This window comes from Microcebus murinus, chromosome 5, assembly GCF_040939455.1.
Source record: "Microcebus murinus isolate Inina chromosome 5, M.murinus_Inina_mat1.0, whole genome shotgun sequence".
Taxonomy (NCBI): Eukaryota; Metazoa; Chordata; class Mammalia; order Primates; family Cheirogaleidae; genus Microcebus; species Microcebus murinus.
Window position 1 is genome coordinate 72,469,760 of NC_134108.1, and position 72,089 is coordinate 72,541,848.

General features: G+C 35.1%; 1 pseudogene; it reads left to right on the forward strand.

Annotated features, from left to right (window-relative positions):
* The first annotated feature begins 23,240 nt into the window (after nt 1–23,240).
* Nucleotides 23,241–56,147, forward strand: LOC105873860 (protein phosphatase 1 regulatory subunit 3C-like; annotated as a pseudogene).
* The last annotated feature ends 15,942 nt before the right edge of the window (nt 56,148–72,089 follow it).

Below are 72,089 nucleotides of genomic sequence, written 5' to 3' on the forward strand. Positions count from 1 at the left end.
TCCCAATCTCTTTGTCTTGGATTTTCAGTATCAAGTGAGGTAGAACATTGGGCTCATCACAGATAAATTCTGAATACGTAAAACACAATCCCAGAAGCATATTCATCCATCCTATCAGCTTGATCTGAATGCTTTCATCTGCTCTCTCACTTCTGGCTCTTTTGGCAACATTTGAAATCAATATGATTCATCAACGCAATAAGTAAGGCATTATCCTTGTGTTCACCAGTTCCACTTTTAACTGGTGCAAAGCAAAGCAAGTATTAAGAAAAGCAGAGTCAAGGCAAATATGAACACTTTAGACTTTAAACTCATTCCAGGAAGATAGCCCAATTAGGGAATTTGGCTACTTCTATAAACAAATACAGACATAAACAAAAGAAACCTTTACTATAGTTTGAGACATTTTTGACGTAGTAGTAGAAGTTGCTCTTTGATCATTGACAAATGCATTTTTTAAATTTGTTACCAGGGCTTCTGGTTTAACAGCTACTTGTAGCTTGTGCTTTTTCCCTATGCTAAGGTGATCCTTTGCTTTAGGTATAGAAATCTCTCATGGCAGTAAAAATATAGGCCAGGACACAGACACCAGGGAATAGTGGGGATGGCATTTCATAATTTCAGAAAATAAGAATCCTAGGACTTATTTTCTTAAAGAGATTAGTAATGGAAGCACTGTTTACCATTAGCAACATTTGAACCAGTCAATAATGTCTATGACATTTTGTACTTTTAAGAAGCAAATAGAAGCCTTCAGTGAAATTCTCTTTAGCATAAACATTTTCTGTAGCTACTGTTGCCTGTGTGGTACATGTGTGTGTTCATGCTAAATCTAGCATGTCTAATCTGTACGACTAGAAAAAGGGGCCAAATGGGTTTGCTTACTGTAATGAATATAGGTAAGTCCAAGTCCTCTGTTTGTCACATGCATAAAATGTTTTTCTAAATTAATAAAGATAAAGGAAAAATAAATAAACACCAAGTGTGAGTATTCTCAACAGTTTTGCTGAATAGTATGCTACATTCCATTACATCTTTTCTTAGACATGAGCTACTTCCAGAAAGTCTTTCTTTCTTCTCGTTTGTAGTAGGCATCAGCTTCTTCAACTTTAGGTGAAAAAGTGCTATACAATGATGGTAATGATTTGGGGACATTTTACTGATTATAATCAAGGAAGTGTCAAAGGAGACTCCATATTAATATGAGATAGAGGAAAGCAAACACTAGGATGTCTAGCCTCATTCTGTTTTGATTTGGATGTCATCTTTTTGCTGGTGGAGAGTCTTACCCCCATGTTGAGGAATGCTGACTAGTCAGGGTGGTAGTTGCTGAAGGATGAGATGGCTGTGGCAACTTTTAAAAATAAGACAGCAATGAAGTTTCTCCATCAATTGATTCTTCCACAAATGATTTCTCTGTGGCATGTGATGCACTTTGACAGCATTTTACCCACAGCAGAACTTCTTTCAAAATTAGAGTCAGTCTTCTTAAATCCTGTCACTGCTTTATCAACTAAGTTTATGGAATATTCTAAATCTATTGTTATCATTTCAACAAGGTTCGTAGCATTTCAAGCTTTACCTGGAGTAGATTTCATCTCAAGAAACAACTTTCCTTGCTCATACATAAGAAGCAACTCCGTATCCATTAATGTTTTATCATGAGATTGCAGCAATTCTTTCACATCTTCAGGCTTTACTTTTGATTCTCATTCTCTTGCTGTTTCTATCACATCTGCAGTTACTCCCTCCACTGGAGTCCTGAGACCCTCAAAGTTATGCATGAGAGTTGAAATCAACTTCTTCCAAACTCCTGTTAATGTTGCTATTTTGATCCCTTCCCATGAACCAGGGAATAGCAAGACCCAAGGATAGGAAGAGAGACAGGGGAAAGATCAATTGGTGTAACAGTCAGAACACACTGTTATTGATTAAGTTCACTGTCTTTTATGGGCACAGTTTGTTGCACTCCAAAACAATTACAATAGTAACATCAAAGGTCACTGATCACAGATCACCATGACAGATATGATAATAATGAAATATGGGAATATTGGAAAAATTACCAAAATGTGCCACAGAGACATGAAGTAAGAGCACAGGCTGTTGGAAAAATGGGGCCGATAGATTTGAGACATGAGATTTCCATAATCTTTTAATCTGTAAAAAAAATGCAATATCTGCAAATTGCAGTAAAGTGATGTGTAATAAAACAAGGTATGCTTGTACGATAAATGTCAGTAATTTGAACTGATTTGAATAGTCTGCATTAAGGATAAGTTTTGATTATAGACTTCTTTAAAAACAGCCTGACTTATTGCTCTCAAGTAACTTTACAGATAGAAAGCAAACATACTCACCTTTCTGTGCAGGGAGATCTTGATAAAACTATTATAAAGAAGATATGTGGGATTTGTAGTTAGACTGTCTATTGTTGACAAAGATGAATGATTGAGAATGTTCACAAATTGTTATTTTTTGGATTTTCCCCAATTTCTCACTTATACTTTTCATTTACTCAGAAAACAATTTCCTGTGATATGATATACAAGTAATTCTAAGGGCCTGACCAAAAACAATATATCAAAATTGGCGCTGAAGCTCAAGATTCTGTCCAATAAAGGGCCACTTAGGAAAGCTGATTTCCAGAAATATCCCTGTTAGGTTCAGATGGAGAATTCAAGAGATGAAACATACATCCTCTAGCAGCAGTACTTAGAGCATCTGCATCGTGGTATAAAATGACTACTGACTGAGTCAAAGTTATCATTTCATTGCAAGGTAATATGTAAAAAGGATGCTGACTCCAAAAGTGTCTAAACACTATTACCTGTAGTATCAATAAATATCAATTAATTATAAAGCAATATTATGTTTTATAATATAAAATAATATATATGTTTCTTTCATTGGATCTTTTAGCAAGTAATCATTATATATAGTGTTTACAAGTTATAAGCAATGCCATATTCTTTACTGTAACATTATATTTTTAAATATCTTTATTTACTCATTTAACCAATATTTGTTATGCTCTAACCATGTGTTCAGGCATTGAACCTAAAACAAATGAGCAAACAAATCTTTTCAAAGCACATTCTTGATCTCAATTATGTTAAAGAAAATAAGCAAATAATTATAATAAAATGTGATATAGCTATAGCAGATGTTCATTTATTTATTCATAAAACAGATATTTACTGAGCTTCTACAATGTGGCAGGAACTGGTCTAGATACCGGGGGTGCAGTGCCCACCAGGACTCCTGATTTCATGGACATTTCATGAAATTACAAAAAAAAAAAAAAATTGACCTTTAAGACTTGAAGCATTAGGATGTGTTTGAATAGAATACTATAATAACATTCTAGACATAAAGAAAATCATGTGCAAAGAACAGTGGTTATGACATAAATAAGAGAATGTGAATGAGATGTTCTGGGCATCTAGGCTGTAGGTTCATGGCAGAAGGGTGGTAGGGATTGAGGCTGGAGCTATGCAATGTATCCTGATAAATGTGAGCTATGCAGTTAATAGGGAATCACTGATGGTTGGAAGCAATGTGATATTTATTTTTGTGCAGATGACTTTCTCAGCTACGTGGACAATGTACTGAAGGAACTGAAGAGACGAGTTAGATAACTGCTTTAGCAGTCAGGTGAGAGATGACAGATGCCTGAAGTCTGGCAGCAGCAAACACAGCCCTGACCCATCCCTGCAGGGGTCCTCAAACTTTTTAAACAGGGGGCCAGTTCACTGTCCCTCTGTCCCATTGGAGGGCCAGACTATAGTTTAAAAAAAAAAAAACTATAAACAAATTCCTATGCACACTGCACATATCTTATTTTGAAGTAAGCAAACAAATGGGCAAAAAAACTCGCATGTGGCCCACGGGCTATAGTTTGAGGACGCCTGCACAGTATTCTCAAGTGCCATATATTTATAATTTGTGTGAGTCAATAATGCCTGAAATTCTCATTTTTTAGTGTTGTTTCTTTGATCACTTTATTTTAACATATATAAGTAACTAAATCAACCATTCATAGATAATATGATTTTATTAAAAAACAAAATTATAGAATATATAAATTATTACTAAATATCAAAAGTAGAGCAGCCATAAAAGGTAATATGGATTTCTAGTATCTTTTAATATCTACAGGCAAGTTCCCCCTAGTTACTCATCTTTTATAAATATTTTAGAATATCTTGTCCGTTATTGTGGCCTGTGAACTTTAGAAAAATTCTAGCAAGTTCCAAAAACAATCCCACTGGAATTTTTATTGAACTCTTATTAAATCTAAAATTAACTTGGTAAAATTATATTTTCAAAATATTTAAACTTACTCTCTAGGAACTTGGTATATTCCTCCAATTATTAAAGTGTCCTATCTCTTACAATAAAATTTGTAGTTTTCTCCCTACCATTCTTTAAGGAAAGCTAATTTTAGATGTTATGATTATGGTTGCCAATGTCAAATGGGTCTTATTGATTGTTGCTGATATAGAAGATAGCTATTGATATTTGTATTTTCTATAACCAGCTAACTTACTAAATTATTTTATTAATTCTAAAATATTTTACTTAATTTAGGGAGTGATGGTAGGGTTCTTGTACATTTATGTCTATAGTTTTTAAGAGTCATATGACTAGTTTCTGTTTCATATCAAGATATGGGCAGTTTGGGGTTTTAGTTCTTGATTTTAATATTTATATAATCTCAAGTGTTTCATCACATTTTTAGCATTTTCATTGTTAGGAAAGATGCTGATTATTGGTCTTAAATATAGATCCTTAACATGTTAAAATGTATTTCCATTCCTAATTTTTAAACATTTGTGTTTGTAGTCACGAATATCAGATCTTATTAAGTAACTTGTGATATTTATTATGACTGCCAATAAGGTTTTTTTTTTAAATACTTTGATATACTCTACCTTGGTAAAATATTTCTGAATTTTAATTCAGACTTTTTTTTTTTAACTGAGATAAATACTACTTATCATTTTTCTCTTTAAGTGTTTTACTCCTTTTATTCAGTTAAACCTTGAATCGAATCATATATCTATCCTGTTTTTACTTACTGAATTTCTCTCAGTTTTTAGTTTAGTTGAATATATTAATTCTTAAAGAATAACAACATTCTATAGTATTTTTTGAATAAGAGAGAAGGAATCTCTAATTATTCTTTTCATGAGCATTCTGTTTTTAATCTTAAGATCTTGCAAAAAAGTACAGTAATGATCCTTAACCATGTCCTTTCTTATGTTGGCAAACATAATTATATAGGTCATGTTCTCTTGCAAGTCTATAAATGCAATCCACTTTATAAATAAAAGCAAGAACAAAGACCATATGATTCTGTCAATAGATGCAGAAAAAGCATTTGACAAAGTCCAACATACTTTTATGATAAAAACTCTTAAAAAATAGGCATAGATGGCCCTTACCTTAAACTTATCAAATCCATTTATGACAAACCAACTGCTAATATCATCCTAAATGGGGAAAAATTGAAATCATTCCCTCTTCAAACCGGAACTAGACAAGGATGCCCACTCTCTCCCCTCCTATTCAACACAGTGCTCGAAGTCCTAGCTATAGCAATCAGGCAAGAGAGGGGTATTAAGGGCATCCAAGTTAGAGCAAATGAGATCAAACTCTCACTCTTCGCCGATGATATGATATCTTGAAAACCCCATGGATTCTTCCAGGAGACTCCTAGATTTGATTAATGAATTCAGTAAAGTTTCAGGGTATAAAATCAATACACACAAATCAGAAGCATTCATATATGCCAACAACCATCAAGCAGAAACTCAAATAAAAAATGTAATACCCTTTACTATAGCCCCAAAGAAAACTAAATACCTAGGAGTATACTTAACGAGAGATACGAAAGATTTATATAAGGAGAACTATGAAACACTAAAAAAATAAATTGCAGATGATTTAAACAGATGGAAAAAATCTACCATGTTCATTGATTGGTAGAGTCAATATTGTTAAAATGTCAATATTACCTAAGGTGATCTACAGAATCAATGCAATCCCCATCAAAATACCACCAGCATTCTTAACAGATCTAGAAAAAATAATTCTTTGCTTTGTATGGAGCAAGCATATTTTAAATATAAATGATTTCTTTTCCATTGGGTAGATACCCAGTAGTGGGATTCCTGGATTGAATGGTAGGTCTACTTTTAGTCCTTTAAGGCCGTGGTCCCCAACCCCTGTGTTGGGACCCATACAGGTCCATGACCTCTTAGGAGGAGAGTGGCAGGTGAGTAAGGGAAGTTTCATCTGCATTTACAGCTGCTCAATATGGCTTGCATCACAGCCTGAACTCCGCCTCCTATCAGATCAACCAGGGCATTAGAGTCTGCATTATGGTGAATTGTACAGTTATTTCATTATATGTTACAATGTGATAATAACAGAAATAAAGTGCACAATAAATGTAATGTACTCAACTCATCCTGAAATCACCCCCTACCTAAGTCTATGGAAAAATTGTCTTCCATGAAACTGGTCCCTCGTGCCAAAAAGGTTGGGACCACTGCTTTAAGGAGTCTACATGTTGTTTTCCATAGAGGTTGTACTAATTTATATTCCCACCAACAGTGTATAAGCATTCCCTTTCACTGCATCTGCACCAACATCTATTGTTTTTTAACTTTTTATTAATGGCCATTTTGACAGGGGTAAGGTGGTATCTCATTGTGGTTTTAATTTGCATTTTCCTGACAGTGATGTTGAACATTTTTTCACATGTTTGTTAGCCATCTGTGTATCTACTTTTGAAAAATGTCTGTTCATGTCTTACCTGTTTTTTAAATGGGTTATTTTTTTTTTCTTGCAGATATGTTTGAGTTCCTTGTAGAAGCCAGAGAGTAGTTCTGTGTCAGATATATAGTTTGCAAACATTTTCTCCCATTGTATATGTTGTTTATTTACTCTGTTGATTATTTCTTTTGCTGTGAAGAAGCTTTTTAATTTAAACAAGTTCTATTTATTTATTGTTGGTTTTGTGGTATTTGCTTTTAAGGTCTTAATCATAAATCCTTTGGCTAGGCCAAGGTCCAGAAGAGTTTTTCCTAGGTTTTCTTATAGAATGTTTATGGTTTCAGGTCTTATATTTAAGTCTTTAATCTATCTTGAGTTAATTTTTGTATGTGGGAAGAGATACGGATCCAATTTCATTCTTCCACATGTGCCTATCCAATTTTCTCAGTACGATTTATTGAATACAGCGTCCTTTCCCCAGTGAATATATTTGTATATTTTGTTGATGATCAGTTGTTTGTAGGTATATGGTTTTATTTCTAGGTTCTCTAGTCTCTCATGTTCCATTGATCTATGTTATCTACTTTTATACCCATACCATGCTGTATGTATACTACTATAGCCTTGCAGTATAATTTGAAGTCAGGTAATGTGATACCTCCAGATTTATTCTTTTTGCTTAGTATCACTTTGGTTATTTGAGCTTTTTTTTTTAATTTATTACATATGAAATTTAGGATTACTTTTTCTAATTTTGTGAAAAATGACATTGTACTTAATAAGGAAAAGTTGAAAGCATTATCCTAATAACTGGAACAAGACAAGAATATCAACTTTTATCACTTCTATTCAACATATTACTCAAAGTCCTAGCCAGAGCAATCAGGCACCAGAAAGAAATAAAGGGCATCCAAAATGGAAAAGGGGAATCAAACTATTTCTGTTTGGCAATGATATGATCTTATATCTAGAAAATCCTAAAGACTCCTTCAAAAGACTCCTAGAATTGATAAATGAATTCAGTAAAGTCCTAGGTTACAAAATTAATGTATATAAATCAGTAGTGTTTCTATACAGTAATAATGGCCAACCTGTGAATTAAATCATCAAGAATACAGTACCATTTACAATAGGTGCAAAAATAGAATAAAATATCTAGGAATATACTTAACAAAGGAGGTGAAAGATATCTCAAAGGTGAACTACAAAGTATTGATGAAAGAAATCATAGATGACACAAATTGGGGAACATCCCATGCTCATGAATTGGGATAATCAAAATTGTCAAAATGACCGTACTGCCCAAAGTGATCTACAGATTCATTTATTTTTTCAAATAATAAGGGGTAGAGTTTAAGGTCTTGAGCTCATTGGATTACCTGGTTTTCAATTTCTGGCTCTGTGTCTTCCTAGCTGTGTGACTTTAGAAAATTTATTTAACTGCCTGAGCTCAACTTCCTCATTTGTAATGGGATTAAACTACTATGTGTAGGGCTATCATAAGAATGAAATAAATTAATCTACATGAAGCTGGGCAAATAGTACCCTTGACATTGTAAGTGACAGCAAGTGTGGCTAACTTTATAACTTACCTTGCAAATCCTAGACATATAAAATCCTATAAAACATTTGAATTAAGTAGCTAGCTATCCTTAAACAACTATAAGTATAGTATCATTTTTTGTTCCCCTTTTCTCACTTAGAATTATTTATTAACTCTGTTATTTTCTAAAAGCACCTAGAATTGAAACCCATTTTTTTCTTTCATTTGTTCATCCAGCATATTTATTTTACTTCTTCATTCTTTTTACTATACTTGAAATACTCTTAGTTTCAAACTAAAGGTCAAGAAATAAGGTCAAATACAAAGTTTGACAATGTACATAAGCTTGGAAATAATATAATCTAAGAGGCTCTATTTGTCTCTCCTCTAGGGTTGTTTAAATGGGACAAATTAAGGGTCAGAACCACTAAGGGAGCACACTAACAGGAATATAAGTACAAAAGCAAAGCAAAACAAAATATTAATTTCTGTTTCCCAATTTCTTCTGACTCCCCATTTCATAATTTTTGGTCGGAGATAAGAGCGAGTAAGACATTTACTTTGCATTCCTATTTTCTGAGGAACCAGGAAATAGGGTCAACTTATACTTCCAGTTAATTTCCAGTGCATGCTACAGCACCCAGTCTTCCACAGTCACTTAAGGTTGCATCAAGGTTGCTGTGATCCAGAGAGTTATATGAAGATGTTTCCTGTCTACAAAGTATTGGCCTAACAATATAGAAAGGCTGTGTCAATATTCTAGAGTCCAAGGCCTTTGCCAAATCCTTTTTACAAAATGGTGTTTAAATTTTTCTAATTAAATCAGTTGGGAAAGGTTATTGTGGTTATCTTGCTCTTTAATAAACTGCTTTGGGAAAAACTTTTCTATTTGCTTTATTTTAAAAATTAATGGCTATTGAAAACTTTGGTGGTGACCTTAGAATACAAATAAGGACAACTAACACTTCTAAAATGCTTACTGTGCCAGGCACTGTTCAATGTATATTACATATAGCTACTCATTCAGTCTATGCAACAACCCAATAGAGTAGGTGCTATTATCTTTATGGTTATTTCATATACTAATAAAGTGTGGCACCAACAGATTAAATAACTTTTAATCTGTTTAAAAGTTAAACAGATTTTCCAGGGGAAAAAAGCTAGTAAACTACAGCACTATGTTCAAACTCAAGCTTGATGCCATTGGTAGCCATGATTAGAGAAAGAGAGAGATAGAGACATACAGAAAGGGACAGAGATTCTGAGGACCAGTCAGATATTTTCCTTTGATCATGTTAGACACTCAAATATTATTATGGTATATTTCATCTCCACACTTTTTAAAACCTGGGCCTAAATGTAAGAAGTCTGACATATGTTTTTGTTGCTGAAAATTGAGTCCAACCTAATACACAATTCATAGAACAAAAAAAAAGATAAAATGCTTTTATGGTGTAATGTTTTTGTTCTATAAATTCTAGAATAAACTTTTTGGTATTTATTATAAAGTACCACATGTAAACACAGTATAATTATCATTTAGTTTGTTATAACAAAATATAGTAATTTAATCTTGGTCTTTAAGAAGCGGAGGTTGTGAAATTTTAGTTGGCCCTGTTTTTGCTGATTTTATCACAGAAAATTGTGAAGGGCACATGCAATGGTATTAACATAAATGATAGCATGACAGCACAATCTAAACCCTTGAGAATTAAGCTAATTATACATGTTTAATAATTAATGAAATTCTTTCCTTAGAAAAAATTATTTAATTGAAATGAATAATTTGTTCAGTACATATGATCCTCTCAATAGACACAGAAAAAGCATTTGACAAAATTCGACAACTTTTTATGATAAGAACACTCAACAAAATAGGCATAGACAGGGCTTACCTAAAAATGATACAAGCCATATATGACAAATCTACAGCCAATATCATACTGAATGGGGAAAAATTGAAAGCATTCCCACTTAGAACTGGAACAAGACAAGGTTGCCCACTATCTCCACTTCTATTCAACATAGTGCTAGAAGTCCTTACTACAGCAATTGGACAAGAGAGAGGAATTAAGGGCATCCAAAAGGGAGCAGAAGAGATCAAACTCTCACTCTTTGCTGATGACATGATATTATACCTAGAAAACACCAAGGATTCAATCAAGAGACCTCCTTGAATTGATAAATGAATTTGGTAAAGTCTTAGGATATCAGAGGCATTCATATATGCCAACAACAGTAAAAGTGAGAACAAAATCAAAGACTCAATTCCCTCAAAATAGCAACAAAGAAAATAAAGTACCTAGGAATATATTTAACTAAGGAAGTAAAAGACCTTTACAGGGAGAAATATGAAACACTGAAGAAGGAAATAGCAGAGGATATAAATAGGTGGAAGAATATACCATGCTCATGGGGCGGCAGAATCAACATTGTTAAAATGTCTATACTACCCAAAGTGACCTACAGAATCAATGCAATCCCTATCAAAATAGCATCATCATTTTTCACAGATATATAGAAAAAATAATTTTACACTTCGTATGGAACTAGAGAAGATCCTGTATAGCAAAATCAATCCTAGGCAATAAAAACAAAATAGGAGATATCAATTTACCAGACTTCAACCTATACTACAAGGCTATAGTAATTAAAATATCTTGGGAATGGCACAAGAACAGGGACATTGACCAGTGGAACAGAACAGAGAACCCAGATATAAAACCATCCTCATATAGCCAACTAATCTTCGACAAAGCAGACAAAAACATACACTGGGGAAAAGAATCCTTATTCAATAAATGGTGCTGGGAAAACTGGACAGCCACATGTAGAAGACTGAAACAGGACCCACACCTTTCACCTCTCACAAAAAATCAACTCACACTGGGTAACAGACTTGAACCTTAGGTGTGAAACTATTAGAATTCTGGAGGAAAACATTGGAAATACTCTTCTAGACATTGGCCTTGGCAAAAAATTTATGAAGAAGACCCCAAAGGCAATCACAGCATTAACAAAAATAAGTAAGTGGGACCTGATCAAATTAAAAAGGTTTTGCACAGCCAAAGAAACTCTCAAGAGAGCAAACAGACAACCCACGGAGTGGGAGAAAGTTTTTGCAAGCTACACATCCGATAAAGGGCTGAAAACTAGAATTTATTTAGAACTCAGGAAAATCAGCAAAGAGAAATCAAACAACCCTATCAAAAAGTGGGCAAAGGATATGAACAGAAATTTTTCAAAAGAAGACAGAATAATGGCCAACAAACATATGAAAAAATGCTCAACATCTCTAATCATCAGGGAAGTGCAAATCAAAACTGCAATGAGATATCACCTATCTCCAGTGAGAATGGCCTTTATCAAAAAGTCCCCAAACAATAAATGTTTGCATGGATGCAGAGAGATAGGAATACTCCTACACTGCTGGTGGGACTGCAAACTAGTGCAACTTCCGTGGAAAGCAATATGGAGATACCTTAAAGTGATACAAGTAGATCCACCATTTGATTCAGCAATTCCATTACTGGGCATCTACCCAAAAGATCAAAAGTCACTTTATGAAAAAGACACCTTCACTCAAATGTTTATAGCAGCACCATTCACAACTGCAAAGTTGTGGAAACAACCCAAGTGCCCATCATTTCAGGAGTGGATTAATAAAATGTGGTATATGTATACCATGGAGTACTATTCAGCTTTAAGAAACAATGATGATATAGCATGTCTTGTATTTTCCTGGATAGAGCTGGAACCCATTCTACTAAGTGAAGTATCTCAAGAATGGAAAAACAAGCACCACACATACCCACCAGCAAATTGGTATTAACAGATCAACATCTAAGTGGACATATAGGAATAACATTTATCTGGTGTTGGGCAGCTGGGAGGGGTGAGGAGAGGATGGGTATATACAAACACAATGACTGAGATGTGCAATGTTTGGGGGATGGTCATGCTTGAAGCTCTGACTTGAAGGGGGAGAGGAGGCATGGGCAGTATATGTAACCTTAACATTTGTACACCCATAATATGCTGAAATAAAAAAAAGAAAGAAGAAAGAAAGAAAAAAAATACTATGCTTGGTATCAAACCTTCTTCTTACTGATCTTTCTCTTTGAAAGTTAAAGTTTACTTTTGACATTGAATGTTTTTCTACAATCTCATTCACTTGGTTCCTTATACTTTCTGAAGCAGCAGCAGCAATAGTCTTTCTAGTGAAATAAGCTGGATAAGCCTGAATAAATACTCTATCTGCAATGTTTTGGGAAAGGGAATGAAGAAAAGATAGACTCTAGCCCTATAGGTAGGCTTAATGAAAAAGCAGTCCCTGGTTTGAAAATACAGTACAGGGACAACCTTGAATCTAATTTATTAAATAATGTTCAAGTTTTAGTACTTTTACTATTAGTAGTAGCAAATTACTTGTGACATGTCTAACAACTGAGGGTATTTGTGACATCTCAGGTGAGTAACGCTAAATTTAACTAAATGCAGATGTAATGTGGCAATGAATGTCCCTGCCCTCAAATGTTTCTTAATTATTTCCTTAAGAAAACTGGCTAAAAGAAAAGCTACTGAATTGAAGGATATTGATTTTTGATATAGGTTGCCTAACTTGATTTCTAGAAAATTGTTCCAATTTTTACATTCAATAGTACTGGGCCTGGTATTAAATTTTGTTAATTTGGTAAGTGACAAATCTTATCTTTAAAACAAAAGTATTTGAAATTGAGTAATTTAATTTTTCCCCTCATGTTTAGTTTTTCTTTTTTTTTCTCATCTTTTCCTTCTTCCTCTCTCTCTTCCTCCTTCCTTCCTCTCCATCCTTCCTTTCCTTTCTCTTCTATGAAATACCTGTTCACAGAAAAAATTATATTTATTTTTTCCTGTTAAAGGCCTTCATTTGTATTAACTTAGATTAAGTTTGCATATGTTCAAATCCATAGACAAAGAAACTGATCCAAAATGTCTGAAAAACTTCAACAGATTAAGAACACCACCACCACAACCAATAATTTATGATCCCTGTAATTAAAATAATCCCTTGAATCTTTTGGAAAGATACAATGGAATGGTATGTACTTGGATTTAGAGTTCTAGCAGTGAGCAGAGGCAGGGGCTAGCCAGGATGTGTTCATTAGAATTATATTTTTCTGGTTAAGGTCACCAAATGTGTCCAATATATCAAGTCTTATTGTAATATCAACTGACAACTTTAATGCCATAGAAAATTTTGTATTTGTGAAGATGGGGATAGGGGAAAAGTGCTGATATCAACTTGCTAACCTTCTCACTCTATTAAAACATGCAATTAGTTGCACAAAGAATTTGGCTAATTGAGGTATACATGACTGTCATATTATTGAAACAAATGTAATAACTTTTCTAGATTCTGTGAAGATATGAGTGAGTCAGTCCTTATTTTCCCGACAAGGTTTTAATTTAGGCACAGGTAAGGAGGGAAATGGAAAGGAAAGGGAAGGAAATTGTCTAGTGTCTACCATATGCCAAGTAGTAGGCTATATCCTTTATACATTATTAATCCAATAACTTCCCCCCCCACACAAAAAAACACTGCAATGTAGATATTGTGATACCCACCTAAGATGAGAAAACAGACTAGTTGAATATGGAAATATACAATCCTTAAGTGCTGGAATTGGTGCCCTGATAGAGGATCAGTCTGTCTCCAAAGACTTGGCTCTCTATATACGGAGCTGTTGGGGAAATATTTGTTTTTGGTATTAACTCAATAAAATATACATGAGAAGGAAATCTGCCACCAAAATATATCAAATAATTTATGTTAAAGTCAAAGAGGAACAATCTTTTCTATTACTCTCCAGTTTGTAGTCTACTAGTAAGTATCATAGTAACCTCTGACTCATGATTTTTATAACAAATGACATAATTAAATTCTTTCTCCATGGAAAATCTATGTGTAAATCAACTTATCCAATTCTTCATTGAGTTTATCACATAGATTAGCATACTTTAAATCCTGAAAAATAGTCAGCAAATTGGCTTGACATTTATTACATAAAACTAAACTAATTTGATAAGGTTATGTCCACCAATGACACACCTGACTGAAAATTAAAGGAAAAAAAGGAACAAGATCACATCATATAAGTATACTGACTTTATTTATAACAATGGGTAAAATAAAATTCATTTATTCAATACATATATATTGAGTGGCTTCTATTGCATTATTTCATACACTGGAAACGAAATAAATGTCTTGATCTTATCGAAATTTTATCCTATTTTAGGGGATGCATCAGATAAAGAAATACATATAGTATCATGTCAGGTTACAGAGTGGTTGTGCTTTGAAAGAAACAGAGCAAAGTAAAAAAATAGAATAGAGTGACCAGAGAGTGTATTTTTAAGGCCATTGTTCAGAGTCTTCTTTTCTGAGCAAGCGATTTTGGACAAAGACCCAAATCAAGTGAAGGGGTGAGCACGACCATATCTGAGGGAAGAGAATTCCAGGCAGAGGGAACAGCAAGTACAAATGCCCCGAGCGTAGAGTGTGCTTGACGTGTTAAAGGTACAGCAAAGAGACAATGTGGCTGGAACAGAGTGAGCAAGAGAACACAGCAGAATTGTCAAGGGGACTAATGTAGAAGAACCATTTTAAGTGTGATGGAATGAGAAACCATGAGGTTGTTTCAAGTAAGGTAGTAACTCAATCTGACTTGTATTTTAAACACATCACACTCTGGCTACCAAGTTGAAAGCAGCCGGGGGCAGGGCAAGTGTGGAAGCACAGAAAACAGCAAGGAGGTTGTTGGAATAGTCAAGACAGTATAAGAACTTCCACCTGCTCCCAGTAAAAAAAAAACGTATCCTGAGGAAACAGTGTTTTAAATCATCCAAAGCCTTTCTTAATAAGTACTTAAAATTTTGAAATACTTTGCTTTTTTAAAAACCTCCATAGATTTTGCTGAGAATAGAGAATTTATCAAGGATCAGCTGACAGTGAAGTTTCAGAACAATTTGTCAAAGCGCTTGCTAAACAAGGGCTATAAAGATTATGGCATTTTTTATATGCATGTTAAAAATCCTTGTCATGAGATGATATGACAAAGAGAGGATGTGACATTTTTTAGCCCCTGGGAGCATGGCATTTGTCTAAGGGAAGTTGTAGGATCCCGCATTCTTTCTTAGGAGCCTTCAGTTTGTACTTCCCTGTTGGGGCCATCCCTGGCAAGCAGTTCTCAGCTGAGTTACCAATATCCAGATGGAGCATGATGTGACTGCTTGTATCCCAGGGGCCTTCACTGAGTCATCAGGTTTATGAACTATAGTCACTTCTATATGCCCAAATGAATTTGAGGGACTAATGACTCTGAATGCCAAAATTTCTTGTTGTGCCTGTCACTGATTAATGATCTCCAGGGCACATGAGAGCTTGCCTGTTTTAGAAAGAACAGAGGCCGCCATGCTCAGAAAGAATTGTCCTTAAATGCTTAAGTCAGCAGAGAGTCATCCAGGAGGGCTTGGATTGAATTCTCTTCCTTTTTCAGTATTGTCATCAAAATGAAAGATAGGCAGCTGTTTCCTAAACTGGTAAGAAGAGATGGGAAAAAAAGACATTGTTAAACTGCTATCAAGCCAAGATTTGCCTGTTATGGTAGAAATTCCATGACAATTATGCAAAATGTGGGCATTCAACTAGCATGCCAGTAAAATCGAATATACGGATGAAAGATAAGTAACAAATAAATACAAAATACAACTTGTGGGCGCTGTGCATCTATGTAGAAAACAGAAAGAGAGAGTTTAGTGTCTCATACATGCCACATTGGATTGACACGAGAGGCTGGAAAGTAAATTCAGACCCTACAACTTCCTAACAAACTCTGTCTCTGAGTTTCCTGTAATATCCCTCCTCCTGCCTGGCCATAAATGGGTGCAGAGGCAGCCCATGAGGCCATACCACCCCACTGTTCCACATTTACAGCAGGCCTCAACTCCCTCTCCCTGCCAACTGCTCCCACCCTTGCCCTGTTTCACCTGACATAGCTAATAATCCTAACCTGTTCTGATCTAAGTCTCAGGGGCAAGTAAATAATATAATAAGTAATGTTTCATTCCTGACTCTCCTTTTTTTTTTTTTTTTTTCATTTTTAGCTTTTACTCTCCTAACCACCCCCAAGTCAGAGGAATGGAATTGTCTTTTACTTTTCTTGCCATCTCTGTTATACTTTCTCACCTCTTGACTAAAGCACCATTGTTAAGACTTTCTGGCAGTAAAGAGAAACAGATACTGGCTTACCAATAAGCAGACCTATTACACCTAGAGATAGATAGGATTTTCCAGCATTTTCCATAGGTTTGGGTCTAAACAGCCCATAATAGAAGCAATGATGATTCTGGGCTCTATTCCTCAATTATGGTTGTGGTCTATTTGTTTTAATACCTGTGTTGATAGAATCTGGGTACTATCTCTGGAACAGGGCATATTTGAATGGAATAAGAAAAATAAATATCATAAAAAGAATAAATATTAAGTTGTCTGCAATTTTTTCTAATGGGCTTGCTATTTCAGTATCAAACTATAGCAAGTAGAACCATAGAGCTCAGAAGGTCACCTAGATATATGCAGACTGAGTCAATTCTGCAAAATAAATGTTTATTGAGCACTTCAGTCAATAATAATCTTTAGAACCCCATTTTTCTCTCATGAGATGCCATGACTGACTAGGATTCCACTGATTTTATAACTAAGAGAGAGCAATTGGGATATTTATGAGGTTTTGGGGTTGTGGTGAGTGGGAACTTGGTACTGATATGTAACATAAAATCACATTAAAGAATTGAAACTGTAATTGGGTATTCCCAAAATATAAATGGAGATTATTTCTGAAAGCTTACTTCTAAACTCTTGCATGTGGGTGGGGGCAGAGTGAAGTTGAAGATCAAAGAGAAACATATTGCTTGAGGAGGCTCAAAATATTCCTCTCTTTTTATCGACTCAAGTTCTCTGCCAATTGATAAATGAGGCAAAATGTTAGCTTTATACTGATAAAAGTAATATTGGAGAATATTACTTAGCACATAGTAGCATTCGATTCTTAACATCAAAGCTCACCGTAACAGTTTGTTCGCTGAGTCAGGCTATGCTGGTCAATGTAGGCTTCCACATGAGTACAGCTTTGAGGCCATACAACTCAGAAGAACAGAGCTCTCTCTTGGCAGCTTGGCCTCCAGGAAAAAATGCATAACATTACACATGCTCAGTTTCTCCTTCTAAAGGTACAGCTTCAGGTTAAGTTCCATCTTCTTGTCTATTAGAATTCTCTTCATATGAAAGGAAATAATATCAGAAACCTGGAAAAATTGTTACCCATCCACTTTGTTGTGATTCTACCCTTTTTGTTGAAACCTCTGCCTTATCACCCAAGCTCAGCTCAAGTCTGAACCTTACCTGTGAATTTCACATAATACCAGGAGTCTAAAGAAAAGGTCAGCTGGTAGTCAGTAAAAAGATGATGAAAAGGAGGTAGTAGGTGAAAGACAAGAAAAACTGTAGATAAGATAAAGATGAATAAATTATTACATTTGGATTCTAATATATCTGTTTTCCTTTTCTATTTCTAATGATTAGAATGACATATAGCCATTATGAAATCATGATTCTAAAGAAGAAAACGAATTTTGAGAAGAAAAATGAAGAAGAAAATAACACATGCACCCCATAAATATGTACAACTATTACAATATCAATAAGAAATCATGAACACTATTCTGGTGACAGACACATCAAAAGCCCTGACTTCCACATAACAAAAACATTTGTACTCCCTTAATATTTTGATACTAAGAAAACAAGAGCGGGTCTCAAAAACAAATGAACTTCAAAAATTATAAAATAAAAGGAAACAACTTTTTACAACATCTTGATTATATTTCTCGAGATTTATTTCACTAGAAAAGCCAGGACAATATTCTGGCATTGTTCTCTTTTTCTGGGGGCATTGCATGAATAAATCCTATGAAATGTAATCAAAATGTGAGGATATTTCTTCATGCTGAGAATGCCTGAGGTGTGACGTGTCCTGATAACCAGCTGTTGGGAATAGATTCAGTTTTCTTAAAGGGTGGTCCATAAGCACGAGAAATTCTATTTTGTATTCTTTAAGCACTTAAAGACTACAAATATACGCGTTTCAATATTTTATGTAGAAAATGGATTGATTTAAATGTCACATAAAGTTATATGAAGCTCTTACGCTAGCAGCCTGATTTTTATTCAACTAAATGGAAGCAAGCTAAAGAATTCTTGGTTGTTCTTGTTTTTTAATAAAAGGGAAGTTAATAAAAAAAAAAAGAGAAATGAAGTTATGTCATTATCTTAAACACATTTTAGAAAGTCTGGAGAACATAAGATTGAAACCATATAAAGAATCAATGGAGCATATGCTTCACAATTGCCTAATTAGAGATGGATTAATTTTCAAGCAGTTGTGGTACATTTACCACTTAATATAACATGCCTAATTTTAGTTGTTTTGTGTAGAATTAGATTTATATAAAATATGTTATTATGTATTATATAATTATATATAAATTATGAATAATAAGAATTATAGCAATATATTGAAAATTGATAACAGATTTCATTAGAAATTAAACTAATAATTTCTATAGGAAGAATAACAAATTAAAACCAGAGTCTGACTTGGGGAGAATATGTTGAAGAGTAATAAAATAGTGTTGAAATAAAAATAAAAACAATATAGTATAACAATTATTTAATAGCATTTACACTGTACGAGGTATTATAAGTAATGTAGAGATGATTTAAAGTATGTGGGAGCATGTGCATAGGTTATATGCAAATACTATACCATTTTGTATAAGAAACTTGAGCATTCATGGATTTTGGTATTTATGAGAAGGGAGTGGTGGGCCTGGAACCAATCCCCCACTAATACCATGAGATGATTATATTTATTTTTCTCCAAAATTGAATTTACTCTGGTAAATATCATTATCTCACTTAACTTCTGAAAAAATAAACAAAATCTATTTCAAAAAGTGAGATAACGAGACTAGATTATAAAGTAGTATCTTTTGTTTACCAAGCATCTTTGTGTGTTTTTAAAATCTTTTTAATAGAATGAAAACTAATGTCATTGGAAGAGGGGGAGGGAACTGGTATAATTTATTGTTTTCTATTCTTTGGATAAAAGTAATTGACTTGCTCTTTTACTTTCCAATCAGTTGCTTTGTTCCATCATTGTGGAAACACACCTCACACTGAACAATTCTCCTAAGCCAAAGTAATAAGGATTTAAATATGGAATGTATAAAATATGCCAATTTATGAAGTTGCTTTGTATCCAGAAGAATCTATATACACGAAGATTTCTATATTTTTCACTTGGTTGTGTGCACGTGGATGTGAAGAATTTGTGGAAAAGCCATGATTTTGTTATCCTAAGCTTGTTTTTACATCATTTGTTGAGTGTGATCCACCTGCAATTTCTGCCCTTTCGTGAGCATTTCCACTGATCCAGCTGATCTTGCTGCTGCTGCTCATTCCTCTCTCACCTCCCTGTCCCTACCTCAGTAGAAAAGGACATCTCCAAGACTCGAACATGCTTCCTCAGCCCAAGGTATGGGGGTAACTGTGCTTCCTTGCCGTAATCTTTGTGATTTGTTGAACAGCTTAGTTCCATTGAGATGAAATTTAAAGTCTGTGCTTCACCTGTGCTTTGGAGATGCCGCTGCCACCAAGTTAACAAGTTGCACATGCCCAGTGCACTAGGAGACTCTGGTAAATGATGCAGTTGTTAGTTCTACATAGATGTCAAGTTCCTGAGTCTCCAATCACATCACACCTCGTGGCTTATGCTGTCAGCCTTTGTTGCCAGCCAGTCTGTGTCCGAGGGTACCATTAGGTAAAGGAGCTATTTGGGCTACTTTTCCCTCCCCATCAGACAGTGATAAGGCCATAGGTCAGTAGATCAAAAGCCCTCCCTCAACCCCCAGCACCAGTGCCTAAGTAGAGGTGTACACTTCCTGCTATAACTCCAGAGACTCTCTAAGCCATTAGTTCTTGATTGTCCTCAACTCCACCTCAGAAGGCTTTTGCATTTAGTTTTGTCTGTACTAAGCCCTAGTTGCTACAATATTTCCAATTGGAGCAGTCAATTTTGAATACTTCTATGGATGCCTAGGCTACTGGACCCCAACTGAATATAACCATAAGCTTCCTCCTCCAGCTTTAACCAGTGGTCTGATGCAGTCAGCAGACTCAGTTACAACCCATAATTCCTTCTAGAGTTTAATCCCCAGGACCTGGGGGCTAATTGACCCTGATATTTCTGTTTTCTGCCTGGAAAGAAGTCCTGGGGAGAGGGAGCTTGGAACTTAGTCTTTAATCCATTCCTTACCCCCTTCTGGAATGTTCTACGTTTTCACCAGGCCCGATTAGATTTCCCTACCACCCTGGCCCCTACCTCACTGTCCCTCTTCCCTCCATTTACCCCCAAATTTAGTTCCTGGAATGATTCTGCTATATCTTTGTTCAAACTTGGTCAGATTTTTGTTCCTTCTCTTGAGCTTTAGTGTTTAACATATTTCCTTAAAACCCAGAATTCTCCTGGGTGTCTCCGCCATGAGTACAACTTTCCCATGGGCCCAACATGTTTTGCAGCGGGGTAGTCTGGTCTATACTGATACTTTTACTAGAAACTTAAATAGAGTAAGAGCTACATACTGCCACCTTGCTCTGCCAGGTAAAAGGTAAAGGAGTTTACCTGGCTAATTTCTGCCGCTTGTGTCTTTTCCTTACAGAAAGTTTCTCAGCCTATTCCAAGAAGGAGCAGGGAGACCAATCGTAAATTTAACCCACTACCTTGGGATCTATTTTATTGCCAAGCCCATTTTCTATGAGTTCAGCCTTATTTACTTCTCAAAATCTCTGTTTTTGATGGTCTTTTGAAATGGCTTAGAATTAACTTGCCTTATATCTGACAACTTCCCTATCTCTGTATTCACTTCTAAAATCTTACCTCCATTTGTTATTCCTGGAATTAGAGAAATTCCTCATTGTGCTTCTAGTCTGAATTGTCTATGCTCTGACATGGTATCATTGTTTGAATTCTGAGAATTCGCTATTTGCCTACTTCACTGGATTCTGATTAGCTTCTTCCTTACCAGGTCACCAGTCCCTGTGTTGAATCTAACTTTTGGCTTTTCCCAAACTTGGATATTGATCAGGTGAAATTAAAGTCAGAGTAAGCACTTGCTCCACAGTAGCAAACAGAACAGGTATGTCTATCTTCATTAATCAAAATAGATGAAGTTACCTAATACTATTTCTTTCACCTTATTTTATTGAGAACAGGCTCTGAATTACAGAGCCAAATGATGGTTATAAAAAATTCTAGCCAAAACAAAAAAAAAAATAAAAAAAACAAGAAAGAAAGAAAGAGAGAGAAATAAAGAAAGAAAATAAATTACAGCAAACTGGTACTGCAGTTCACAGCCTGGAAATACCTAGTAAAATATATATCAAGGGACGTAACTACAAACATGTAATTACACAGACCTCTTTTCAAGAACTTGTAATGTTATTCCTAAATTGATATCATTTGGCAACAGATATACACTTATGACAAACTAAATAGGGTTACAATTATGAATTATGGATTTTCTCTTAAGGATTCCACAGAAAAACTGAAAATTTAGAACCCTATGTAAGGTAGTATAATAATTTTAGCCATCATTTTTCCATATTTCAGAAAAAATGCATTATCTCAAAACTCTATAAGAATGATGTTTTAAGGCTTATTTAAAGAGCCTCAAAAATCTTTGAACAAATGCATAGTTCCAAAGAGCCATTATAAACTATTTCAGTGATTTCTCTTATAATGAATATTTTGTATTGGGTGGATTTAACAATGTTGTATAGACCACCCTACCTACCCAGGTTATCCGTCCTGTTTTTCTCTACCTGTTCCTTTCCACTATCACATTTGTCCCACATTTTAATTATATATGTGCTTTTTTTCATATATACTGATTTTCTGTCTTCGCCATGATAATGTAACTTATGTGCTCCATGAGACCAGACATTATAACTATTTTATGCTATTTTATCATGACTAGTATATGTTCAGCATCTATGTCTATAATTATTTTAAATACTGAATAAATATTTTTAAAATATATTAATTTCAAGCCCTCAATAAATGTCTAATTGTGATGGATTTGAATGAGATTAAATAAGCTTGCTCTTTAGGTATAATCTAAAGTAGAGATAACTATTAATAAATTTAAATAGATTAATGTATGATATATGTCTCATATATATGTATTTTAAAACAAGGAGAAATGATTTGGTAAATAATTCTTGGTCTATTAATTTTTTATCACAAATAGATTTTGAAAATGGTTTTAATGTCTGAAAATTTAGCAATAATGTTTACTTCATACAATATTTCCACCAAAAATGACAGATCCATTAAATTTAAGGATGACATGGTGCTGAGAGGGAAAGTTTACATATTAGATAAAAGAATCAACGTCTATTCTGTGAACTAAGTTATTTAAAACCAACAAGATAAAATTATATTAGTAAATCCATTTAGTTTTACATTTATATTTTTTTAAAAACATAAAAAGAACCAGTATAGAATATGGGTGGTTTGGCTAAATATCAGCACAGGGTGGTGTGTGGTGAGGGAGAGACTTAAAAGTTTTAGCTGACTCCACATTCTGTGTGAATATTACTGTAATGAGTGAAATAAAACTAATGGAATCTTAGGTTGTATTATAAAAACAGTGTCCAGATCATATTAAATGATAAACTAGCTGTCTTGCCAAGCCTAAGATTCTCTGTTCAGTTCAGAGTCCCAATTTTAAGAGATACCTAGGTAACATGTACTTCTCTAGAGGTAAACACAGTGAGGACACAGGGAACTTGAGAATGTCACAGGGGCGAGGAATGTGTGCTGTATCTTAGGGTGTGTGCATAAACATTGTCTTTAGTTATAGGGTGGGTTTATCTGGCAGGTCTGAGACTGGCATTGATAATAGGGCACCAGAGAGCTGATCCAGAACCAGCTGTGGAACTTAGAAAGTGGAAAAATTTGACCCAACCTAAGGAAGAATTTTGTAGTGAAATAATCAGAGTGTTGGAATGGAATGCTTTTTAATATTATGAATTTCATGAATCCCAAGATCGTCAAAGAGAGGGTAGAAGTCAGAGGAGAAATTTACTTAATAACCTAGGAAACTCTCTCAACTATAGTGTTCTGAAATTGAATAAATAGCTAACATAATGAATCCTTTAATCCATAAATGGTTCCTATTAAAAAATCATAGGCTTCTTCCATTAACTCTTGCTCAGATCATCTTATCATTTTAGTAATTTTCTCCCAACCATGAGAGCGTGTGAGTTTATCTTTCCTTTTACAGGGTTTACTAAAAGTCTAAGCAATTATGTTAATGGCCTGTAATTTAAACAAGAAGAGAATTATGACTTTTAATGAAAACGGTAACATGTTGACCTGAAGGATGCTGTTGACACCCTCCCTCATTTACCAGAACTTTCCAACTTCTAACCCTCTGCCTCATTTTACAGGGACTTGTGCAAGCTACAATATTATCACCCGAATTGAGCTGATAGAATTAATACCTGGTGAGCAAGCTGCTGTTGAGTCACCTATGATCTCTCCTTCCAGTGATGGGGGTCAGTGGGGCTCTCTTCTTCTTACCTCACAACTTAAAGGTTTCCACTCTCAGTGGCCCCTGGCAGCAGAGTCAGATAAAAACACACCTTCAACAGCTAGCAGCAGACAGGATGGTGGTGGCCATGTGAGGTAGTGAGTGCTGGTGGGGACACCTGTTGACTGGACATCAGCAATCAGAAGAGTGTAAGATTTGATACTGCTTGTGTGACCTTGGTTAGTTTCATAAATAGGCATGAAAGGATACTTAGGGCTAAGACTTTATGTTTTGTATCATTCAGTGCCTCTCAAAATATAGTTTATGTAAGAATCACCTAAAGAAATTGATTTATTAGAGACTGCAGATTTCTCAGAACCAGTACAGCAATTTTGATTCGATAAATTGAGGGTTGGGTTTGGGAAATTCACCTTTTTAAGAAGCCCAAGTGAAGTCCAGGCACATAGTTCACAGACCTCATATTTAAAATAACTACTGTGCTGCTTTAGGCAAAAATGACAGATATTTGTATTTTCCAAGTGTCTCTCTTGGGACTGAGAAACAGTTGCTAGGGCAAAGGGCTATGGCAAGTCTCAAACACGTAGTATGTGTGGTGGGGTGGGGGTGGTTAGCATTAAGTGTTTGAAATATGCTTTGTGATTACTATAGATAAGAGAAATTGTTAGATGTTCAGAAATACGGAGAGTAGAATAATATTGAATTCCAACCTTAAAAAAATAACTCAACAATAGGATAGAGTTACAGAGTTTGCTTAGGGGTTAAGTGTCACACTTCCATGTAATAACTCACAGCAAGATGGACTATACAATTTGCTTAGGAGTTAAAAACATCTATAAGCTGGAATGACAGACTATTATCCTTGCTATTGCATTTCCAGTCTTACCAGCACACGGGGGTATGTTGCTATTGCAGCCAGTTACTGCTCTAATGCTAACCAGTAAGCTTGGGAAGCAGAAAATATTAAAAGAAAACATCTCATAATGTTTGATGCAGTTTTTCTGCACTGATTACCTCTAAATATTTTGGTGAAGGGTTGACTCACCTCCTCTTAACGTTTACTGGAATAGCTCTATTTAATAATACAGATCACAAAGGAAACAGGACTCTTTTTTTTCATTTAAATGTAAACAAACAGGCTACTGTCAGAATCCCCATCAATAAATTTTCTTCATGTTGCTACATTATTGCTTTAAGTCCTAGAAGAAACTCATATGAGAACTTCAGCCTGAATCATGTCACTCAAAGATAGTCTGGATACCAAGAACCAAGCAAAACAGACTGAGTCAAAGCAGCCTGAAGTTCATCAGGTTTACTTTGTGTCCATCTGTCTCAGAAAGATACAGGTTTGCAATGCTTGACTGCTGCTCCATATTTACAGGAATGGATTGAGGGCAGAAATCATTCTCTGGCTTTAATTCCACAGAAACCGGAAAACTTATTATAAAGCTACTAACAGGATAGCAGATGTGAAGGGACGCTCTGGATCGGACATCACTTAACAAATAACTTGTACAAACAAAGTATTTCATTACTCAGAATGAGTATTTGAAACTTTATGAACTCTTTGTAAAGTAAAATACTAAGAATAATGAGCACTTTTGGCATTACTTTATTCACTCATTTCCTTTTCCTTTATTGTGTAGGATTCCTATGGTATGAATTGCCCTGGTTGGAAGAGCTCTCAGTCTACTTAGAGGAGAGATGTGCACAGTGCCACGGAGCAGGCATGCTGAGGGCTATAGCCACAGGGAGGCTCTTTGCTAGCCGCAGTCACCACTCTTCCACAAGACACACAATTCCTTGATCCTTGCTGGATGCCCAAAATAGTCCTAACGATGTACTCTTTAGAAAATGATGGTTACTTTACACATTTTTGAATCCTAAATGTTTTTTTTTTAATTTCAGTATATTATAGGGGTGCAAATGTTTAGGTTACGTGTGTTGCCTTTTCCCCCCTCCTTACCCCCACCAGAGTCAGAGCTTCAAGCACTTCCATCCCTCACATCGCACTCATTATGTATGTATATACCCATCCTGTCCTCCCCCTTCCCATCTGCCTGATGCCTGATAAATGTTATTCCTATATGTGGACTTAGGTGTTGATCAGTTAATACCAGTTTGCTGGTGAGTACATGTGGTGCTTATTTTTCCATTCTTGGGATACTTTACTTAGTAGAATGGGTTCCAGCTCTTTCCAGGAAAATACAAGAGGTGCTATATCATCATTGTTTCTTAAAGCTGAATAATACTCCATGGTATACATATACCACTTTTTATTAATCCACTCATGTATTGATGAACATTTGGGTTGTTTCTATATCTTTGCAATTGTGAATTGTGCTGCTATAAACATTTGAATGCAGATGTCTTTTTTATAGAGTGTCTTTTGTTCTTTTGGGTAGATGCCCAGTAATGGGATTGCTGGATCAAATGGTAGATCTACTTGTATCACTTTAAGGTATCTCCACATTGCTTTCCACAGAGGTTGCACTAGTTTTCAGTCCCACCAGCAGTTTAGGAGTGTTCCTATCTCTCTGCATCCATGCCAACATTTATTGTTTTGAGACATTTATTGTTTTGAGATAAAGGCCATTCTCACTGGAGATAAGTGATAATCTCATTGTGGTTTTGATTTGCATTTCCCTGATGATTAGAATCCTAAGTTTTTTATTTTGCTACTCAGATTAATTTGTAGCTTCATACGTTCTCTTTCTATCTTTATCAGTCCTTCCTTTGAATATATAAATGCATTTTTAGTTCTTCTGTTTTCACTACCTATGCTATAGTTGCTCATTTTTATGAGAACATAAATTATTCATTTTTAAATAAAAAGTCCCTGCATTTAGCCCTAAAATAATAATATGAAACAGAATTAAAAGCATATTAATCTCACTGCTATAGCTGTGATTGGTGTTTAAAAGAGGCAAAATTAGAATACCAGGAGAATCAAAAGAACTTTAGTAGGTAAGGTGGCACTTGAATTGAGCTTTGAAAACAAGGTTACATTCCAAAAGTCATGGATGGGTAGACCCAGAATGGCTTAGCAAGAGAAACTCTTAGAAGTGATGAAATTCATAAGAAGAATATTAATTGTTTCAGAAAGTTATGGCAAATAAGTGTCCTTCACGAATTGCTAGGATTGAACAAATCTAAAAAGGAATTAACCTGATAACTTGTCATTTATACTTCTCTTGCTCAATTCCCCAATTTCTTTAGAAAGGAGAGAAAAATAATTCCATTATCCAGCCTCTCACTTCCATTTCCATTCTACCTTAAAACTTGTGTCCCATTTCATGAGAATTTGACTACTAAATAGACAAGGTAGTCCAAAATCATTAATATAATGTGACAAAGTAAAATGTACACAAAACTTTACACAAATGACACATGATAATTTTCATTAAATTAAAACAGACTAAGGTCGTGCCATTTTCCCCCAGTAAAACAATAGCCAGAAAAGCATTTGCTACCTTTTGCTACTGTAGAGAAGTTGTTTCTACTATTTCACGATGGGCATATTCCTTTCCCAGGAAAGTGTCCTCCAGTCAGTTATTTTCTGTTTCCACTAGAAGAAACTAGCTTGGTGTGGAATTTCTTATGGATTAAAAAGTATTCTTTTACCAACAAAGACTTTGGATTCCTGTCAGGATTTTCCAGTGATTAGAATGGCATTTCTCTACATTCAAAGCTTCCACAGAAGAAACTCATCAGCTAGCCACCCTTGATAAAGAATATAAAATTGCTTTCTCCACATATATTTTAAGGTAACTTTTAGATCTCTTCTCTGGCCCATTGTTTAAAGTTATTCAAAGTTGGAGGTAAAAGAGAATTTATAGAACAGTTTATTCAAGATTTTCAAGCTAAAAAAATATGACTCTTTTAGTCACATTAAAATTTTCCATGAAATCTCAGTATATAAAACAAAAAAAGGCAATGCTACTAGCACCAGTTTTGTTTGATTCTATAATTTATTTATTGTAAAGTCATTCAGTAAAAACAAATAGATTGATAAAACAAATATTGGAAATCATGCAATTCCTTTCCTTATGGTTCATTATATAAGTGTTTGTAGGAAGATATATTTAAAGCCAAATGCCTGAAAAATCTCAAGATATTCTTCAATGAAATAGAAATGTCAGGCCATGTTTCCTTTGGTGGTCAACACAAAACAAGATATTTGATTTTCAAGACTATTCAATACATTAATGGGCTCCAGGATATTATATTTGGAAAAATACATATTTAAGTAGGCATGTTGCTTCATTTTGCTTTTCAACTATTGTATATCTAGGTATGGGTGTGTGGGCCTGCACATAAGTGAATATTTTCAGCTTTGCCTCTTAGAGTTAAGTAGAATTTGATTATAAAAGCATTGTTCTTGTCACCCATACTATAAATAAAGAAATAATAGAAAAAAATAAAGGAAAAAAAGAAAAAGAAAAAAATTCAACTAAGACCTAGAGAAGTAACTCATGCTTGATCATTCCACAATGTCCTATTAGAGAAATAATTAGAACATAAATTGCCTGACTTCCATTGTTGTGTTGTTCTAACTTATTATTGTTATTATTGATATTATTACTATTATGGTAAAGATGAAGCATTCAAGAAATAATAGAGTCATAAAACATATGACTTAGAGATAAACACTAACACCACCTTTCCTGAACTTGTGAGGTAAAGTGAGTGACCTGCCCTAAACTACATAAATTGTTAGTAGCAGGACTTTGAGATTTCTGACTCTCTGCCCAGCACTTTTCCCTCTTTGTCTCGTTGCTTCTAAGTTCAACAGGAGTCTTATTGAGAAATAGGTTTAAAAGAGCTTGTACCACTTGAAGAAATTGCACTCAGGTTTTGATAGTCAGTATTTAGTTCATTCCATTTAGAAACAATATCAGCTGTGGATCTGGTTAAGCTTTAGATTCTGCAGTGAGAAAGTCTCATTTAGAGCCTTTTCCAAAAATTCTTATTGCTTTATTCTTCTGTAAATTAGAAAGAAACACAAGCATTACAAAACATGTGTTTTCCAAATTAGATCTATGTCCTTATCATAACCTTTTAGCTCAATTAACTATGTACCTGTTGCTTAGAGCATAGGACATTTTAAATGCAGGATGAATGAATTATTGCTCTATGATCACAGATGAAGCAGTATTATATCCAGTTATTTTCTATATTACTGAACTTTAGGATGTCTATCATCTTAATGGGAAAAATGCTCACCATATGTAACCCATTTTCCATTGTACTTAAAGATGTTGTCTTTGTGACTCATCCAAGATTCTACATTCTGTGAATTTACCCTGAAACCACCACAAGCACCTATTAAGTATCCCTCAGCACTACCGAATTTGCAGTCAAAGTGGAAATACGATGCTTTCTGTGGGTTTCAATACCACAAGGAAAATTCATAAAGTAAAAATAACATTGCAATTTGACTTCTTTAATAAATGTAAGTGATACAAACTGAGTCTGAAATTAAAATGCTTTCTGTCATTTTTGGGATTTTTACTTGTTGGATGATGTTTGTGCTATATGTATGTTTACTTTTCTCCCATTAATAATAAAGCATTTCCAACTGGGGATGCATGTGGACACAACTTTTGCTTGGTGTCATTTGGAATTCCGGCATCTAAGGCTTTTCCCTATGGCTTCCTATGTGTCTTCTATTGCAATGTCATTACTGCTCTATCTACTTTGGAAAAAATATTTTATCTATAGTTTTAATATAATTATATTAAGTATTTAAATTTTTAGAGAAAAGATGTTAAGCAGAATAGAAGTATATCAAACACATAAATTGTAATATTCTGGAGGCTTTTACAACTTTTAAAGAAAACTTTTTTTAAGAATACATGTGACAAAAAGAACAAAAAGACATGAAACCTACTTAATTATGCTCTGCTGCCACATTGATTTGTAGCTTTCAAACTAAGTTCATTTAGCCCCAGGATTTCCTAAAACTCTAGTAGACTTTTTAAAGACATAACCAACAGAATCGTTTCTACTCTTTCACCTGGAGGTGTGTCTGTTATCTCTACAGGTTGGTATTCAAATGCATGAAAATTAATCACCAAAGTTTCCATGACTTTATAGTATTGAGCTTTCTGTACAAATAAAACATGAACCTGACTGAACACAATGTCCTGAGGAAGGTCTCAGAGGAAGTAAAATAGCTTCCTTTTTCCTAATGTCTTTTCCTGTATGTAAAGTATGAGACTACATATCCCATGGAAAAATAATGAAAACTTAAAATTGTATTCAGGAAAAGACATACCTATGTATATATGTTCATAGGACATATATGTGTGTATATATACATATGTACACACTTATGTGTGTCTATGTGTATAAGAGAGAGAGAAAGAGTGAGAAAAATTAGAATATTCCCTTCTTTTTTTACTCTTACTGGTGGATTATTTCTTAAAATTGGTATATCTGTTATGATAAATTTCAGCTTTGCTATGAAAGTTTGCCCAATAGAATGTATTGTGTTTCTTTATTAGACAAACATTTTAGCTATGTTCATCTGGATCTTTATTTATTTATATAAAATCAAATTTTTTCCTCTATTGGGATTAAAAAATAAAAAAAATATTTAAAATATCTTTTATTGTATTTTTATAGTAGAAAATAATAAATAAATTGGTATCTGCCATCATCTGATGGATTTAGTGATCACTCCGTATTTAAATTGCTTATTTTTGGAGTCTTTACATCCAGTGTTATAAGAATCATCATCAGGTGAAGGGTGGTACCTTGATTATAAATGTTTTGAAAAGAATATGGGTGGATAGAAAGCTTTATTTTTCTCCAAATGTGGTTAATAGAAATTAGAGAAGAAGTCTTTCTTTTAGCCACACATTTTTTTTTTCTACAAAATATATAACCCTTTATCTAAAGAATATTGTCAATTAATTAACTGCGTTTCAACCTGACTTGTCTCAGTATAGGTAGAGCATAGATGAGGAGAGAAAGAATCAAGATTTAATTTAAGTCCAATGACCCTTACTTTCAATTTAAACTTCATATTATAGCAATCTTTGTTAATTAGCCTTTAACTGTCACCTGTGGTATTTCTAGGAGCTGCTGTAGCTCACTTGCTCGTTGGGAACCTGGAAGGGTCTGCTACCATCCACAGCTAAGCTTCTTAGGCATGGCCAAGTCACCATTTCAGAGGACAAATAAAATAAAATAAAAGTTTCCATCCCTCTTATAGCTTCACTGGGTGTATCGACTATAGTTCCTTGGTGACATGCTTTTATAACTTCCTAATTTTGTTTGAGGCAGTTTCAGTGATGAAACATATAATCACAATTTTCTACCTCTTCATAACACCAAGGGCAAGTCTTTCTCTATTTCCTAAAACAGGGAATAAAAATGCTAAAGAAAATTATTTTCAAACAAAGAAGGAATTCAGAAATTTTGTATACATTGCATGATTCCACCTTTGTTGTAATCTGTATGATTTTATTTTCTCTGAAGGCATATGCATTGCTTAAGAATAACAATAATAGATTATTAATCCATTTGTTTCCTATGAGAAGGTAGAAATGTCTCGGGTCAAGGTTCAATAGTCCTTGGCCCAATGAGAGCCCTCTGAAAATTACACATAACAGCAGTATTTTCCTTGGCTTGGGGACCCAATGCTCACTAATTTTGATGTTCCTGAATGAAACCTTGTCAAAGGCAGCGCTGATACTTCATTATGTTGCCCAGCAGTTTCCAAAGAGTTTATCTTGCATTCCTCTGCCATACGGTTCTACATCACCTTATGGCACTTATTAGTCCTTCTCCTGTTGAGAAAAGTTAGTGATTTTGTTCAGTTGAGCACAAAACGTAGAACTTGAAAGTCAACTGGTTTTACATCCCGGCTCTTCCACTTACTAGACACATGTCTGGGCCAATCATTAACCCCTTTAAGTTTTTGTTTCCTGGTCTTTAAAATGGGAAAAGTACCTGCTTATGGTACAATAAGGGTGAATTATGGCCCAATATTTCTCAAACTTTAATGTGCATAAGAATCACCTGGTAGATTCTGATATAATGATCTGGAGAGGAACTTGATATTCCACATTTTTAACAAGCTCACAGTTGACCACTGGTTTACATATCACTTTTTTGAGCAGCAAAATTATAAGTGAGAAACTCAATATGCAAACAATGGCAGACCACATATAAAAAGAGAACTTTGATCCACAACCTGTAGCAATCTGCCCAGGAAGCCAGCCTTTATTGATCATATAATAACTAGCCCAGGAACCCAACCTACATCATCAGACCTATAGGAAATCATACTGATATCTCTAACAATAATCCAGGAAACCAAACAATAACCTGTAGCAATCAACCACAAATGACCAAGACTTGATTAATAAGGACAGCTTCTCCATTTTTTGTCCCCACTTCCAACTCTGGACCTACCAGAGAAAGCCAACATATATTCCTACCCAATCACATAAGATGCCTTATTTCTATTTAGCCCACCTACATCTTCCGTATGCTAAGAGCCTTCAATCAGGGCATACTTGAACACTTTTTCAATATAAAACTGATCCACTGCTCACCCTGCCTTTTAGTCTGCTGAATGCAAGAGATAGAGGCTGACTCCCTTGCTATAGAAAGCTCTGAATAGATAGCCTTTGCTTACTCTTATTTGGTTGGTCTTTGTTTATTTCCATGCAAGTGGCTAATGAAAAATGCCTCCCATTTAGCAAGGTCCCAGTGACTTGTAGCCTTAGGCCTCTAGAGGAGAGTGGAGCTAGCTACTTTTCTCTTTATACCAGATAGGGGCTTCATCCTTCAGCCCTCCACCTGTCACTCCTCCAGGACGGCTGGTTCACTGGTCTTACTGAAGTTCACCCGCCCTGCCTCCTTCTCCTTTCCATGGTAACATCTTCTCTTGAACTAGAAGGAGCTTGACTTTTTGCTTTTCTTTGGCTTTATCCTCTCCTTTCATTTAGCTACAAAGAAGCCCAGAGAGTTACCAGTTAACTTCTGACCCCCTTCCCTCTCACACTGTGGTAATAGGCTGGGAATATCTCCCACCCAGGCGACGGCCAGGCCATCTGTCATTAGTGAGCTCCTCAGTCTCATACCTTCATTACCCAGTCCCATATGTCCTGGTCCAAACGTGTTAAAATGGTCGGATTTAGGTTTCCAGTTTTAGGAAACGAGGGAAAGAAGCCTCCTTAAGCCTAAATCATGCAGTTTTTAATGATAGCTATATTTGAATTTGGGTCACTTCTCAACAAAATGCAAGTGGAATTTTGCTTTACCATTTTCCCTATATTTATATTTTCCTTGGGGACCTCACTTGGAGGAAAAGGGACTAAGACAAGGGAGGATTTGGACATCTAAGATTTACTAGCCTAGTATCACAGCTTTCCAATCGCACATCCTTTTTCCTACAGATGATTTAAAACATAACTGAACATAAACATGTTACCTCAGAGGTATCTCACTAGAGGAATATACATATCTTCCAAAGAGGAAGAGAAGGAAAGGGTGACTCAGATTTCTAATAGTCCAAGCCCAAATGCAAATACCATGACCCATATTGGCATTTAAAATTCTACTTGGCACGTTAAAAAGAACAACATATAAGGACTACATCAAACATAAATATAACTGGAAAAGCTTGCTGAGCACCTTTGTTAGAAATGTGTTTACTTTTAAACACTTTTGTAAAAAAGGAGGGACATATATTTTAGAATTTTTCTCTCTACCAAACATTTTCCCTATATAGTTGAATAATTTAAGCTGCTATGTCCCTAACAGCTTTTTAGTATACGTTATTGTTTGACGTGGTCAAAATTATGAGATAGCTCAATGCATTTGTATTGTGATGCTTTTCAAGTCACAATAGGGCAGCAGTCCCCAACCTTTTTGGCACCAGGGACTGATTTCATGGAAGACAGTTTTTCCACAGACCAGAAGCAGGCATGGTTTTGGGATGATTCAAGCGCATTACATTTATTGTGTACTTTATTTCTATTTATAAAATTGTAATATATAATAAACAATTATACAAAACTCTCTGCTAATGATAATCTGTATTTGAAGCTGCTCCCCAGCATTGGCATCATTGCTTCGACTCCACCTTAGATCAATCAGGCGTTAAATTCTCAGAAAGAGCACGCAACCTAGATCCCTCACATGTGCAATTTACAGTAGGCTTCATGCTCCTATGAGAATCTAATGCCACCGCTGATCTGACAGGAGGTGGGGCTCAGGGGCTCCTGCTTACTAGCCTCCTGCTGTGCGACCCCTTTCCTAACAGGCCATCGACCAATACAGGGTTTAGGGACTGCGGCTATAGGATATCCCATAAAATAGAAAAGGACCTGAAATTTTCATAAGGAGTATCTTCCTATTTTCTTACCAGCACAAGATCACTAAAAATATTTTATTTAAAGCCATGGTTTAGGAAAGAATTGACATCACTGTAGAATTTTGCCAAAATACCATTTCTTAGGCTTCCCCGGAGAGGCAGATTCTGATTCAGTAGTCCTGGAGTAAGGCCCTTGAACCTGTATTTTCAAAAGCTCCTTGTGTGATTTCTGGTGCCCTCAGATTTGGTTAAGTTGATGTCAATTATCATGATTAAATGCTGCTGGGTTGTAAAAACTTGTAGTCCTTTGTAAAGCAGAACAATTTAATTAAACAACATTTCCTGAATGTTGAAAGTATCTACTCTGTGCCAGGTACTTTCATATATGCTGCAGACAAAAAAGTGAATACCATAGAGTGAGTCAATTGGCTCAGAGACCAGAGGCAGAAGGATAGGGACAGAGAAAGAGAGATGCTTAGAGAGAAAGGGGGAAAGAGAGAGAGAGAGAGAAGAATGAGAAAAAGAAGGAACAAAGAGAGAAGGAATATAAAAAGAGAAGAAATGAATCAACCTACTTTCATAATGTGGCAAGAAAGATGGCAGCGAATTCCACTGCAATATATAGAGGAATGAGGAGGGAAGAGAAAGCTACAGAAGAGAAGATAGCTTTAGCTCTGCCTTGGGAGGTTACAAGAGAGATGTTAGAATGGTTCCCAACCACCGTGTGGAGCAATGGGTGGAGGTGATTGTAGTTGTGGTTGTGGGGCTGTACTAGTATTTAGAAATCATGAATTGCTCCTGCATAAAGTGCTTAAGCACCTCTTTGAGAAACTCATTTATTTCGTGGGTTGGTAAGACAGATGAGGAAGTCATTGGCAATCACAAGGTCAAGGAAATGTGAGAGGAGGGTCACTATTTTGGTATTTTTTTAAATAAGAATAATAATTAGGGCCAGGCATGGTGGCTCACGCCTGTAATCCTAGCACTCTGGGAGGCCAGGAGGTCAGGAGTTGGAAACCAGCCTGAGCAAGAGTGAGACCCCGTCTCTACTAAAAATAGAAAGAAATTAATTAGACAACTAAATTAATTAGACAACTAAAAACATATAGAAAAAATTAGCCGGGCATGGTGACGCAAGCCTGTAGTCACAGCTATTTGGGAGGCTGAAGCAATAGGATCGTTTAACCCCAGGATTAGGAAGTAGCATAGCATAATGCCTTGCCTGTAGGTCCTCAAAAACAAAGCATCAACTAATTGCTTTATCATTGGCTCTAGCATCCACTACTTCATCAGTGGAATAGAGTCCTCTCAAGAATGTTCTTAAAACTTCATTGATTTTTTCAAGTTTTATTTTTCTGTATCTGCAGCATTTCTTTTTTTTTTTTCTTTTTTTATCTCATTGTGGTTTTGAAATCTGCAGCATTTCTGAAATACGACTTTTCTTTTCTTCCTTCCTTCCTTCCTTCCTTCCTTCCTTCCTTCCTTCCTTCCTTCCTTCCTTCCTTCCTTCCTTCCTTCCTTCCTTTCTTTCTTTCTTTCTTTCTTTCTTTCTTTCTTTCTTTCTTTCTTTCTTTCTTTCTTTCTTTCTTTCTTTCTTTCTTTCTTTCTTTCCTCAGCTGTATATGAAACTATTGCTTGTCTTTTAATTGTCAACCCTGTTTCCAGAATCTTTGAAGAAAACTGTTACCTGGTGGATTTTATACTAAACTGGAAATCCTAGTGGTAGGGTCATTTTGATGGTAGAACATCTAGAGGTGAGTATGGATATTCCATTAGAAATACACTTCAGAGAGCATAAGAAAATATTACCTTAATATTTATTAAAGATAACTCATAGGACATAGAATAAGTCCTTTTAAAACTGCATCTAGCTAGGTTCTTGAATATCCTTACCTTCCCCTTGAAAAGATTAATTTTTGTTCTCCATACTCAAGAAATCCTGTTTGCCTTGGGTTGCCTTAGTATGCTCACCTGAATGAAACTGTCTTATTACTCCTGAAAGTTTCAAATAATGGTTATAAGTAGAACTAAATAATTGATATTAAATATTTTGCAATTAGTGACATTTTTCTATGATACTGCATTAATAATATGCCTATTGTATAAGAAAATTTTTGCTGTGATAATATATGAATAGCAAACCTGTTTTCTAATAAAGTAACCATAAGGACATTTTCAAGACATTTAGTTAAAGTCAGATATCAGACAGATTCAGAAGGTCTGGAGTTCTGATTCTGAGCTTACTGACATATATTTCAAGAAATGAGATTTGTATTCAACAATTCACTTAGAGTCTCTTCCAAGGCAGAGTCTAATTTCAAATGCATTATATCCAGGTTTCATCAAGAACCACAGCAACATATTATTTCGGTCTTGCTTAATTGTGTTAGGACATTTCCATCAGCGATTTTGATGATGCGCATGACCTTGGTCCATGGTGACCAACTGAAATGATATGAGACAGCTGTGAATAAAATAAGTATTTGTTTAGAATCATTCACCATTTGAATCCTGAGCCAGGCTCCAACTTTTAAAGCCAAATCACCTTTCTTTTAGTCATTCAACATCTCTTATAAACCATATACCATTGTCTTCCTTCACTGTACTAAGCATGCAGCATGTAGAAGTTCCCCATTCATTCCATGAGTGAAACCTAGGACATACACTGAATCCTGCTGGGACCCATTAGGTCTGTACAAAGAAAAGCATCAAAGCCTGGAAAGAAAAATTGGAGACCACCTGTCTCAACTCTTTCATGTCATAGCTCAGGGAAGAGAGAGGTCTAGAGTGATTACCTAGTTTGACTTCTCTAAACATTAACTGAGGTCACTTGGCAGAATCAGGAGTAGAACTCGGAAACCCTGACTTCATATTTATTCTTCTTTCCTTTAAGTCATAAATAATTGTGCTCCAAAGTTGCAGACACCACCTCTAAATCTGACCCTTGGGCTGGCTAGTGACTAGCAGGAATTAGGCTGAGACTGTGCTTGGGTCACTGAAATGACATTACCATTCATATGGTATAACACAAAGAGCGCATCCTGTTGGTGGAAGTACAGAAGCATAGTCATCCTGCACCAGCCTGCTATTTTCTCAGTGCATTTTGGAGTAGAGAACAAATACTAAGATTTAAACTCTGAATGACTTATAGATGGTTGGGGCCAAGATAACTCTGCCAGTTATTAAGTGTGTAATATGGGGCAAAGCATTTATTTTCTTTCTAAGTGTCATTTTTTCTTGCCTGTAAAATAGAGTCAATAATATTACCACTGTGTGGGATTGTCAGGATTAATGAAATAAATGGCCTATCTTAAATGTTATATTAGTGAATTTTGATGCTATTAATAATGAGGTCTTTTTCTCTGAGTTTATTCATAGTTATTAGTATTAGGAAGAATAGGAAACAGACTAAGGATTTTACATTATTTAGTTTAGTATGTGGCATTTCTTTCTAGATAAACACACTAAGAGAGATGCACAAATTGTATACATAAGAATTAAGTATCCTCAAATACACACAATAATTTTCTTCCTTTGACAGGGAACTTATACTGAGACATGTAATTATTTCTGTTACAAGTATATTTACATTATTTAATGAGACTGATATCAAAGCAATAAATCAGTGTACGAATGGGAAGAAAAACATATTTTAAATTCTATTAATTTATAATGTAACCTCATATAGAATTCATGATTCTTTTACTAATTCTCATCAGTCACAAAAGATATTCAAAATTCATGAGTGTTATAAGTGTTTTTATGACCCACAAGAAATAAATATCATTTTCTTGTTAGCCCAAAGAGTAAGGAACTTCTCAATAGAAAATATTCTCATTCATGCCACAAATTCTCATGGAGTTACTTTTAATATGACCTTCTAATGCACAGTAAATTATTTTATTTGTATGGATTATTTAATCATATAATAATTATTAAATGGACTACACTAAATTATATTTTATCGTAATGAAAATCTATGGATAAGTACTTTTTCCATTCACCCTGTGAAGTAGCTAAGCAATATCATTAGAACATCATTAGAACTGTAACAGAGTATTAGTTTAAAGTATTAGCTTAAATAAATCATGCCCCTCTGTTTCTCAGGCCCATGTTTAAAATGGATTTTTCACCACTACATCTCTCTCTTTTATGTATTATGTCTTTAGCAATTAGATCTAAATTAAAAATTTTCTAAGTCAAGCATAGAGATTAAACATTTATCAAAATGAAGTGAAAGTATGCCTTTTAAATTGTACCAAAGAAAAGTGGCACCCCATGTGGGTTCTGTCAGGGAGAGGATTCAGAGCCATTTTTTCACTCGTTGCACTGTTGATTTTTGTTCTTGGCCACAAGTATGTTGTGTATTATAGAATTTAGCACTGGAAGCTGTGGTAGGAGACAGAATGCATTATCTAGTATACAAAGAGCATGTGATATAAGTGCAAGACTTATATTTGAAGAGTTGGAACATACTGCAAGTGTGGCAAGTTAGGCTGGACCAATTACATTTCACTTAAAATGTTTCATCTCAACATCGAAAAAACATCTATTGAATGCCAGTTTTATTCCAGCTTAATGCATATTTCAGGTTGCTTATGAGACATTTAAATCTAGAAGGTCCATCTGGAATTTAATATGTTCAGAAGCAAACTGATTCTTTCCCACTCTCATTATCTCACCTGCTCTTTTTTCTCTACATTGTATAAGAGACCAAGATGGAAACCTGAAATTCCTCCCTCTCCCTTACTTAAGTACATATAGTTTGTCGCCAAATAGAATAGATTTTAGTCTCTGAAAGATATCTTGAATTCATCGTCTACTTTGCACTACAACTACTCCTGATCTACTGCAATTCTTTATGTCCTGAACTATTTCAATAGTCTACTGTCCAGTGTTCCTTCTTCTAGTCTCACTGAATCTCAATTCTCCCTCAGCACTGCTACAGAACAGCCTTATAAAGTACAGAAAATACAGATCTAAGTGTACTATGATCACACTTAATATTTTTCATTGAATCCTCGTTGCCCACAGCACCATGTTCAAACTCTGTAAAAGCATTTGCACTTGGCTTCTGCTTCTCCCTTTCTCTGCTTATTCCTTGTGCTTGGACAAGCCTTTTACATCCTCTAATTTATCATGCTCTTTAAGATGTCTGTGCCTTTGTAACTCTCCTTGGCTGGAATTCCTCTTCACCATGTGCGATGGAAAGAAATTTACTAATTTCTGGAGATTCAGTTTAAGGATTACTTCCTTGATGAAGCCATTCTTTTTTTTTTAATTTCATCGCATTATGGAGGTACAAAAATTGTTAGGGTTACAAATATTGCTCCTGCCCCCTCCCTCCCCCCGAAATGTCCAATCCCCTGGTGGTGTGCATCACACACATTATGGAAACATACATCCCTTTCCTCCTCCCCACTCCTGCCTGCCCACCACCTGCTAGAAAGTTTTTGTTTTTGTTTTTGTTTTTTTATACGTAACTTTTTTTTTCCGGCATATTATGGGGGTACAGATTTTAAGGTTTCAATAAATGCCCATTTCCCCCCCTCCCCCCAAAAGTCTGAGTCTCCAGCATGACCATCCCCCAGATGGTGCACATCTCACTCATTATGTATGTATATACCCGCCCCCCTCCCCCCTCCCACCTGCCCAATACCCTATTACTGTAGTACCTATGTGTCCACTTAGGTGCTACTCAGTTAATACCAGTTTGCTGGAGAATATATCTGGTGCTTGTTTTTCCATTCTTGGGATACTTCACTTAGTAGTATGGGTTCCAGCTCTAACCAGGAAAATATAAGATGTGCTATATCACCATTGTTTCTTAGAGCTGAATAGTACTCCATGGTATACATATACCACATTTTATTAATCCATTCTTGGATTGATGGGCACTTGGGCTGTTTCCACAGCCTTGCAATTATGAATTGTGCTGCTATAAACATTCGAGTGCAGGTGTCTTTTTTGTAGAGTGTCATTGGATCATTTGGGTAGATGCCCAGCAATGGGATTGCTGGATCAAATGGTAGATTCACTTGTATCGCTTTAAGGTGTCTCCATATTGCTTTCCACAGAGGTTGAACTAGTTTTTTGGTTTTTTTTTAACATTTTGGTTACATTGTATATCTTTGCCTCTCCCTAAGAAGGGTTCGAGTTATGCCTTCCCCCTCCAGAATGCTCATTCCATCCCTAAGATTGGGTCCCCCCCACCGAATCTCTGGTGGGTATTGCCACCATTTGAAAATCAAAGTTTAAATCAATCAGTACCAATTTGATGGCGAGTAAATGTGGAGCCCATTTTCCATGTCTTGTGTTGCCTCACTTTGGATAACAGGGTTAAGCTTAATCCAGGAGAGCATAAACGGTGCTAGCTCACTGTCATTGCTTAGGATTGAGTAATATTCCATTGTGAGCATATACCACATTTTAATTATCCACTCATGAATTGATGGGCACCTGGGCTGCTTCCATGATTGTGCAATAGTGAATTGTGCTGCTATAAATATTCGTGTGCAGATGTCTTTATAATAGAATGTCTTATGCTCTTTTGGGTAGATGCCTAACAATGCTATTGCAGGGTCAAATGGTATTTCTATTTCTAGCTGTTTGAGGTATCTCCAACTTCTTTTCCACAAAGGTTGCACTAATTTGCAGTCCCACCAGCAGTGTAGGAGTGTTCCTGTCTCTCCGCATCCTCGCCAGCATTTGTTTTGGGATTTCTTGATATAGGCCATTTAGCTTAAATGTTTCCCTCTTCCTTCCAGTCCTATTGCACTCAGACTACACTATTGTTATAGCTCTCTCACCATAACTGGAAATAATTAATTTATGTTCTCTACTAGACTGTGACCAGGATAAGAACCTTCTGCAGTGTTTCCAGATTACCCAAAAACTTCTGGTATTCCTTCATTGCTTATATGAAAAAGTCTAAACTACTCAGCATAGTACAAAAGGCCATTCACTTTCCATCCCAGGCCCATGCTCACCACCCACATAGTTCATACTTGGAACTCCAGGAGAGTTATACCTGGAACTCTCTTTTCCAAGTAATCCCATGGCTTACTCATTCTCCCCTTAAAGTATTTCCTTAAGTGTCGCATTCTCAATGAGGCCTTTCCTAAATATCCCGTTTAACATTGTCCTCAACTCTTTTCCTACTCAAGCTCCTAATCCTCTTTCATTGCTTTCATGTTTTTCCACATCTACTGTTTCCTATCTTTAACTTATTTATACTTATTTCCTATTTTCCCCTGGAAAACAAGCTCCTCAGAGCATGGTGGGTTTTTTTGTTTGTTTGGTGGATTAAGAAAATTTGGTATATGTATACAATGGAGTACTATTCAGCTATAAGAAACAGCAGTGATATAGCACCTCTTGTATTTTCCTGGTTAGAGCTGGAACTCATTCTACTCAGTGAAGTATCCCAAGAATGGAAAAATAAGCACCACATGTACTCACCAGCAAACTGGTTTCACTGATCAACACCTAAGTGGACGTATAGGAATAACATTGATCAGGTGTCGGGCAGATGGAAGGGTGGAGAAGGTGATTGGTATATACATACATAACGAGTGTGATGCACACCATCTGTCGGATGGACATGCTTGAAGCTATGACTTGAGGGGGGAGGGAGAGCAAGGGCAATATGCATAACCTTAACATTTGTACCCCCATAATATGCTGAAATTAATAAAAAGAAATTTTTTTCTTTATTGAGAATTTTAAGACTTGGGTACATCAAATAAAACCAATTTCTGAGGTGGGGTGGATGGGAATCAAAATCCACAATAGAAAAAAAAAAATAATACTGTCTGGGTCATAGAAGAACCCAGAGAATATATTCATATAATTGAAAAATTCTAGGCGCTTCATAATTGACCTTTTGATACAAAATAACCTATTAAATTTGCAATTTGTGGTTCCTCATGTCAAGATCCATAGGACAAGCTAGGAAGTCTTCATACCTTGAACTGAAGAGTATTGAGTTTTTATCTCTTGTTTTGAGGTATCTCTCCTTAGAATAATTTTGTATATATAATGGAACTCAATTATATATGTTGAATAAACATACACATTCACACTGTAAATTACTTGAATTGCCAGATCATGTTTGACTCAATCCCATGATTCCATCTGGGAACAATTCCTGACATGTAATCATTAAGTCCACAGAAGTTTTTGATGAATAAGTGAATGCATTTTCCAGCTTTTTAATGCAATATGTGAAAAGCTACTCAACATACAGCAGTTTATTTGCCGCATTTCCACCATTTAAACATAGTTACTTAAGTAGCTTCTCGACCTATGTGGGAAAACGGTCAACTGTTGAGATTGATTACTGATAAAAAAGTCTCTCACTTATCTAAAAGGGTTTTAGAACTCAATCCACTGGATAAGTCAGTAGAGTTTTGAGATTACTTTATATTTTACCCTTTAACAAACTCATTTTCTTATATTGAAAAACAATACTGCTTTTCAACCCTGGCTTGAAGGTAGAACTGCTCGGCCATTATAGAAAATTCTCATGCCTGTTTTGCAAAGATAGAAATTCTGATTCAATTAATTGAGATGTAACCTGAGCTCTTGTAATTTTAAAAAGTCCCAGAAAAATGAGGAGGACCAGGATTGGGAACCACTGTACAAAAATGATTGTATAGTTGACCAACAGGTCTGGTCTTATTGGCTGCCATACATCAACTTGTTGTCCTCATGGCTGCAAAGTTAGGATAGCATTTTATACAAATTCAGCAAAAATTTGAAAAAACATGTAATTTTATTATTTTTAATAATGTAAAAAAATCTAGATTTTTTTCTAATGTAAATGATAGATTACTTTGTATTTTTCAAAGTTATTTTAGTGAGCTTACTGCTATATCATGAATTAAAATGCCTGTTTTTTCTCTTTGCTATTGAATGTAAGTGTTAGTAAAGGAGGAAAACTGACACCTTAATTGACAAATCTATTATTTTTCTTTATAAAAAGAAATCTTATGGAAGGTTTTCTTTTCTCTGTGAATCAAAGTCTTAGGGATTGATTTATCATTAAAACTAGAATCAATTTAAGAGAAAACCCATAATAGGTTGTCAGATTGGATAATAAATAATATTAGAAATAATTTTTCTCCTGTCACTTATTCCCTTTCAATAGAACAGTGAGGAATAGGTGGTAATGGTTACCTAACTAACACAGAATAAGCTCATTTGTATGTATATTGATTTTAAATTTGTCTCTCAACAAAACTTAATAGTTGGTTATAATCTACTATGCATGTAGAAAAAGTATAAAATATAGAATTCCTTTTATAAAAATACTTCAATTTCTATATCATTTACACAGAATGAATTATATACCAGACATACACCCACACACAAACACACACACATTTCTATAAAAGAAAATATAATTAGCAAATTGTGCCTGAGAGTATATGTTTTACCTACAGTTTATGGTAGCTATGGCTCAAAAGATGGTATTTTTCTTTTTCTTTTTCTGGTATTGAGTAATGGAGGAGACATAAAGTGATGATTGGATTTATTTCCATAGTTACACTGTCTGCATTTTCAGTAACACCTGGGCCTTTGCTTCCTTGTTGAAATGAGCCGTTCCCAATGCCTGTGTGGAATGAGTTGGAGGAAAAAAAAGGCTCCTCTTATACACCACTCAGTGAATAATGACACCAGTGATGTTAATATTAGTGGCACTTGAAGGAATAATGATCCATCAGCATGCTTTCCTCACTACCCAATAAAACCATGTTCCCACAGACTCTAAGAGCTTCCAGTTTTACTGCACAATCTAAACTAGGGTATATCCAGGTTGCAAAAAGAACTGAACTTCTACACAGGCATATTTCATTAAAGGGGAAAAAAGCCTGGTATGTTTAAGAAATAATATAATTTGTGTTTAATCCACTTCTCTCAGGCCATTGTCTTTGTGTCATTTTGGTTCTGACTTTTAGGAAAAGAGTTTTTATAATTTCAGGAGGACACAACTAGAAGATTTCTTCTGTTCTCCTCACTTCTACCTCTGTTAATAACTACCATAAAATATAGATTTATTAGTTCATATGTCAATCACAGATTTGCAATTGTGTTATTCTTAATGAATGAAAATGTTTCTCTCCTCTGTCAAGCTTTCTTAATTTTATTAGGATCTATCTCTATATATCAAGACAGGTAAAGAGAATGAATTTAATATGTAAACATATAAATATATATTCACCAAAATATATTGAAGGCACTTGGACATACTTTAAAACAAAATAAGCTCAATTTATTTTTGCATTAATACCATGAGTTAGTTAAGATAGCTTAAATTCCACTTACCATACCCTAGCATTTTTGCTCAGATATGCATATTTAACTTTGTCTTACCTTTTCTGCCTTAAAAAAAAGCTTTTTCAGCTTCTGCACAGCAAAGGAAATAATCAACAAAAGGAACAGACAACCCACAGAATGGGAGAAAATATTTCAAAGTACTCATCTGACAAGGAGTTAATAACTAGAATATATAAAGAGCTCCAACAACTCAATAGAATAAAATAAAATAATCTGATTAAAAAATGGGCAAAGGATCTGAATAGACATTTCTCAAAAGAAGATATAGAAATGGCCACAAGTATATAAGAAAATGTTCAACATCATTAGTCATCAGAGAAATGTAAATCAAAATGATGATGAGATACTATCTTACCCAAGTTAAAATGGCTTTTATCCAAAAGATAGGCAATAATGAATGTTGGTGAGGATGTGAAAAAAGGGAAATCCTCATACACTGTTGCTGGGAAAGTAAATTAGTGTGACCACTATGGAGAACAATATAGAGGTTCCTAAAAAAACTGAAACTAGAACTACCATATGACCCAGTAATCCTGCTGCTGGGTATAGCTCCAAAGGAGGGGAGATCAGTGTATCAAAAAGATATCTGCACTCCCATGTTTATTGCAGCACTATTCACAATAGCCACAATTTGACATCAACTTTAACATCAATCAATGGATGAATGGATAAGGAAATTGTGGTACATATACACAAGGAATATTATATGGGCACAAAAAGAAGGAAATCTTACCATTTGCAACAACAGGAATGGAACTGGAGAACATTACATTAAGTGAAATAAGCCAAGCACAGAAAGACAAATCTCACATGTTATCATTCATATGTGGGAGCTAATTACCCAAAACAATTGATCTAATGGAGACAGAGATTAGAATATTGGTTACTAGAGGGTGGGAAGGATAGCAGGGAGGGGAGGATAAAGTGGGGATGGCTAATGGGTGCAAAACTACTTTTAGATAGTTGGACAGAATGAACAATGTTTGATAGCACAACAAAATGACAATAATGAACAATGAGTTAGGATATACTTTACAATAACCAAAAGAGTGGAATTGGAATGTTTCTAACACAAATGGTAAATACCTGAGGTGATGGATACTCCAACAACCCCTAATGACTAATTCACATTGTATGCCTATATCAAAATATCACATGTACCCAATAAAGATATGCTACCATTATTTACCCATAATAATTAAAAATGAACAAATAAAACTTTTAAAAAGCTTTTTCTATAGGGGTGTGTAGAAAATAAGACTGAATATCTCACTTCTATAACTGTCATATACTTTTTTGCTTTATTTAAATTTATAGAAATGTACTCTCTTCTATTTTTTTCATTCTTATTAAAAAGTAAGTATTTGATTAAAATTATGCTTAAATCAAACCAATTTCAAGGAGAGACTCAAATATTAGAAGGAAAACAATTTTTTTCCTCTACTGATGCTTTTTAGTTGTCTCAATCCCCTCCCCAAACTCTCAGATAAAATAGAGGGTGGTATTTTTCCCAATAAAAACAAAATTTTTAAGTGAAAAAAATGACTTAGCTGGAAGTCAATGAGTTTTCTTGAAAAAAGCGTGGAGCTTTAGAGTCAGACAGACCTGGACTCAGTGAGCTGGGCAAAGAGCTGGGTGTGTCTATACCTTGTTTCTATTTCTCATAAAACATGATCAATTCTATTTTGTGATGCTATTGTGGGATTAAATTTAAGTAGAGAATATGCAAAGGTTGTGTATATTTGTATATTGTAGGTCCTCATGCTAAAATAGGAGTTCCATTTTCATGTATATTCTTCCATTTCCCTAAAAATGCTTAAATCATTTTCATCTAAGATTTTGTTGATGGTTATACTTCTAAATGATTATGGTTACATTAATGAATAACATATTTGAGAAACATAGTTTTACTATGTGGTATGATCAGTCAATAATGGTTTCCATGGAGTGAATATTCAGTGACCTGAAGTTGTTACTACAGCCAAGGCACCACAAAAATTCCATGAAAGCAAAAGTTTAGATCAAGTGTTTAATTTCTCATCGAGAAAAACCATATATTATTGGCCCTCCGAAAAAACAACTTCAGAAAAATGAGCTCTATATGCCTTTAAATTACCCATAGTAGTTCCTTTAAATTGGCTTACTGAACTTAACTAAGATTATTTAATTGTCATTGACTGGGATGGGTGATGTTAAAAGCAAAGAACCTCCAAGAGAAAACCTGCATTAGATTTAGTGTCTGAAGTAGGGAGGGTGTTTCCTGGACCTATTTTGAGGTGAACTAATCCAGATATATTATCTGTTTAAAAACAGTGTCTCACCAATTTCAGTGTCTGAAGCTGCTCTAAAAACATAGATTTGTCATAAAACCTGAAATAGAAGGTGTAGTCTCTGGCTGCAGAATACACCCTGGCATGAGATGACCATCTCGGTGTCTGGTTAGTAAATTACCTCAGCAGAAATGCTCTCCTTTGTTGACAAATGGTCTAGCTACTTTCTCACTGAGACTGGAGGATAAGAAATTTCTGGAAACATAAGTTGTATTTAGTCCCTAAATGTGGAATTTTCTTGAGAAGTCTCATGAACCAAATGTTCTTATTAGTAAAGCCAAAGCTCATCGTCATATCTTTTCTATAAAATCGCAACTCAGCCTGAAGACTGAAATTTTTTAAATGCCTTTCTTGCAGTATATTAATATTAAAACCAGCAAGAAACAAATCTTATATGGCACTTTTATTAAAATAAATTTAAACAATTCGATTTCTAAGTTGAACCATTGTGTCTTTCAAGACATACTTAGCAAATGACAGCATCTAAGGCTGGGGGTATTTTTTCCCAAGGTGACAGTATGGAAGAATTAACAATGTAAATTCCTTTTATCTGGACTATTTAAGTAGCAAAAAACAAATTAATTTTTGAGCAGGAAAACAATCCACGTAATTAAAAATTATTAGAGTTTAAAAGGAACTTTGATATCCTCTATTCCATCCAGTTCATAGTATAGACAAGGCTATAACAATATGAGTTCTAAGCAGGTTTAAAAACTAGTCAAGGTTATATACATTTCTCAAGTTTCTGTTTTTCTACTCTAAGTCTAGAGTTTCTTCCACCACATCAAGTTTCAGCTTTATGTCCAGGAAAGAGTTCAGGGATTACTAGGACCAGAATAAGGGTCATGTGAAATACAATAAGGCTAGAAAGGTGGGCAGTATAAAATTGTGCAGATCTTTCAATGAAAAGCTAAATAGCTAAGACATTATTCCGCACATAATGGATCCATTGGTAAAAGTATGGAGGCTATATTATGGAGCAATCAGGAAACCTATAACACAATCTTAGATCTGTATGCTTGCACCCTGTCCATGAAGTTCAGGAAACAATTTACCACCCATTTCACACACTGGAGTAAATTCATCTTTTTTCATGGTGCCTGGGTGCCATGGTCTTAACAGGTGCCAGGTCTTCTTAACAAGACCATAAGAGGTAGAGAAGAAAATTATTGTCTCTCTAGAAATAAATCACATGAAACATTGGAGGAAGGGAAAAAAGATAAGATTTACCTATGCAAACCTGTTTCTGTTTTCATGTAGTTCTTTTTGTGAAGACTGAGGTCTCACTTTTAATAACCAATACACATTGAAAAATGCATTCAACTTCCTATAATTTCTGACAGAGTATGGTGGGAGAGTCTAGTAAATATGTGCTTGGAGCTAGAAGATCTAAAACAATTTTGTAACATCTGGTAAATCTTTTAGCCTAAACTTATTAATCTATAGGAAGAGAGTAATATTAATTATTTTTATTAATATTGTATACCTCAGAAAGTGATTGTGAGGTCCAGAGAGAAAATGTACATGAAATCTGGGCTTATTATGGTAGATAGCAGAAATACAAATGTTCTGTTTGAATATCAGTTTGTCCAAAGTTGTACTTTGTGGAAGTGGTGTCATTTTCAACTGTCAACCCTCTGGCTCTAAAAAATTTTGTAATTATCAAAATTGTTGACCCAAAAAAGAAAGATTCACAATGTCTTCTTTAAAATCTTAAAGTGGACAGGTCATCTTATACTTCGAGAACTATAATGACTTGGGTATCCATTTGAAGGTCAAACATGTCAAATGAATAGAAAATCTTAAAAATTCACCTCAATCTAATAATCAGTCATTATAACCTTTTAAACTAAAAAAAAAAAATCAACTCTCTATTTAAGAAAGTGATTATGTAAGGAAGCATTTCATATAGAAGAGAACTCTTTATTGTATGGTAAATATTTAACAACCTAGAATCTTGAATATGTTCTTGAGATATAAAAAGATTATATGGGACTTCTGTTTAGAATATAGAAAGTCACAGGAAATTGTTGCTTTTATCCTGACAACCAAAGGAACTGGATAACCTTCAAAAATACATAGCTCTTTTTAAAAATTCTTCAGAGAACTGAGGATGCAATCAAACCTAAATAAACTAATTTCCAGAAAAAAAGGCAAGCCCTCACAGAAGAGAAGAGTTCCACATCTGTTCTTGCCTCATGCAAAGTAGTGGAGGAGGAGGTACCTGCCATAGAAAGGGATAAGGGAAAACCAGCTAAACTTTTAATGAACTTTTAATGGCTGTGCGTAGGCTGGCATGAGATTAGATTTCCAAGGATCCTTACACAGAGCAAATCTGCAACCACCCACCAAATCTTTCCCACAGGTCTTCACCTCGTACTTAAGGATACTGTGCCAAAATCCTGGGAAGAAGGGAGGGACTGAGAGAGATTCCCCCTGAGGCAGGCAGAGCCTCCACTAAGAATAATACAGCAGCCTTCTGAAGGGAAGGGAAGTGATGAGTAGGAAAGCTCAGACTCACTGGTCTCTCAGCTACACAGGCTGGGGCAGAGCAGGATGAAAACTTTGAGATAATCCAGTGCTTCACAGTTGTAAGTTTGGGGATTGGGAATAGGGGTGAAAAGAGATCTTCAGAGTTGAAAACCAAGGACAACACTGCAAAGACTTCTTTCCAATGAATTGAAAACATGACAGCTGAGCTATAAAACAGAGGGATAGCATTGCTGGTACAGAGAGGTGGTGGCTCAGTTCTAAAGCACAAGATCCTCTTGCAAAACACATGATGCCTGTGGTGAATTGAAGGTAACTGAAGCAGCAATAAAGTCAGCATAGCTCAATTACATATTATAGTGATGGAGTCTTCCACTTTAGTGTCAAAACAAAAGAAAGAACATGACATTTCTGGAAGTTAATATCATTTCCTTTAGGGTTTACAATTGTTTTATACAAAATAATTTACATTTAACAAGCAAATCTATAAGACTTAATAAAAGTAAGATATGCAAAATATCTTGCATATAAGAAAACTAAAAAGTAAGATAATGACATCCTATGATCAATAAAGGAAAAAGTCAATAGAAGTAGACACAGAGATGGCAGAGATCTTCAACTTATCAGAGAGAAACTTTAAAATAATACTTAAAGATATATTGGAAAAGGTATATTGATAAAGATTATAAGGGGCAATTTATTATACTTGAAGATGGTAAATATAATAGACATAAAGTAATATGACAATGTATGGAACAGAATAATTGAATTGGTAGAGAAATGAAGGGAAGGTTTGATTCAAGAGGTATCATTTCAGTTGTGTCATAGGTGGAAGAAACGTGGACAGGCATTCTGAGAAGATGGAATAGACAATATAAAGAGAGTACAGAGATAAGTAGTTATGAAATGGTATTGTGTATCTGTAAAGCAGTGAGAATTTCCAACTGGCAGGAATGTATAATTGTAGGGGTGAACTGTATATTCACACAAGGCCCTATGCTCACAATGACCATGTGCCTGGTATCATGCTTTGCTGTGGCTAAATTGACATTCTTAACCATTGAACACATTTTTTCAATGTGTTCTCACATTTTTATTTTGCATTTGGGACTGCAAATTATGTAGCCAGTCCTGAGCCGGGGAGACTATTGGAGGAGAGGTGTGAGCTATATTGTGAAGGGCTTTGAAGATACCAGGAGGCAAAATAAGGTCATCCCAGGTTCCCCAGGACAAGTTGGATTTATACCACTGTCTCATCCTAATTTTTACTGTAGTCTTCTGTCGGTTCTGTAATATCCTGATTTGAACACAAATTGTATTGCTATCCTATGTTGCATCAAGGATACTTTAAAGCAGTGTTGTGTTCTCATTATATATATTTTTAGGGATACTTCGTAGATTTAAGTATGGGAGAAACTGCTCATAAGAGCATTTTGGAGCCCTTTGTAATTCATAAATGACAATGACCTGAAATAAAGCAAGGGCTGGGGGAAAGGGAGAAGTAAAACATATCAGATTTAATAAATGTTTGGATGTGAGCAATCATGGGAAGAGAAGAATCAAAGGTGAAATCCAGATTTCTGGTTTGAAAGACAGATAGAAAATGATGCAATCTTACACAAGGCTGAAGGAAAAGCAAGAGAAAGTTGTTTGTGGAGATGGTGAATTTAAAACAGCTGCAGGATGAAGGTGCAGGTATTGAATGGACAAATGAGCATACTGATCTGAAGTTCAGAATAGAGGTCAAGACCAGAGATATAGATTTGGGAAATACATGAGAACTGTCTATTATTTCCTTGGTTTATTTGTGGATATGGCTTTGTCAAACAGGAAGCTGTTTTTGACAGGAAATTACCCCTCAAACTAGATACATGAGAGTGAATAAGAAGGAGGAGGGTTTTAAGATCTGTCCTAAGTTCTCTCCTATGTTTACATTGTCTGATACATAACATCATTTCCAAATGTAATATCACCAGGTATCTACATTACTTTGTCTTTTTCCCTTTCATTCTGTTTGTTTTATTACAGAAGCAGCTTATGCTGTCAATAACTATCTTGGCATTGTTTTGGAATTTCTTTTTGCCCTGATACACACTCCTTGCTGTTATTTTCTTATTTCTATTTTGATTTGTAACCCACTGTTTTATCTTAGGCTTGCTGCTTCCTACTTGTCTTTGTTTATTTTCACTTATCTTAGAAATTTTCCTTTTATTCCTTAAAAAAAAGAAAAAAATGCTTTAAATTCTACTTTAAATTTTAACTTCCAAGTTTTTTTAAATTAAAATTTCATTAAGATAATTGCAGATTCACATTCAGTTATAAGAACTCATACAGGAGTGTTCCAGGCTCAGATGGTTTCACTGGAGAATTTTATTAAAGATTTGGAGAATTAATAGGAGTTACATCAACATGATTAAGAAGACCTATAAAAACCTATAGTGTATTCTACTGTTGTTAGGCAGGGTATTCTATATATGTCAATTGAATCCTTTTGGATGTTTTGTTTTGGTCAGATCTTTTATATCCTCATTTTTCTATTAGTTATATCTCTTGCAGAGAGAAAATGTTGAAGTTCCTCAATAATAATTGTGTTTTTGTTTATTTCTCCTTTTAGCTATATCAGCTTCCTTCATGTATTTTGAAGGTCTATTGTTTTGTGCATACACATTAGCATTATCATGTTTTCCTCATGGATTTATTATTTTATTATCATGTACTATCCCTTGTAATCCTAGTATTTTTTTTTGCTATGAAGTCAACTTTATAAAATATTAATATAGCCACTCATGCTTTTCTTTGATCAATGTTTGCATGGCATATCATTTTGTAGTCCTTTTATTGAAACATATTGATATCACTGAATTTGGATAGAATATAATAGGGCCAAATAATTTATCTATTGTGCTGATCTCATACTTTGATTGGCATATTTAAAATATTTACATTTAATATAATTTTAACGTTAGGGCTTAAGTCTTCTATTTTATTTGTTTTGTATTTGTTTTTTTCTTTTTTTCAGTTTCCTCTCTTCTTTTTTAATTTATTTTTTTAATTTTTTATTTCAAGAAATTATGGGGGTATAAACATTTTGGCTACATGTTATGACTTTGCCACTTATGATTTGAGATATGCCCTTTCCCCCCTTCAATGCTCACCGCATCCATTAGTTGTGAGTTTACCCAACCCAAACCCACCTATTCCCAAAGAATATTGCTACTGTGTAAGCGCCTTAGTGTTGATCAGTCGGTGCCAGTTGGATGGCAGGTACATGTGGTGCCTATTCTTCCATTCTTGTGATACCTCACTTCGGAGAATGAGCTCAAGCTCTATCCGGGACAATATAAGAGGTGCTAGATCACCATTGTTTTTTTTATAATTGAGTAGTATTCCATTGTATACATATACCATATTTTATTAATCTACTCATGGATTGATGGGCACTTGGGTTGTTTCCACATCCTTGCAATAGTGAATTGTGCTGCCATAAACATTTGAGTGCAAATGGTTTTTTTTTTTTTTTAATCATAGAATGACTTTTGTTCCTTTGGGTAGATGCCTAATAGTGCTATTGCTGGATCAAATGGTAGTTCTGCTTGTAGCTCTTTGAAGTATCTCCAAATTCTTTTGTATTTGTTTCTTTTGGTTCTCATTCCTCTGCTTTTCTTTTCTTAACTTCCTGCAGGGTTGCTTGAACCCAAAGCATCCATTTTGACTTACATATATGTTTTTGAGTGTATCTCTGTGTATAGTTTTTGTAAGTATTGTTCTAGGTTTATACACACATACACACACACATTGTGTGTGTGTGACTTATAAGAGTTACTAGTGTGGAAACCTTAACAATTTTGCCAGTTCATCTCATCATATCTCTTGATGGGAAGAGGAAGTCATGAAAGGTCAAGGGCAGATGGTGTTTCTGCTGGCTGCTTATTACTATCAGGGCTCCCCATCCCTCCCCTTTGCTGGTAGCATTGGACTTGCCCGATGTTGTCAGAAAGACTCATGCTTCACCTGGCAGGAAAATAAGCTTACCTAGGATTCCTTATTTTGACAGATTGAGGGTTGGTAAATGTGGAATCTGGATGGCCTTCTGTTATGTAGAGAACTGCTGTGCTGTTACACTAAGCCAGGGATCCCAGTCCAGTTTACCTTCTGTGAGGGGTTGGAGGGATTCGGGACCTGATGAAGGCAAAAGATGTGACCACAAGAGGTGGTAACACATAGAAGGCTTTATTTGGTACACTTGAATAGGGTTGCATCAGAGAAGTCCCTCATAGCCTAAGACATCCAATGTCTCATGGTGAAGGGCCACCATCCGTCCAGAATGAGCCATCCTATCCAGTTCTGGATAGAAGGAAAGGGTTAGATGGCGATTTAAGATGAGATTTATTTGTCTAGGAGTTGTTTCTCAACAGCAGAGTGAGGAGACTTTGGGTCAGAGAGCTCCAAAGGGCAGCAACCACTTGGAGCCTTGTGACCACATGGCCCAATTTTATTAATAGGTAACTGCTATTGCAGGGGTGGCTTTTCTGGGTTTGCAAAGCAGGCAGGTTCTAAATGGCTAGAAATTTGTCTCAGCTATTTTTAAAATAATTGTATGTATAAAAATTTTAGTTTGGCATAGACTGACTTTTGAGCTAATGGGTCTCGGCCTGCAGTGAAGAAATAAACAGCCTAGGAGCAAATATGCAAAGGCTATCTTTGGCTCATTTACTTAATATTTTCTTCTTACTACCTTTCAGAGTTCTCACCTTTCTCTGTCTCTCTCATGTCCTTTGGGTATATGCTTAAAAGAAGATTGCTGGATTATGTGCTAACTTTATGTTTAATCATTTGTGAACATGCCATATTATTTTGCAAAAGGGCTATACCATCTTGTATTCCCACCAGTATTTTATTGAGGGAGTCACCATTTTTCTGCAACCTGCCTTTTTCTATTTTTTGATTATTGTAAAATATTCTGTTTTTTTTATTATGGTTTAGATTTACATTTCCCTAATGATTAGTGATGTTGAGCATCTTTTTGTATACTCTTCGGCCACTTGCACTATTTCTTGGAAAAATATCTATTCAGATCCTTTGCTCATTTTTAGCTTTTTTTTAATTTGTAAGAGTTCTTTATATATTCTAGTTCCAAGTCCTTTATCTATCTATATGATCATATTATCTGCAAATAAAGGTAGTTTACTTCTCCCTTCCTAATCAGGAAGACTTTTGGTTCTTTTTCTTGATTAATTGCCCTGGCTAGAGCATCCAGTAAAATTCTAACTTCTAACTCAACTTCGTTCACCATCAGAAAGCCACCCTGTGGTATTTCACTATATGTCTTATTTCTGCATCTGGTTTAACTGCTTAATTATAATTTCACACTTTGAAGAGTGCTCCAGGCAGATGAAACAAATAGAAGGGCCCTGATGAAGGATGTGCTTGGCATGCTAGAGTAATAGCAGGGAGGCCAGCAATGCTGAAGCAGGGTGAGCAAGCAGGACAGTGATAGATGGTGATGTTGATGGGGAGGGCAGAGGCCGGATCGTGCAAGGTCTTGCTGATTATGACCTATCCAGATTTTAAATCTATATCCTTTGACGAGTACAATCATGCCAATGGATGTGGCCATGAGGATTTCCTTGGCACATTCACCACCTCTGAAGAGTTTTCTGGGCCCTTATGATGACTTTCTTTCTTTCTTTTTTTTTTTTGAGACAGAGTCTCTCTCTGTTGCCTGGGCTAGAGTGCAGTGGCATCAAGCCTAGCTCACAGCAACTTCAAACTTCTGGGCTCAAGCAATCCTACTGCCTCAGCTTCTCGAGTAGCTGGGATTACAGGCATGCACCACTATGCTCAGCTATTTTTTTCTCTATATATTTTTAGTTGTCCAGCTAATTTATTTCTATTTTTTTAGTAGAGATGGGGTCTTACTCTTGCTTAGGCTGATCTCGAACTCCTGAGCTCAAACGATCTGCCCGCGTCAGCCTCCCAGAGTGCTAGGATTAGAGGCATAAGCTACTGCCCCCAGCCACTAACGATGACTTTCAATGAAGACATTTTATGACATAAATTAAAGCTTCTGAAATTGTGTCTCAACATAAAACAGAACCACAGAACGACTGCAAGTGCTCACACAACCAAGCTAAAGAGTGGGTTGTGTTTGTGGACTCCAAGGATCTCTCTCTCATTGAATAACTATATCCTCTCTGACTTGCCAGGAGAACCAGCATGGGCTCTCCAGTTTGATCTCTTAGACATTATCAGTGACTCCTCTGGCTTAAATTCCATGAGGAGAAAAACTTGATTTTAGATTTTTCTCAGGCTTCAACTGATTATTTAAGTTTCTGGAACCACTTTCAGAAGAACTTTGTCTGGAGAACTGCTTTTTCCAAGAGCAAACAGTGACAGGGATTGTGAAAGTCAAACTTTCACTTTGACTCCCTGAAGGTTTTTGATACTTGGAAAAGCTACACTGATGGTGACTGTGTCTACCTGAAAAATGTGTATGGTTGATGAGAGTGACACTTTCTGGTTTGCCATTGACTTACCCTCTGCCATTCCAACTGAGGATAAAATTGAGCAATATCAGGAAACGTTTGCTACTTGCCATCAGTAGGTTTAGGCTTGAATTTTTGGGGCCTGGCTACAGAAAAGAAATCCACTTGAGAATTTGATGTAGGAATCTATAGAGATGATGCTATCCAATTTTGCTTTGGAGGATCAAGTAACATACACACTCTGAAAATGAATGATTGAAGATATCAATCACTTTTTGTTCTATACCATTCTGGATCAGGATATATTGGAATCTTTTAGCTCATGAAGACAATGACAACAAAAGATAGATCTACCCAGGATGCTTTTAAAAATTATATTTGTGTGAAAAGAAAGTATAGGCACTATTTCTAGGAGAACCAAGATATTTGACAGTTGGGAAGCATAAGGAAAAAGTGAATTATTAACAGAGTTGGTGCCTTAGTTCATTCTTGCTGCTATCACAAAATGCCTGAGACCAGGTAATCTATAAAGAACATAAATTTTTTGCTTACAGGTATGGAGGCTGGGAAGTCCAACGTCAAGGCACGCAGAAGTTGTGTGTCTGGTGATGGCCTAGTCTCTGCTTCCAATGGCACCTGGATCTCTGTCCTCAATGGAAGAAGGTGGAAGGGCAAAAGGGGCCAAGGCTGTGTGAAGATTTTCTATAAAGCCTTAATCCCATTTAGAATGGCAGAGCCTTCATGACTTAATCACCTTCTAAAGCTCCCCCCCCTTAATACTATCATTGGTGATTAAGTTTGAACATATAAATTTGAGGGTTGCATTCAGACCACAGCAGTTGGTAAGAATAACCTTTTGTTGTTGTTGTCATCTTGGTAAATCAAAAGACAATTCCATTGCTCTGTATTTCTACAGCAAAACAGTTTATTTTGTTTTTAAAGTTTTATTTCAGGATTTAACAAATCAAATATTTTATTGAAACACAGGTAAATATTTTATTACAAAATATGACTTGTATGCAACAAAACAGATGAATCTCACAATCATAAAGTTGAGAAAAAGAAGTTAACCATAAATGAGTAGATATTTTAAGATTACACCTCTAACAAAGTACAAAGACAACAAAATTATATACTCTCAGCAGTCAGAATAGTGGTTACCTTTGGGAGGAAAGAAGTAACTGAAAAAAATTTTTAAAAAATGGGAGTAGGGGGATTTGTAATGACTTTTTTATTGATCTCAGTGCTGGTTACACAGCTTTGTGCAATTTGTGAAAAATTTATAAAGCTATAGATTTATGTGCATCTTATATTTAAGTATGTTATATTTCAACAAAATACAAAAATAACTATAGTCATCAAAAATACGGAAAGGATAATAAAAAAAATTTCTAAAAATGCATTTAAGTTCAAGACCCAGGAACTGTTGTTTCATATTTGTGGCTCTTTTTTTATATTATGGTTTTAAGATTATTTAAAAGTTATACAAATAATACAAGGATCTTGTAAAATTCAATCAAAGAAATATATATAATAAAAGTAACATCTTCCATTTAGTGCTTCCCTTCTCAATACAATGAATGAATTCTCTCTTTCTCACATCTCCAGATTTTATCAGTGGAATCAAGAAGGTGGGTGTATTTTCACATATTTATTTTTCTTTTCATAAGAAAGCATAAAATATATTTAAACATAAACAATATCATTTAAAAAACAAAAATAGGATAATTTGTTCTGAGTTCATTTCTCATCTTGTAGGTATTGTCATTGATACATAAAACAATATCTCATTATATTGAACATCTGTGAATTCACTGTGAATAAATTTCTAAAATGGTATCAAATTTTTATACTGATGAACATTTAATTTGTTTCCTGTTTTTCCCTGTTAAAAGCAATTCAGAAAAATCCTTGCACACAGATGTATTAGTCTACGCAGGCTGCCATAAGATAATACCACAGGCTGGGTAGCTAACACAACAGAAATTCATTTTTCACAGTTCTGCATGCTCAAAATCCAAGATCAAGATGCAAGCGGGGCTAGTTTCTGGTAAGGCTTCACTTACTGGCTTCCAGATGGCCATCTTTTCTCTGTCCTTACGCGGACATTTGTATATGTAGAGAGAGAGAGATCTCGGGTATCTCTACTTCTTATAAGGATGCTAGTTCTATAGGATTAGGGGTCCATCTTTTTGACATCATTTAACCTTAATTACTTCTTTAAAGTCCTATCTTCAAATACAGTTACTTTGGGAGTTGAGGCTTCAACATAATTTTGGGAAGACACAATCATTCTATAACAACAGACACACAAGTGTGTATTTTTGTAAATTGTAAGGTTGATATATAAGCACACATAAATATATGTATATATGTATGTATACATTTATAGCTAGAGCTATCTATAGATAGAATGTAGTTCAAGTTTCAAAGTTTTATTATTCTTTTTCTGTCTGAATTATCTATCCAATGTTGGAAGTGAGATGTTGAAATCTACTACTATTATTGTGTTGCAACTTATCGTCTCTTCAGGTCTCTTAATGTTTGCTTTATGTATTTAGGTGTTCTGATGTTGAGTGCATATATTTTATAATTATTATATCTTCTTGATGAATTGATACCCTTATCATGATATAATGACCTTTTTTGTCTCTTTTTATAGTTTTTGACCTAAAGTTTCTATTCTCTAAAATAAGTAGGGCTATCAGCTATGCCTGAATATCTTCTTTTGTTCCTTTACTTTGAGTCCATGAGTGTCCTTTAACATGAAGTGAGTCTTGTTTTTTCATCCATTTAGCCACTCTATGTCTTTTTTTGAGACAGAATCTGGCTTTGTTGCCCTGGCTAGAGTGCTGTGGTGTCAGCCTACCTCACAGCAACCTCAAACTCCTGGGCTCAAGGGACCCTCCTGCCTCAGCCTCCCGGGTGGCTGGGACTACAGACACACACCACTATGCCCAGCTAATTTTTTCTATTTTTAGTTGTTTGGCTAATTTATTTCTATTTTTAATAGAGACTGGGTCTCACTCTTGCTCTGGCTGGTCTCAGACTCCTGAGATCAAACAATCCACCAACCTCAGCCTTCCAGAGTGCTAGTATTACAGGTATGAGCCACCGTGCCTGGCCTACTCTGTGTCTTTTGATTGCAAAATTTAATCCATTTACATTCAAAGTAATTATTGATAGGTAAGGGCATAGTAGTGTCATTTTGTTAATTATCTTCTAATTATTTTGTGTATCCTTTGTTCTTTTCCTCCTATATTACTTTCTTCCTTTGTGGTTTGATGATTTTTTTGTAGTGATATGCTTTGGATATTTCTTTTTTATCTTTTGTGTATCTATTCTAGACTTTTGGCTCATGGCTACCCTGAGGCTTACAAGAAATATCGCATAACTGGTTATTTTAAGTTGCTATCTTAACTTCAATTGAGTATACAAACTCTACACTTTTATTCTCCCTCCTCCCATGTTTTGTCTCTACTGTCACAATTTACATTGTTTTAAATAATTTGTATTCTTAACAAATTATTGTAGCTTTAATTGTTTTTAATAATATTGTCTTTTAATCTTTCCACTAGAGATACAATTCCTTTACCCCCTGCCATTACAGTATTAATATATTTTGGATTTCACAATATGCTTACTTTACCACTAAGTTTTATACATTTATATTTTTTCTACTAATTAGTGTCCTCTTTCTTCAGCTTGAAGAACTCTCTTTCATTTCTTTAAGGGAGATCTAGTAATGATCGGAAAAAAATATGCATCACCCCTTTGTTTTGGAAAGATAGTGTTGCCAGGCATAGCATTCTTAATATTTCTTTCAGGATTTTGATTCTAACATCCCACTGTTTTCTGAAATTAAAAATTTCTGCTAAAAAATTCATTTGTAATCTTAAAGAGGCTTCCTTTTATGTAACAATTTGCTTCCCCTTGTTGCTTTCAAAATTCTCACTTTTCAATACAATTTGGGAACAAGATGGCCAAATTGCAACCTCCAGCAATCATCCGTCTGCATTAACACCAAATTCAACAACTATCCATGCAAGCAAGCACCTTCAGAAGAACCAAAATTCAGGTGAGTGGTCAAGCTACCTGGCTTTAATATTATCAAGGAAAGAGGTACTGAAGAGGACACAAAAGACAATCTTGCATTGCCTATACCACTCCTACCCCATGCCCTGGCAGTGCTGTGCTAGTATGCTGAGTGGAGAGAGAATCTGTGTACCTGGGAGAAGGAAAGTGAAGTGATTTGGGACTTTATATTGTAACCCAGAGCCACCCTGGCATAGTGGAACACAACACAGGGCAGAATTCTGCTGGTGCCCATGGAGGGAGTATTCAGACCAACCTAGCCAGAGAGAAATTCTCTGTCCTAAAACCTGAGTTCTGGCTGACAAAAAGCAGCCTGGGGCCTGGACTAAATTTGTAAGGCAGTCAAACTACAAAGACTGCAGTTCTTGGGCAATTCCTGTGGCTGTGCTGGCTCAGAGCCAGTGGACATGACTCAGAGAGAGACACCAGTGGCGGCAGCCAAGCCAGCACCTGTGTCACCCCCTCCAATTACCAGTAGTTGGGCTCAGAGAGTATTTGGAAGAATACTTAGTGAAAACAAAGGGAAAAGTTCAGAGGACTTTGTTTTGCAACATGGGTGCCAGGTCAGCCACAGTAAAATAATGCACCAAGCAGACTCCTGAAGTCCCTGATTCCAAGACTTAGTTCCTGGAAGGCACTGCTGGACCCACCCTGAGCCCAAAGGAAAATTACTGCCCTGAAGTGAAGGACCTAGTCCTGTCAAGATTCACCACCTGCTGAGTAAAGAGCATTTGGGCTTTGAATAAACATCAGAGGTACTCTGGCAACAGTCACCATGGGCTTTGGGTGAGATAGACTAGATTCAGGTGTGACCAGGTGCTGGTGTCCATGAAGGAGTGCCCACATCACTCCTCCCCCTTCCTCAACTCCAGCAGCTCAGCACAGACAGTGAGTAAGGAGGAAGATACTTCACCTGGTAATCCAAGGGATTCTTCCATGTCTTACCCAAGCCCATAGAGGCAGTACTAGCAGAAGTCTGCAAGAGTCACAACATTACTGGGTAACCACAGTGCCGATTATGGCTGCAGTGACCAAAGACCTGGATCAGAACACTTAATTCCCTTTGAATATCTGGAAAGCTTTCTCAAGAAGGCTGGGTTCAAACAAGCCCAGATAACAAAGATTAAAATAAATATCTAACTCTTCTGTGCCCAGACATCAACAGACATCCACAAGCATCAAGAACAAACAGCAAAGCATGACGTCAACAAATAAGCTAAATAAGATACAGGTGACCAATCCCAGAGTAATGGAGAGAGATGACCTTTCAGAGAAAGAATTATGAATAGCTGTCCTGAAGAAGCTCAGTGAACTTCAATGTAATACAGAGAAGGAATTTGAAAGCTTATACAAGAATTTTAACAAAGAGATTAAAATTTAAAAAAATCAGAAATTCTAAAGCTTAAAAATTCAATTGACATGCTAAGAAATGCATCAGCATCCCTCAATAGCAGAATTGATCAAGCAGAAAAAAGAATCAGTGAACTTGAAGACAGGATATTTGAAAATATACAGTCAGAAGAGAAAAGAGAAAAAAGAATAAAAATAGAACACAGCAGGCCTACAAGGTCTAGAAAATATACTCAAAAGGGCAAATCTAAGAGTTATTGGCCTTAAAAAAGCGTTAGAGAAAGAGATTGGGTAGAAAATTTATCTCAAAAAAATAATAACAGAGAACTTTCCAAACATATGGAAAGATATCAATATTCAAGTACAAGAAGGTCATAGAACACCAAGGAGTTTTAACCCAAACAAGCCTACCTCAAGGCATGTAATAATCAAGCTCCCAAAGGTCATGGATTAATAAAGGTCCTAAGAGAAGCAAGAAAAGGGGGGAAAATGGCATATAAAGGAGCTCTAATATGTCTAACAAAACACTTCTCAGTGGAAACTTTAGAGACCAGGTGAAAGTGGTATGATATATTCAAAGCTGAAGGACAAAACCTTAACCCTAGAATATTATATCCTGCAGAACTTTCCTTCAAACTTGAAAGAGAAATGGAAATTTTCCCAGACAAACAAAAGTTAGAGGATTTCATCAGCACCAGACTTGTCCTACAAGAAATGCTAAAAAAACTGCTTTAATATGAAAGAAAAGAACATTGATGAACATAAGAAATCATCAAAAGGTAACGAACTGGTAACAATGGTACCCAAGCACAGAATACTCTATTGCTTTAATTGTGGTGCATAAACCACTTACATCTTGAGTAGAATGACTGAACAAGACACTTATTAAAAATAACTACAACAATTTTTTTAAAGATAGATAGTATAAAAAGATATGGATGGAAACAAAAAATTAAAAAGGGGGGAATGGTGTTAAAGGGTAGATTTTTCTGTTAGATTTGTCTTTGCTTATTTGTTTGTTTACTTGTAAGCAGAGTTATTATATATTTAAATTAATTTGTTATAAAATATTTTTGTCATGGTAACATCAAATCAAAATATCTGCAGCAGATACACAAAAAATAAAAAGCAAGAAAGTAAACACACTATCAGAGAAAATGACTATAAGGAAGACAGGAAGGAATAAAGAAAGAAAGAGAGGACCACAAAACAACCAGAAACCAAATAATAACATGGCAATAATAAGTCTTTATCTATTTATAACAACATTGAATGTGAATGGAGTAAAATTTCCAATCACAGGATATAGAGTGGCTGAATGGATAATAAAACAAGAGCCAGCCATATGTTGTTTGCAAGAAATACACTTCAGCTATAATGACAAACATAGACTGAAAATGAAGGAATAGAAAGTTATTCCATGCAAATGAAAACCAAAAAAGAGGAAGAGTAGCTATACTTCTATTGAATAGAATAGATTTCAAGACAAAAACTGTAAAAAGAGACAAAAGTCATTATATAATGAGAAAGGAGTCAATACATCAAGAGGATATAAGAATTATTATATATATATATGCACACACATACAGATACACATATACACATACACATACGCACACACCCAAGACAGGAACATCCAGATATGTAAGGAAAGTATTATCAGAGTTAAAGAGAGAGACAGACTCCAATTCAGTAATCACTGGAAACCTCAACACTACACTTTCAGCATTGGACAGATCATCCAGACAGAAAATAAACAAAGAAACACTGGACTTAACCTGCACTACAGACCAAATGGACCTAATAGACATGTACTGAATGTTTCATCCAAAAGCTTCAGAATACATGTTCTTATTCTCAGCTCATGGAAATTCTCAATGATAGATCATATGTTAGGCCACAAAACAAGTCTTAAAAAGCACAAAAAATTAAAATCATAGTAAGTATTTTCTCTAAACACAATGGAATGAAACTAGAAATCAATAACAAGAGGAACACTGGAAAATATATAAATGCATGGAAATTAAACAATATACTTCTGAATGACTGATCACTGGATCAATGAAGAAATTAAGAAGGAAATTAAAAAATTTCTCACAACAAATGAAAGCGAAAACAGTGTATCAAAACCTATGGGATATAGCAAAACAGTAATAAGAGGAATGTTTATAGCAATAAGCAACTACATTTACAAAGTAGAAAAGGTTCAAATAGACAACCTGATGATGCATTTCAAAGAACTAGAAAAACAAGAGCAAACCAAACCCCAAATTGGTAGAATAAAATAAATAACAAAGATCAGAGAGGAAATAAATAAAATTGAAACAAAAAATACAAGAGATCAAAGAAATAAAAATTCCTTTTATGAAAAGACAAACAAAATGGACACCCATTTAGCCAGACTAAAAAATAGTATATTAAAATTGGATTAATACTAATATATAATATTATTAGTATTGTTCTAGCCTGAGATCTGATAAAAACACACACCAGCATTTTCTTTCTATCTTTAATGGCTTTGTATTATACTTTTTGCCCTCTATAAAAGTTATTTTTATGTAAATTATAAAGTAAGGTTCTGTTTCCATTCCAACAATAAAACAACTTCCCAGCACTACTTAACCGATAGTTATCTTTTCCCCATCAATTTTTTGATCTTATATTCATTATATATTTAATTACTATCTACAATAGGCTATTTTCTGCTCTATTTATTCTATTAATTTTATCTGTTTCTCAGTTCTTCTGCAAAAACTGTATATTTTTTATTACCATGGATCATGTTACACTTGACATCAATAGAAATAGGGAAAAGTAATTACAGATGTTCCTTGACTTACAATGGGGCTTCATCCTGATAAATTCATTATAAGTTTTAAAATAATATAAGTTGAAAAAAGTGCTTAATACACCTAACCTGCCAAACATCATAGTTTAGCCTAGCCTACCTTAAATGTACTCAGAGCACTTACATTACCCTAGGGCAAAATCACCTAACACAAAGCCTATTTTTTAATAGGCTTTCTCACCATTGTAAATTTGAAAAATCTTAAGTCAAACTGTCAGGAGTTAGGTACTGTCTGTACTTTTATTTTTCAAAATATTATAGCTGTTCAAAACATGCACCCCTCTTCTTGAATCTGAGTTGAATTTCATGAAGACAATAAACTGCTTTGGGAAGAATTGACACCTTTATATTAACTAGTTATCCAGTCTATAAGTATAATATAAAATTATTGTTTAAGCTTATCAGCAAAGGTTGATACTATTCTTTATAAATTTTAGTTTTATTCAAGGGTAAGTATTTTATATTTTTGGTGCTTTTGTATAAATAGTAATCTTCCGTTATATTTTTACCTAGATATTCCTAGTATAAAAGTGATTTTTAGAACATTTCACTTTACTGAATTCCCTCACCAGATTGAATATTTTTGTTTATTTTTCTCAGGTTTTCTTGTTATACTTTTATACTGGCAAGTACTAATACTTTTGTCTGCAAAGACTCTACTTAGACAGTGTTTTGCTTATGCAATGCTTCTTTTTTATCCTTCTGTACATCTCTCTAGAGTTATGTGTGTGTGTATGCTAGTGTGTGTGTTCAAAGTATGAAATTATTTTGAGTTTTTTAATTACATGTCTAAAAATTGATTTCTGCAGATTGAGAATGAATGACCTCCTTGGAAGAAAATAAGGCACTGTTTTCTTGTAAATATATTCAGAAGCAATAACACATATCCCATAATCTTACCCAAACCAATGATCTATATTTTTTCAAAGTATAAGATGAGAAATTTCCATGAATCTTGACTTACTTTTAGTAATATAGCAGAAGACTTTTATAGGCTCTTTAACAAAGTTGGTATTATACCAAGGAGACTACCTGGGATCTTTCTTCAGAGAGCTAAATGATTACTGATATGAGGCTATTATGTGTAAATCACACTTTTTTATGTTGTTGTTCAAAAGAAGCCATGTGAAATTTTAAGGCACTTTCCTGTTGTGACAACTCCTGTTCTTTGAAACTAATCACAAAATTGGACTATCCTCTCCTTTAACTATATTTTAATAGACCTTTATTTGTTGGACAACCAATTGAGAAACAGGACATAACCATAGTTTTACAGGTTGAAAAACAAAATAATTTTACTCAATTATTTACTAAAAACTAAAAAGTCACAAGAATTTCTGAGAAGCCTATTTGTTATAACAAAATTCTACTGTATTCAAATTTAGGAGATTTCTCAGAAGTCTTAATCTGTTAGAGTTACAACATACTATTTTCCCTCTTTCTTTTCCCTCTTTCTTATGCAGTATAGGCATAGACATTACTGCAGGCTATGAAGTGTTGGCTTTATTAAAGCCAAAAACATTGCTGAATCATCACACGAATCCTTGCTGCCAAGGTGGGAGCATTCTTTCTGCACTTGTATAAATCTTGTAAAATTTCAGAGGCACATTTGAGAAAGCATACCAGAGTTAAACTCTTCCTGAGAAACTTATACAATTTTTGAATTTGCTGTTTGTTTTACAGTTATAATTTTATTTCTCTCAGTTTTCTTAGGATGTAGAAACCAAGCAACAGAGGTTTTATGAAAGATAAAATTGTACTTCTCCACATCCACCTAGCCAAGATCATGTTGAAAACATGGCCCACATTTCTTTCCACCCTCATGTTATGGCTCTCGATCATTTAATTGCTCTGAAGGGCTCGCAGGAGTCTCCAAAGAACTATAACACACTTTTCACAAAAATCAGAAACAGTCAGTCCACCTCATAATTCTAAAATTTTTCTGGATTCTCTGAAGTTCTTTTTCCAGATCTCCTACTAAGAAACTACTGGTATTGACATGTGAACTATCAGTTCCCTCGTTATATATCCTTTCCAAATGTAACTACAAGTCCATGCTTGTTACTTCTCTGCTAGATTTCTGAGGGAAAACAAGTCTATAGGCCTTTGTTTACTCAGAATTATGAGTATACTCATTCAACACATATTGAATGCCTATCATATGTAGCCTTTGTGTACTGGGGAATAGAAAAATGAATAAGGCAAAGTCTTTACTTAATATAGATGCCATTGTATGCTTTTGTAGGCTGAGCAAAAAAAATGTTGACAAAAATGGCCCTGTGTACAGAAGTTTGATGTACCCTATAGTTAAAACATAGGATTCCAGGTAATGTTAAAGAGCAACTGAAACAGAGCCACCGTAAATAACCCAGTGACAATGGGGCTGTTCCAGAGACCTGTTTAAAAAAAGTTGCTGCCTGGACAGTCTTTGCATGGTAGCCGCATGCATGACTAATGACCCATGAAATCATGGACCTTGACCAAATAAACAGTTTCTCAGCAATATCTCCCAAAGACTAATTGAGTTTGTTCAACTTCTGTGGCTAAAAGCAGAATTCGAGGTGGTGTAGCATTATCTGAATAGCATGGATTAAGACTTTCATGAAATGTAGTTCCAGTTTCTCATATATATATATATATTGCTAGAACACCCCAGGAAAAGAGCATATTAACATTCAAGCTTGTTTAACCTGCAAAGTAAGAGAATTAGCTGGCCTGATGCAACCATGTAAAGAATTCCATTCTGGAAGAGTGGTAATGAGATGAAAGACGTAAAACTGCTAGCATCACTGTTCTTTTCCTTTGCCACTACTGCTTCCCACTCCTAACCAGCTCCACTCAGCACAACAGTGACTCGAGTAGGCAAACCTCTTACTAAATAGCAAGCCAGCAAAAATGCTGTCAGCCTGTGCATATCACTTAGTCATAGCTCCCTTGGAGAGAAAAATGTGATTACAGATATAGTTCTTATTGTCTTCTCTCCCCCTTTTTCCTTCCTTCCTTCATTCCCTTCCTATCTCCTTTCATTCTTCAAGCACTCATGGTTGTTCAGTGTTATGTGTCAGATATGGTCAGAGACACTGAGACAGGTGGGGCAGCTGGTGGGATGTAGAGAAAGGAGGAAAAGATATTAAAGTTAATATAAAAGATATTGACAAGATGAATACGCTTTGGTCTCATCCATCCATTCCCACAGCACAAAGTTCAATCAGGGAGACAGATGTAAAACAAAATGTATAAATAGACAACGTAACAATAGCCTGTAAGTCACAGAATGTTCTATGATGACAAGTCAGATAAGCAATTTGATCACCAATTTTAAATCATTGCCTGTACTGTGTGAAAATGAGTAAAACTGATTCTATATTTGCCACAAGCCTAGTGCAGCCATCCCCAACTGTATTGATTTTATTGTTGTTTTTTTAGTATTAGTCCAGTACTTAGGTACAAGGACTCCAGTTTTTTTGTTGTTGTTGATTTTTTTTTTTTTTTTTTTTGAGACAGTGTCTCACTCTTTTGCCCAGGGTAGAGTGCCATGGCGTTAGCCTAGCTCACAGCAACCTCAAACTCCTGGGCTCAAGGGATCCTACTGTCTCAGCCTCCCAAGTAGCTGGGACTACAGGCATGCACCACTGTGCCCGGCTAATTTTTACTATTTTTAGTTGTTTGGCTAATTTCTTTCTATATTTAGTAGAGATGGGGTCTCGCTCTTGCTCAGGCTGGTTTTGAACTCCTGACCTTGAGTGATCCATCATCCTCAGCCTCCCAGAGTGCTAGGATTACAGGCGTGAGCCACTGCACCCAGCTGAAATACTGAGATTTTTAAGCACGGAGTGTGGGAAATTAAAAATAGGCAATGAACAAACAGACATGTAACCGGCACCAAGATGAGGAAATAAAAGATGCTTGTCTTATGGGTGGTAAAATACAAAGTGGTTTTGGAATTTATAAAGAGGAAGAAATTATTTTGAAATTTAAGAATATACAGCCAGACATGGGAAAACATCTGCAGTGACTTAACTTGTACCATTTATTTCCTACTCAGTTCATTTGCCCTTGTCCCTCTCATCGTTCTTGGTATCAGCACTTACTGCTCCCCAGGGCTCTTCTACAAAAAGTATCTGGCTCCTTCAGCTTCCTTTGTTCCTGAACCACAGTTTTCTTAACTTTAGCCTAAATTGTCTTGCATGATGAATAAATGAAGTCTAGTTGATATGATAATGGCTAATAATGGATTAATATGTAACAGCTGTGACATAATACTTTTCTGTTTTATCAAACATTTTAGAGATAATTTCCCAGAGGAATGGTGAGAAATCTTATGGTAACACCATAGGCTGGTGGCAGAAATATTGTTGGATAAGGCAGCAGATGTCTTTCAAATCTTACCATATAAGTAATAACCACTTTCTCTTCTATCATGTAGAGTTGTTCCTACAGTTATATTTACCCTTAAAAAATTAAGAAGACTGCAGAAAACTCTCCTATTCAATTAAACTTTGTTGTGTTACCACCCACAAAGAACTCAACACAATGTCCCTTATGCACGCATATTGTGCCATGTGTATTTTGTCTTTTAGGAAAGCCAAAAGGAACCAGTAATTACTACACACAAACATCACTTTTTTACTTTGTGCCTGTGTTAAATGTTTTTTTTACACTTTAAAAAGAAGGATTGTGCTATTAAAGCTATTCATTTGAATGTACAGACATGATTTTCTTCCATTTGTAAGACAGAAGTAGCCTGAGGACCCACCGGGCAGGCGCAGTTGGTACCTGGCCCTCCTGGAGCAGTGGCCGAGGGCTCCAGGTCTGCACGCCACGCACAAGTGCTTGGCTACTCTGCCACCCCCTCGCATGGCTACCACCTCCTAAACCTTCTTGGTGTCATATTTCGTTTAGTTTTCAAAATGCAGCAAATTAAATATAATTTTGTTTTGAACATTTTAGAATTTCACAATATCTTTTGAGAAAGTTGCAGTGCCCGGTGTTGTAAAATCAAGTTGAGAGATAATTGGTATAGAGGCCCGAAAAGGGATATGATTTTTGCTCAATGTAAGCCCCATAGTAACTTCTTCTGCATTAGTGCCTATGTTCTTACACCAGAGTCTATTTTATAGATACATAGCTATCAATACAAATGATATGTGAAAGCTAAATACAGATTTCATTGTTAGAAAACCTGCCCATTAACTGGCTGGCAAGAAGGCTTGTGTAATATATATATATAAATATATATTTTATTTAGAAATGTAAATCCCTTATTTGGAAACCGCTTGAGTGTTAGGATTTAAACTCTTTTTTCCCCCTTTTATTTACTTAACTCTCCTTACCCTTTACACAAACTGCTGAGATTGATTCACTGTCAAGACTTCCACCTGTCAGTCAATCTCCTGGTTAGAGGATTAGTTTCAATGCGATGGTTAGCCCCAGGAAAGATACGTGATTGCTCTGGACTGATGAGAGCAGACACATTCATGGCTAGCGTCCCGTTTTTCCTTCTAGCAGTAGAACAGTCTCATGCTGGTTTTGCTGCTCCTTGAGTACTTTACTGAAAAATAGAATGAAAACCCAGGGAGTTATAAGAAGGGCTAAAAAATATCCAGGCTGAGAAAATTTCAGTATCAAATCATTAGTAAAAAAAAATGTCCCTGCGTGTGCCTTTTGTTTCTTTTTCTCCTCTTCTTTCTTCTCCACCAGTCACTGGAATATTCTTTAAAAAGAACGACTGCATAGATCATTAAAATGGGAATCAAGGCGGCATTGGTCTGTGACCTTTTTGGCAGGATAGGCCTTCCTTACACATAAACTTTGCTGTGACAGAATTTTGTTTTTTTTTCCTCTTTTCCTGCCATGGAACAACCCCAAAGGAAAACTGAGAAAGATCCCAGTTGGATAAGTCCTGGGTGAAATATTTCAAAATAGATGTGGCTCACTTCCCCCTCCTTGCTCTGTTCCTCAATTTTTAATTTTATTTTGTTACAGTACAGTGAATAATGTCATGTGGTGATCTCTAATTAGGGCTTATTCATTCTTGCCTGTGCACATCTTTAGTTAATACATTCGGAATTAAAAACAAATACCAAATTATGGTCAAGTAAGCTTAAAACTCCAACTATTGGACTATAATTTTTATTACTCAAAATTTCCTCAGCATATTTACAGAGGTTTGAGCAAACACATATACATACAAAGCCAATACAGAGTGAGCTGTGGAACAAAACTTTGTGACGGAATCCTTAAAATGGTGAAAAAAATGATTGCAATTTTTCAAAACCAGAATAAGCATTAAAATTAGGCAAGTTGAAATTGGAAATAATTTAAAATTATCTTCTAATTGATATATTATATAATAGTTTTTCATATCAAAATATTTAAATTATATACAGAAATACATAATTGGTAATGATCTATAACCACCATAAGTAAAGCACAATGTTTTTTCTTTTTTTTACTTTTGGTACTTGGTCTGCATTTAACATTACATCTTCATAAGAATATTTTATGAGTGGAGCAAGAAAAATTGTATAAAAGGAAAATATTTTGGTATTCTAACATTTTACAACATGCCTTTTTTTAACTAAAAAGAGAAAAGGAAGGGGAAGATGAGGAGGTGAGAAAGAGTAACAGGAGTAAAAGGATGATCAGAGAGAGAAGAAGGGAAATGAGAGAAAGAACAGGAGGAAAAGGAGCAAGAGAGACTAATGCACGTTCCCAATCATGTGCTATGATCACTTTTTGTAATTTATCATTCATAACAAGTCATCCTGAGCTAAATGTGGCATCACAAATCAGAAAAGTAGAATTAAAACAAAGCAAAACCAAAACATTTTATTGAAGCAATAAATATTAAAATTCCTGGGCTACAGTTTCTTCCTCTATGGAAATAATTCTATGTGTTTTGGACATTATCAAACTATTCAGCAAGGTAAGGGCAGGGTATGAGTCTGATAAACAAGATAAAATTAAAATACTCTACATGCTTCTCAGAGCCATGGAAAACATACTTTTAATCTGGACTTGAATTTAAAGGTGGAAATGTCACCATGTGGCATTATTTACAGTGGTTGCACTTTTTTTTTTTTTTTAGGTTGTTAGTACATTATTAAAATCAAGTTTGGAATTTTTAGGCTACCTAATGCTATTTCTTGGTCCAAGAAAAAACAAACAATATTTCTTCCTGTCTCATTTAAGATATAGGAGAGAAATTGTAGGAACTGAGCTAAATTAGAAATGCATTATGCAGCAGTCATTTTTTTGCATTCAGAAAAAAGCTCTGTATAGATTATTTTTTCAACTCTGAGCAATTCTTAAAAAAACATGTGTTTTCTGTAAGGTTTGAGATATAGATTCAGCTGAACGTTTGCATTTAAAATAACTATCTTAGGTGGCATTTGTTTCTAAAGACATTAGTCCCTTTAGCAAAGATCAAATGGGCACTTTGAATCTAGCAAAATCTTTCATAACTAAAATTAAACATAAACTTCAAAAAGATAAGGTGCTAAGGACTTCATTCAAAAGTACACTTTGAAAATAATGGTGTTATGATACAACTTGACTCCTGTGTTTGAAGTTATAATTATCCTAATACATAGAGAAATATAGATTCTTGCAGTACAGTATCTATTTTCAAAGTTGTGTTGAAAAAGTGTTTAATCCTAGTCAAGCACAAGATTTAGATGAGCATAATCAATTATTTTAATTAAATAGATTTTATGGTTAGTGACAGACTTCTCAGAGGTACAAAGGCACGCTCAAATGTCATTAA